Genomic DNA, 72,089 nt, shown 5'->3' with positions numbered 1-72,089 from the left:
TGGTCCACACTGGACTATCAACCACACAGGTTACACGGTCCACACAGGACTAATCATCACACAGATTACAACACAAAACACCTTGTTCATAGTAAATAGATAAAACAAACTCCTTATACCACTGCTAATGTTTTACCTCCCAATATAAACACCTATATAACGACCTCCTCATACCACTGCCAACATTATATGACGGTTATATCAGGTACGATATAACGACCTCCTCATACCACCGCCAATGCTATATCGCAATTTACATGAACCACAGCACAATCAATAACATAACCAAACACTTAAGCACATCACGCATCTACTATAGTGCACAATCAAACAATATCCACAACCAACCAGTATTTTCAACCAAGCAAAATTCGCAGCCCAAATAGTATTCACAATCACACAATAAATCATAATTCCGCAGTACTTGCAACCATTTAATTATCAGAGTTGTTTTCATGTCACACAATTTTTCCTAATATATTATATAATCAAAAACAATATTTTTAATGTCTGTACTGTTCAGAAAATGATACATAAATATATAGAATTTTATACCCAAAATTTAGCCGGTTTAAAAATTTAATAAAAAGTTATTATAAAGTATTTCCCCTTACCCGCTCCTCAGGAATCTACCTAAAATCGAACAAACACGAGACCTTGTATTTCAAAAATCCCAACTTACTCAAATTTCATAAAAACACTCATTTAATACTTCTTAGGTTCCATATATTTCAAAATAATAATAAAACCCTAAAATATCTCACTTACCCTAGTTTTGAGATGTTTCCCAAACTTCTCAAATCGAAATTCTGTTTCGCCTATGTTGCAAAAAATCTTCCCAAGAGTCTGCGTGATAACTTCCAATCGTCGAATTGAGTTAAAACTAGGCTGGATTCAAAGAGAGAAGGCAGAGAGGCCGTTTTTAGAGAGAGAAACAAAATAAAAATGAAATCCTTTGCTGAAATTCTGATTTTTGCCTATTTATAGGCAACTTACCTTGTGGCCTCGTTGACGAGACATCTGGATTCGTTAACGAACCCAAGAACATAGTTCGTGGACGAAACTGAGATCTCATCGACGAAATTCATAAATATAAGAACCTCTCTCGGTAAACCCCCGACGATGAGACATGCATACTCAATGACGACGACACTTAGAAGATTGCTCGTCGACGAGAAAATCAAGTTCGTCGACGAGCGCCTGCTTATTATCCTTTAAAATTTATTTTCCCTTTCTTCTATTTCCCTTTTTCTTTTTTATTATCTTTCTTGTTATTTTAAATAGTTAAAATTTTCCAGGTCGTTACATTCTCCCCTCCTCAAAAGAATTTCTTCCTCAAAATTTATTAATCACCCATTTCTCACATCTAATAAACTAGCTAACCACATTTACATATTTCAATCAATTCAAACATATGCAACATCAAATCATGCAAAGTCAAACAAAAGTAATACTTATACTAACGTAGACATATTACCTGCGCCTTTAGCATTGTCCTCCTCAGGTGTACCCAATATATAAACATGTGTCGGGGCACCGCCACGGCGAGGTATCGAGTCGTTCCTCTGATTCTGATTTGGAGCAGGTGCGTTGTTCGGCGGTTCTCGACATTCCCGGGCTATATGACCATATTTTCTACATTTGTAACACACGACACCCCTACTCTAGCATTCTCCCCAATACCACTGGTTACATCTAAGGCAATAAGGGCGTGACGAATCACCCCTTCGTCCCCGATCATTTCTTTCCAGTCCCTGACCTACAACATCTCTATCTCCCCTCCACGACCCTTGTCTGACATTTGTTTGGGAGTGGGGAGACACAGACCTTTTCCTTCGTTCTAATGCCTCTGTACCTCTCTGCAGACTTGACTCTACAACAATGGCTTTTTCTACCAGTTTTGTGAAATCTTGAACCTGTAAACATGTTATGTGCTCGTGAATCCCCGGATTCAAACCCCTTTCAAACCACCTCGCCTTTTGGTATTCATCTGGAACCATGGGAGGTGCAAAGCAAGATAGTTTTAGGAAGCTAGCAGCATACTGCTGAACAGTGAGGCGCCCCTGAGTTAGGTTGAAAAATTCTTCCGCCTTCACATTTCTAGTGGTGGCAAGAAAGTATCGGTCATAGAAGACCTGCTTGAAACGACCCCAGGTCATCGCTATAGGTACCACTCGCTGTTCTTCCAATAGTGTCACTGTGTGCCACCACTGTTTAGCTTCTCTAGCCAGCTTGAAAGTGGCGAAAAGAACCTTTTGTTCCTCAGTGCAGTTCAACACTACCATTATCTTCTCCATCTCTTGTATCCACCTCTCAGCCTTGATCGGGTCAGTACCACCCTCAAAAGATGAGGGTTTCAGACAAGTGAATTGATCAATCGTGTGACCCTCGTGCACTGGTGGGTAGCTTGGTCCCCCAAAGTCCCGTCTAATCTCTTCCCTAACCTCACAAGCTATTCCTTGCAACAGTCGAGAGGTGTCAATCTCATCCCTGCTAGAAGCTCCCAACTTGCTTCCTCCTTCTTCATCCACACTTTTGCCTCTAAGATCCATCCCTGAATATATATATATAACAAAGGCAAATTTAGAATCTCTACATCTTAATATATATGACAAAATCATAAAACAAGAAACCATTTTAATATTCAAATCCTCAATTATGTAAGGACCCGAACCTGAGTGGGTTCCTATATATAAATTTTTCAGCAGATGCAAATAAATCTAAATTATTTTTATTATCAGAGCTATAATTAGCTTTATTATAAATATATGTCTCAATTATTAAAATGTAAATTTCTAAAATTCTAAAATACCCAAACGTATTCTAAATTGTATTATGCTAAATTTTTATTCTACTCTACTTTTTCTATTCCCGCCCATGCACTTGCTACTCCAGATTTCTGGTACGCTCCTCAAAATGATCTGAAATGTAAAATAATGATTGGGGTGAGACGACGCTCAGTAAGTAAATAAGATTATTATTAGTGCGTGGCTAAAATGAGCTTTCATAATTTCGTGAAATAATATTTAATACTATAACTTCAAAAATACTTTTAAAATAAATGTAAATTTAAAAATTTCTATTTAAAAACTTTTGTCATCAACTATAACATTAAAATTTTATAATCATATACTATAACTGTTAAATTAAACTTTTAACTTTAAAAAAAAAAAACTGTAATTATAATTTTTAATTATATATACATATATATATATATATATATATATATATATATATATATATATATATTCCTTATACGTTTCCTTTAGAACATCATTTAGACACAATTGTGGTCATGTTCATATAAACTTATACTTTACCTTCAAATCGTTAATAACTCTGTATACGTAGTTAAATATATATATACATATACTGTAAAAATCACCCTTAGGCCTGTTAATCGTAAGTCATGTTTACCCCCATGACTAGGTTGTGCGGTCCGAAAAATGGACTTAGTTGGCTGGCCGAATAAACTAAATCAACGTACATCATCATTAAGTGAGATTTTCCCTATTAAACTCTAGTCCGACATAGGTGTGCACTCAGGAGAAATTCACTACCACATAAAATCACTCTGTAAACAGCGTGGGTGCACTCTAATCCGTTTAAATTTTAAGCTGCGATACCGAGCATTCGTAATTTTCTGTATCGTATGAGCCATAAGGGGTTTTAAAAATATTTTTATTATATGATTTCTACAATTAAAATAATATCATGAAAATCTCATTTTTACTCATATTTTCGTGAAATGCGCAATATAAAAAAATCAATTCATGTAATATTTACTCATATTTTCGTGAAATATGTAACGTATAAATAAACTCATGTCACACAATTTTCATGTTAAAAATATTTTCTTGAAAAGAAATTAATTGTGTAAAATACCCAAGGGGTTTAGAACATTTTTTAATTCAAAAATAAATGCAAGTATATTAAAGATAAAACTAGTATAATTAAATATGCGTAAAAATAAACTCAAGAGAATTTTATGAAACTAATAATCGAAATTTACTTACAAATAAATTTAGGTATGAATTTTAAATAAAAATTTAATATAATCAAATTTGCTTACCTCTTCATTTACCTTTTGCTACGAATACAACGAATATCTCTAATAAATGAGATCGGAAAAAGTGGGTGAGTGAGAACTTACTCAAAAATTCTCTCTCCGCCACTAATTATTTCACTCACTAATCATTCTCTTCCTTTAAAAAATTTTGTAAAAAATGAAAGTTGAGAGCTTCCTATTTATAGGAAAATTTTGGGGAAAAAATGGAATTTGTAAAAGTGTAGGGAGAGGGGTGAAATTATAATTTTTTTAAATTAAAGAATGGGCATGGGATGGGTTAGGCATGGGTTAGGTATGGGATAGAGATAGAGGTAATATGGGAGTGCTTGCCACCACTCCCCTTTAATTAATTAATTAATTATTTATTTATTTATTTTTATTTTTTAAAATTATTATTATTATTATCATTATTATTATTTTTAAGTCATGTTTTAGTATTTTTTTTAAAGAATTAAATTCGAATTTCGAAAACTCATGTGAGCCCCACATGGTCTTGTGGGCCCCACACAATTTCAAAACCCAAGTGGATCCTACGTAACTCTAATAGTCCTCACATGGTTTTATGAGCCCTACATAGGTTCGGGACTCATGTGTACCCCACACGACTTCAAGACTCATGTGGGCCCCACATAGGATACCTATATTATTATTATTATTTTACCATTTATTACTACAAGTTATGTTTGTCAGAACACTATTTTATATATATGTACTTATTTACGTGTACAAACAGTGTCTATCATGTTTATCTTATGAAATTTCATTTTAACCAGACTGACCTCCAGGAAGCGACTGAACCGCAATGGTTTTTAAGCACTCGCTAAGATAAGGTCTTTTTTAGGCATCAAATATGGAATTAAGGATCCTACAGAAGAGCATTTCTGTATTGATATTAAATTAATGAGAATTTTTGTTATTTTATTATTATTATTATTATTATTATTATTATCATTATTATTATTATTATTATGCTTTAATCGTATATATATATATGGGTCATCACATTCTCTCTTCCTTATAAAATTTCGTTCTCGAAATTTGCTAATTTTAAATGAGTAGTTGCGTTATTTGAAAAAGTAAATTAATGAACGATTTTGCTAAGTCTTAAAATAGAATGAGGGTCAATTTGATGAAATATTTTATTTTGGAAACTGAAGTGTGAATCGTCGGTCTAATAGGGGTTGAAATGGAAAAGAAATTTAGAAGATGTGGAAAAAGATAATTATATATATATATATATATATATATATATATATATATATAAAACAAAATGAAACGAAATCTAGCATTTAGAGCCTTAGCTCAACGTCAACATCTATCGAAATGCTAACAGTGTCACTGCTAACTGCTTGTGTTATTTCTTGGCAGAGTTAACCTCTTGTAATGTCGTCAACTTGGATTGGAAAAAGGGAGAGAACGCCCGTTTGTTCGGTAAAGGTGGAAGAGCTACCCTCTTCCCCTTGTGGCCTTTGGTGGGGACGCTCATAACGAGCCATCGGTGGCCCGTACATGAGTCTCAACACGTTTTGGATCTCTTGGCAATGATGGAGTAGACCAGCATTATCACAAGCCCCTAGTGTGGTGACTGCTATGCTGTCATTGTAAGGGGTATGACTCATTGGTGTAATGTTAGTGGTAAGTTTCATAGATGGAATATGGTCGATAGAAATGAGGGTACAAGTGGTTGGGAAAATGGCAAGGGCACTTCTCGGGGCGGTAATGGCAAAGGAGGTAATATGGATAATTAGTAGCGCAGTAGTTGAAATAGTGGTTTCTTCAACTAATCCCCGCTTACGCTTACGGTTCTCAAACCAAAAGCGTACATTTCTCGGCTTGATTGGACAATATCGTCAGAGTCGTGCTACAAGTAAAATAGCCCGCTCCACAAAAAGGAGTTCCCCTTGACTGCTGTAGAAGGCCTCTTCTAAAATCTCCAGTTGTGCCTTACTAGGTTTCCATTTTGGATTGGCGATCTAGTGCTGCTCTCAACAACTTGAGAAGTTGGGTGATTTGACAACATTTTCAAGTAATGAGACAACCAAGAGAAAAGTTGGAAAGAACTAATCTCTGCAAACCGAAATGTGGTTGTTCAAGATGGTAGAAAGCTGTGATACTTAGAGTTTGAGGAGGGTAGACCTTTTTTATAGGGGAATGGCCGCGTGTTGTGGAAATCGAGAGAGAGCGACGTGTGCTCTGAGAATCGAGAGAGAGCGACGCATGTCACCGATATCGAGCAACGCGTTTTGCAAAAATTGAGGGAGAGCAACGTGTGTCGCGAGAATCAAGAGAGAGCGACACCTGTCATGGATATCGAGCGACTCGTGTCACCGATATCGAGCGACTCATGTCACCGATATCGAGCGACGCATTTTGCAAAAATCGAGGGATGATTTGACATTGGTTAGTTATATATTCGACGAGTAGTATATATATATTCCATTATTATTATTATTATTATTATTATTATTATTATTATTATTATTATTACATCAAATATATATTAGGTATGTTTGACCGATTGATGATTTGACATTGGTTAGTTATTTGAAGAAGATTAGTTAATTCTTATATTGCTTTCATTAATTAAATTTTTTTATTTATTTATAATATAGTAAAATTTAAGTTGTATTTACTTTTCTAAATTTATACAAAATAAAAATTAAAGATTCTGTCAAAATTTGTACTCCTAAATCAAACTTGAATACTTGATGGGAATTGAATATGCAATGTGTGTGTCTATATATATATATATATATTCATATTTAACTTGCACATGCTAAGGGATTTTTTTTATTTTAAATATAATATAGTAACATTTAGATTGTATTTAATTCCTTATAAACTAATACAAAATTAAAATTAAAGATTTCGTCAAAATATATATATTTCTAAATTAAGTTTGAATATTTTGATAAGAACTGAATATGCAACGTAAAAATACATATTCATATCCAACTTGCACATGCAAAGAAATTTTGGGTAAATTCAGATTTTAGAATAAATCCTTTGTTCATATCTATTTGTATGTGTTGTACCTCCAAACTCATGTGCTACTTTTTATATTTTTAGTGAAAATAATAATAGCGAAAATAAATAAATCTCAAATATTATTATATTTATATATATGAAAATTTTAAATTATTAATGCATCTGATCTAGCAATTAATTATGAGTCATCAATATGGGTACGTGTTTCTACAAACATAAATAACATATTTAAATTAATTAATGTGTTTTCAATAATATTACCATTTGTTTTAGAGAATATAGGATTGTTACCTGTCATTGGGATCCTTCACATTAATCTCATTTCCTCCAATGTTACTATTCTTTAAGATCCATTCTTAAATAATGATTAAATGTTATTTTAAAATCATAAATCTATTATTAACGTATAATAATATAACCAACAAAAAAAATATTTTAAACTATCCAATCCTACCCAAATCATGTTTTATGCCTAAACTCTAGTAAAATTTATATATTAGAGTATGCAGAACCTATATCCTATTCTCTAATACCAATTGTAAGGACCCAAACCTGAGTGGGTTCATACATATAAATTTTTCAGTAGATGCAAATAAATCTAAATTATTTTTATTACCAGAGCTCTAATTAGCTTTATTACAAATATATGTCTCAATTTTTAAAATGTAAAATTCTAAAATATACAAACATATTCTAAATTGTATTATGCTAAATTTTTATTCTACTCTATTCTTTCTACTCCCGCCCATGCACTTGCTACTCTAAATTTCTGGTATGCTCCTCAAAATGATCTGAAACGTAAAATAATGATTGGGGTGAGACGATGCTCAGTAAATAAATAAGATTATTATTAGTGTGTGGCCAAAATGAGTTTTCATAATTTCGTAAAATAATATTTAATACTATAACTTCAAAAATGCTTTTAAAATAAATGTAAATTTAAAAATTTGTGCATAAAAACTTTTGTCATCAACTATATCATTAAAATTTTATAATCATATACTATAACTGTTAAATTAAACTTTTAACTTTAAAAAAAATTGTAATTATAATTTTTAATTTTATATATATATTTCCTTATACATTTCTTTTAGAACATCATTTAGGCATAATAATGGTCATGTTCATATAAACTTATATTTTATCCTCAAATCGTTAATAACTCTGTACACTTAATTAAATATGTATATACATATACTTTAAAAATCACCTTTAGGCCTGTTAATCATAAATCATGTTTACCCCCATGACTGAGTTGTGCGGTCCGAAAATTGGACTTAGTTGGCTGGCCGATCAAACTAAATCAACGTACATCATCATTAAGTGAGATTTTCCCTATTAAACGTTGGTCCGACCCGGTGTGCACTCAGAAGAAATTTACTACCACATAAAATTACTCTGTAAATAGTGTGGGAACACTCTGATCTATTTAAATTTTAAGTTGCGGTACCGAGCATTCGTAATTTTTTGTATCTTCTGAGCCATAAGGGGTTTTAAAAATATTTTTATCATATAATTTTCACAATTAAAATAATATAATAAAAATCTCATTTTTACTCATATTTTCGTGAAATACGTAATATAAAAAAACCAACTCATGTAATTTTTACTCATATATTCGTGAAATATGCAACGTATAAATAAACTCATGTCACACAATTTTCACGTTAAAAATATTTTCTTAAATAGAAATTAATGATGTAAAACACCCGAGAGGTTTAGAACATTTTTTAACTCAAAAATAAATAGAAGTATATTAAAGATAAAACTAGTATAATTAAATCTGCATAAAAATAAACTCAAGATAATTTAATGAAACTAATTAACATAATCGAAATTTACTTACAAATAAACTCGGGTATGAATTTTAAATAAAAATTTAACACAATCAAATTTACTTACCTCTTTCTTTACCTTATATTACGAACATAACAAATATCTCTAAGAAATGAGATCGGAAAAAGTGAGTGAGTGAGAACTTACTCAAAAATTCTCTCTCCACCACTAATTATTTCACTCAATAATCTTTCTTTTCCTTTGAAAATTTTTGTGAAAAATGAAGGTTGAGAGCTTCCTATTTATAGGAAAATTTTGGAGAAAAATGAAATTTATAAAAGTGTAAGAAGAGTAGTGAAATTATAATTTTTTTTAAATTAAAGAATAGGCACAAGATATGTTAGAAATGAGTTAGGTATGCGATAGGGATGGAGGTCATATGAGAGTGTTTGCCACTACTCCTCTTTAATTAATTTTTAATTAATTACTTAATTATTTATTTATTTATTTATTTATTTTTATTTTTTTAAATTATTATTATTATTATTATCATTGTTATTATTTTTAAGTCATGTTTTAGTATTTTTTTAAAAAAATTAAATTCAAATTTTGAAAACTCATGTGGGCCCCAAATGGTCTTGTGAGCCCACACAACTTCGAGACCCAAGTGAGTCCTACGTAACTCCAATAGTCCTCACACGATTTTATGAATCTTACATAACTTCGGGACTCATGCGTACCCCACACGACTTCAGGACTCATGCGGGCCTCACATAGGATACGTATATTATTATTATTATTTTACCATGTATTTCTACAAATTATGTATGTCAAAACATTATTTTATATATATATATATATATATATATGTACTTATTTATGTGTACAAACAGTGTCTATCCTGTTTATCTTATGAAATTCCATTTTGACCAAACCGACCTCCAGGGAGCGACTGAGCTGCAATGGTTTTTGAGTATTCACTAAGACAAGATATTTCTTAGGCATCAAATGTGGAATCAAGGATCCTACAGAAGAACATTTCTGTATTGATATTAACTTAATGAGCATTTTTGTTATTTTATTATTATTATTATTATGCTTTAATCGTATATATATATTTTGGGTCATCACAAATTAGATACCCAACATCCAATTATCCGCAATCATATTAATTTTCAAATTCAAATTCTAAATTTCAGTTGCCTTTCTTGAAAACATCACCATCGATGGATTTACCGTGAACTTTTGAAACCGTCAACTGATTCAGAAAATCATAGAAGTCCGTCAAGGGACTTCTACCTCTAGGCTACAAAACAAACTCGAACTCCTGTCAGTATCTTAATCTACCCATTCTTACCCTTATCCAACTCAAACCTATACTCTGGTATTAATCCTTTTAAAGTCTGCAAGACCGTTATGCTCTGATACCAATTGTGACGCCCCGGACCCGCCATGTGGGGCCCAGAGTGTTCCACGAAATCCCCCAAATTTATTTCCCTTGTTTTGAAAATTGAAAATTTTGGTATCTTTTTTAGGGAATTTCTTATTATTTTGTGGAAGTAATGGGACCCACTTCCCTTGATTTCAAAATTAGAAAATTTGGTACTATTTTTTAAAAAATTCTCTATATTGTCAATGAAGTAATGAGACTTTCGTAAGATTAATTTCCTCGCATGTGTCCCACGAAATTCCTCGAATTCACTCCCCTTGATTTCAAAAATTGAAAATTTTGGTACTTTTTTTTTAGAAATTTCCTATTCTTAAGGAAGTAATGGGACTCCCGTGAAATTGATTTCCCTGCTTGGGCCACATGGAATCATCTTTCAAGAATTATTGTCAATTTTTGCCTCATTAGCAAAAACAAATCCTCGTTATGTTTCCCCTATATTGGATATCATTCAAAATGCTCTTTCAACCTTGAAAGCCTTTTGGATTCTCCCCATTGGGTCGTCTCGAATTGTTTTAATAAATTAAGTTATTCATTTTTTTTAAAAAAAAAAATACCAAACGCTATTTCTCAATTCTCAAAACCCACTTTAGGGATGACCACCCTAACTTCAAAATCCCCAATCCCCCTTACCTTTTAAATTTTTTTTCTTTCTCTTTTCAAAATATTAACCCTTTTGGGGGAAATTCTTTTCAAAATATCCAAACCCAAATTTTTTCCTAAACTATGTCGACTTGATCCCGAACCTCGGGTACATAGGCGGCTTACCTCAAAAGGGGTAGGTTCAACTCAAAAATTTTCATTTGTTATTGTTTTTAAATCATTTTTTAAAACGAGTAGTGAAGCCCATATGGGGTTCGGTCCCCCGTATAGGTTTCATGAAATGTCAACTTTTTTAAAGACACACACACACACACACACACACACGATGTGGTAACTATTTTTCGAATGAGTGTCGATACACGTGCTGAAAGGTTAATCATCATTGAGGTGGTTGACCAATCACCTTCCTTACGCACAAATATACTCCCAAATTTTAAAAAATCTAGTTTTTGCATACCCCTTTTTAAAGATTTTTCTTTATTTTTTTCTACATAAAATAAAATAAAATGACGACTCTGTATCTTATGACTCACCCTGTTCTATTGAAACATTTTTTCTTCTCATTTGAGCATCCCTTTTCCCTCTTGTCACCACCCTAGAGTAAATCCGGCCTCATACTTAGCATTAATCCAACTTCAATCTTTATACAAATTACTAAGTAATAGATGTCTTCAACCTACTCCACGCACAATTATATATAATACATAAGACACACACAAAAGTCATAACATAAAATTAACTTTTAACCCTTCTACTCTTAATAAACATTTTTTATTGAATGCTTTTTAATATTTATTTGACCCTTAACAACAACAACGCGGACAATTTATGGTAGTACAAAAATGATCATATGTTTTAGTTATTTTTGGCTTTGATGTAATAATAATAATAATAATAATAATAATAATAATAATAATAATAATAATAATAATAATAAAATTGGCATTCTAAAAAATATCATTGACACTCTAATTTTATTTTTTTCAATGTATTAAATAACAACTTTATCCTTTAATTTGCTTATGAAAAAGAAAAGAAAAGAAAAGACCGAACTTGCCATTTCAATGTTTAAGAAAAAAAAATTCATGGATAGACAAGAGGACAATTACTTTTCTTTGATGGTCAATAGAATACTCCTAATAAAAACAATTTTAAAAAAAAAAAAAATACTTGAACCCCCTAAATTATTTATTATGTTATCGATGCCCTCCTATATATGAACTTTTGACAGTGATATTGAAGCTCACCCACAAACTTTTTCTTAATTATAGAATACCCTTGTAATAACTCGAAAAAAAAATTAATTAATAAATTAAAATTATTAATTAATTAATTAGTTAAACATTATTAAATTAATGTATTAAATAAACAGATAAAGGAAATAAAAAAAAGAATTAAATTAAATTAAAATTATTTATTAGTAATTAATTAGTTAAACATTATTAACTTGAATTAATTAAGTTAAGTAAAATGATGATTATATATATATAAGTTAAGTTAAAGTAAGTAAAAAAAAGAAAAAAGAGATAAGGAAGCATGAGAAGATTGAATTGGAGAGAGAGAGAGCTCTGCACTCTCTCTCAGTCCGTTTCGCCTTTCCATCTTCGCCTCTCTCTCTCTCCTCAATTTCGTCGGCCTAACGAGCGCCAATCAAGAAACAGAAGGTGTCGTTGGATTCTTAACTCCGCCACCAACATTTCCACAGGAGTGGATTTATCGTGGGAGTGGCGTAGGCATCATTCTTGGGGTAAGATAAATTTTCCCTAATTTCTCAATTGCTCCTTAGATTTTCAGTCAAATCGACGATCAGACACTACTATGGGGTCTTAGTCGTGATCGTTGTCATTTTGACTGGAGTAAATTTCTAATTGGGGTTTTCTAAACCCCACTACAAAGCGAGAGTGAGATTTGAAAATTTTGGTAAATTGGTTATATTTGAGGGTATAACCATTTATTTGGAATTTATGGCCCTAGAAAATATTAAAATAATATTTTATTTATGATTGGTTTAATGAAATTAGGATTTTTATTTTAGGATCAGGGTGAGAGTCGCAAGTATCTTTTTGGGGTCCCTATTGGTGTAGTTCAAGAAATCACATAAGGGAAAAATATACATTAAATCATAATTTTTATGAATTTAATAGAAAATGAATTGTGTTGTATATACGTGTATATGTTTCAGTATATGTTTAAAATGTCAACCATTTAAATTTTGTTTTTCCGAGTTTAGCGCTATTTATTAAATACATATATGTGAAAATGAACTAATGAAAGTAGAAAATATTTTCAGGATAATTACGTAAGAAATGAAAGATATTTTAATATATAAACATTAAATGTTGGTTGGCTTATTTTACAGGAAGTGTATGAATTTTATTGCTAAATTGTGTGACATGAGTAAATGTAAGTTTTGTGCAAATATATGTTAAATGTATGAGATGCAGGTTAAGTAAGTAATGCATTGAAAATGAAATATGATATGAACTATGCTACTTGTGTGTGTTAATGCAACCATGTAAACAGCTGAAAAATATTGGGTAAAACAACTGAAAGATGCTGGATAAAACAGCTGAAAGATGTTGGGTAAAACAATTGAAAGATGCTGAGTATGTAATGAAATGAAATGAAAATGGAAATGAATGAAATGAAAATGAAATGTGAAATGTGAACAATGTAAAATGGGAAAGAGTCACTTAAAGTGAAATGAAATGGAATGTTAAAGTTATGAATATGAACGTATGTGAATGGTTGAGTAATGACAGAAAGAAAAATGTATTATGATACTAGAAATATCTATGCTTGTAGAACATGTTATGATGGGGTTAGGTGTACTCTTCGCTTAAGGGCTTGCTGAAAAAGGTGAGTGCGCTAGTAGCTTTAGATATGGCAATAGTTGCATAACGTGCTAGGATAGAGGGAACCTACTTATATGGAAGGGTAGGTTTCCCTATCCTGAGGGCCTTTGTTGGTAAACCTTTGTTTGAACTTGTTAGCTTTGGTGCAATCCCAAGAGGCGGGTGAATTGGTATTTTAAAATTTATTGCCTTAGGTCAAACCACTAACAACAGTATTACACAAGCTTAAGGTCAATCTAATGCATGTAAAATAAATCAATGTAAATATACAATGGAATTTAAACTGCAATAAAGGTTTACCCAGGCATGCACAATAAAGCAACAAAAGAGACGACACCCAAAAATGTTATCGAGGTTCGGCCAAATTGCCTACGTTCCTGCCTTGACCAACAAGCACAATGATTACCACTATAGGCTCACTTAACGGGTGGAGCGGCACCTAAACAACCAGGTCAATTAGCACAGGGCTGACCTCAACCTTTACAACCAGGTCAATTAGCGGGGTTGACCTCAACCTACACGCCTTAACAGGACGATGCACCTAACTTTCCTGACCGGGTCTAAGCCAATCCGGGACTATTCTAGGGCTAGTCTCCCTCTTCAGGCCCATGCCTGGATATACAACAGATTTGAAATACAACAAATGGTATAGTGATTGTGCTTTTGTGTAAAGCAGATATGTACCCAGTTACGCACAGTATAATCAATACACTACCAAAAGATAGGATTTGATAAGCTCGATGTAGTCTAAGTGTCTACTCTCAAATATTTGTGCAAATATAGTAATCAGTGCATGAGAGTATAAATGATAGGATCTTTGAGTCAAAATAATATTTTAATGACAATGCACCAACAAAGATCACAAGCACACTTCAAATATCTCAACAAATAATATTTCTCAATATAAACTACAAGAGATATTTAAAAATGATTTGCAAAAATTTATTTGATCTTTGTATCAAGATAAAAAGATATAGCAACAAAGATCTTCAATATGCTAACAAATATTTCAAAATATTTTTCTCAAGATAAATCACAAGAGATATTTGAAATTTGTTTGTAAAATATTTAATCTTTGTGTCAAGATAATATTATCAATCAAAAGGTGCAATAACAAAGATCTTCACAAGCAAAATATCCCAAAAGTATTTTTCTCAAAAATAAGCACACAGGATATTTGAGAATGGTTTGTAAAAATTTATTTCACAAACAAGAAGCAATACGAATTCTTGAGTATTGCAATGATTATGCAAAACTCACAAGCTCTACGAAGTTTTCCTACAGAAGACTTATTTTATGAAGTCTCCTAGAAAAATTTCAAACTTACTCTCGGATAAAAATATATATCAAAGATTCTAAAACTAGCGAGAGTGTAAGCTTTACTAGATACTCACAATAGCACTCTTACTTAGCAAGATTTGTAATGAGGATGAGTAAGAATGAAGAAATAAGGCTTGGATGTGAGAAATAGAGCTTTTGAGAATCAGAGGATTTTTTACTAATTGTTTTTCTAATCTTCTTCCTAATTTTTGCAAATGAAACCCTATATATAGAGATAGGAAAAATTATAGCCGTTAGGACATGTAGGGTATTATTAATATAGTTTTAAACCAATTTAACCCTAATTAACCCTGTTTTAAAAAGTTAACTACGGTAAAAAATATAAAGCAACCCAAGAGGTCCGGTCGACCAGAACAAGTTCGGTCGACTAGGTCTCATATGGTTCGGTCGACCAGGGGGATTTTGAACTGAAAGCTCGGTCGACCGTATATATGTGTCAAGGGCAATTTTTTGAGATTCGGTCGACTAGGAGAAAAATGAACTAAATGGTCGGTCGACCGGGATAGGCGATTTTTCAAATTAGTGCGGTTCGGTCGACTAGGAGTTTTTGAACTAAATGGTTCGGTCGACCAGATCGTTGGGGCATATCCCGAGGACCCTCGGTCTACTAGGTAGTTGGAGTACAAAATTGGCTTGGTTGACCAGATGGTCAAATTGTTTGACCTAGGGAGGTTTCGATCGACCGGGGATTTTGAACTATAACGGTTCAGTCGACCGTACTATGGTCAAACGGTTGACCAAGTCCGAGTTCGGTCGACCGGGAGTATTTGTACTGTGAAGTACGGTCGATCGAAAGTACCAATTTAAAGCATTTTGGTCCCATTTAATCATGCAAACACCCTATTTAAATGACCATTCAAATATATGCATGAGTGAGTGTCCTAAGGTCATTTTTAGGCCTTTTTCAAGACACCGAAAAAATCCGGTGTCGGTCGACCGAAGAGTGTTCCCTAAAGTCCATCTATGGTCTTGAGCTTATCGATCTTTCCATGCAGGTAAGGCATTAATTATTTTAGACCATGTTCTCCTAATTACTATTACAGACCCAAATGAATGATTAAATTACAATACAACATAAATAGGGTCTTCAGGTCTTTACTTCATGTGTCGTGTGCGTGCACCATATTATACGTTCGATCGGTCCTGCACACAAACTCATCAAACCATTAAATACGGTATTTGTCATAATCAAAACAGGGTATGACCCATAGGGTCAACAAAACTGTGTGAGTACGAGATCAATCTAATACTTGAGGGCTTACTGAGTAAGGTGAGTGTCATGTTATGCTTGAGTAGCGACCCTTAGGTTGCCAAATATATCATAGCAGAGGGGTGCTACTTGTATGGGAGGGTAATCACCCCTATCATTGGGCAATCTCGTGGGGTTAAATATTTTACATGTGTTTGATTAGGCTCGGAGAATGATTTTAGTGTTTATGATAACGTTTTGCAAATGTTATTAAAATGATATTTATGAACCTCATGTCAACCACACACTATTTTAATATATTATTTCTTCCCTTACTGAGATGTGTCACACTCGAATATAAACTAACTTTTTTAGGACCTCCATGAGATCGAGCTAAGAGAACTCAAGCTGTTATAGCACTTTTGAGAAAAAAAGGTATAATTTTGATAATATTTTGGAATGTAAATATTTTATGTTTTATGTTTTGTGTTTTAAGTCTTATAAGAAATGGATGGTTATGAAACATACTTGTGGTTGTGAATACTGAAAGGGTAGGTTATGTTTTTGGAGATATGTATATATTTGAATACAGGTGGATGCATGGTTTATTATGGTGTGCAGATAGATTTAGAAAACTATGGTATTATATTTGTTGAAAAATTATAATTACATTTTTCGCTGCGTACATGATATTAGAATGTAAATTATCAGGTAAATGAATGAATTAGTAGCACTCTGGGCCCACCTAGGGGGTCGGGGCATTACAGATGGTATCAGAGTAATGTCCATCCAGAAGCGTGATTAATTTCACATCGCCTAGATATGGAAATGTTAATGTATTAGGTTAGGGATGATTTATATCAGAGTATAGGATTGAGTTGCGATAAGGATAGAGATGGGTAGATTAAGATACTGTTAGGAATTCTGAGTTGTGTTTCATAAGCTTGAGGACAAAAATTTCTTGATGGTCTTCTGTGTTTTTCTGAATAAGTAGCTAGCTTCAGAAAAGTATGGTAAATTCATTGATGGTGATGTTTCTGAGAAGAGAAATTAGAACTCAGGATTTGAACTCGAAGGGTAGGTTGGTTGATTTAGGGAGAAAAATCTTTAAAGGAGAATAATTTAAGTGATGTGATTAAATGGTCTGTGGTCAAGATGGGTGTTTGATATTTAAATTAGAGTATATGAAAATGTGTGGTATGAGGTTGGTTAGTTGCTTTCAGAAGTTATGGTATTGGGGGTGTAAGGTGTGTTGAGTTATGAATTCTTGAAACAAGGAAATGGTTAATTAGTTGGTAAAAATTTCGATGACGAAATTTTCTAAAGGAGGGAAGAATGTAATAACCTGGAAAAAAAATAATTAATAAATTAAATTTATTAATCAATTAATTAGTTAAACATTGTTAAATTAATGTATTACATAAACAAATAAAGGAAATAGAAAAAAAAATTAAATTAAATTAAAATTATTTATTAGTAATTAATTAGTTAAACATTATTAACTTGAATTAATTAAGTTAAGTAAAATGATGATTATATATATAAGTTAAGTTAAAGTAAGTAAAAAAAAAAAAAAAAAGATAAGGAAGCCTGAGAAGATTGAATTGCAGAGAGAGAGAGCTCTGCGCTCTCTCTCAGTCTGTCTCACCTCTCCATCTCCATCTCCATCTCCATCTCCACCTCTCTCTCTCTCTCCTCAATTTCGTCGCCCTAATGAGTGTCGATCGGGAAACAGAAGATGTCGTTGGATTCCTAACTCCGTCACCGATATTTCTACTAGAATGGATTTGTCGTGGGAGTGGCGTAGGCATCATTCTTGGGGTAAGACAATTTTTTCCTAATTTCTAAATTTCTCATTAGATCTTTAGTCAAATCGACGATCAGGAACCACCATGGGGTCCTAGTTGTGATCGTCGTCATTTTGACTAGAGTAAATTTCCACTTGGAGTTTTCTAGGCCCCACTCCAAAGTGAGAGTGAGATTTAGAAAATTTGGTAAATTGGTTATATTTTAGGGTATAACCATTTATTTGGAATTTATGACCCTAGGAAATATTAAAATAATATTTTATTTATGATTGATTTAATAGAATTAGAATTTTTATTTCAGGATCCGGGTGAGCGCTGTAGGTATCTTTTCGAGGTCCCTGTTGACATAGTTCAAGAAACCAGGTAAGGAAAAAAATGTATATTAAATCATAATTTTTATGAATTTAATGAAAATGAATTGTGTTATATATATACGTGTATATGTTTCAGTATGAGTTTAAAATATCAACCATTTAAATTATGTTTTTCCAAGTTTAGGATTGTTTATTAGATACGTACATGTGAAAATGAACTGATGGAAGTGAAAAATATTTTCAGGATAATTATGTAAGAAATGAAAGGTATTTTTAGTATATATAAACATTAAATGTTTGTTAACTTATTTTTCAAGCAGTGTATGAATTTTATTGCTAAATTGTGTGGCATGAGTAAATGTAAGTTTTGTGCAAATATATGTTAAATGTATGTGATGTAGATTAAGTAAGTAATACATTGAGAATGAAATATGATATGAACTATGCTACTTGTGTGTGTTAAAGCAACCATGTAAACAACTGAAAAATGTTAGGTAAAACAGTTGAAAGATGTTGGGTAAAACAGTTGAAAGATGTTGGGTAAAATAGTTGAAAGATGTTGGCTAAAATAGCTGAAAAATGTCGGGTAAAACAGCTGAAAGATGTTGGGTAAAACAGCTGAAAGATGCTGGATATGTAATGAAATGAAATGAAAATAGAAATAAATGAAACGAAAATGAAATGTGAACAATGTAAAATGGGAAAGAGTCACTTAAAGTGAAATGAAATGGAATGTTAAAGTTATGAACATGAATGTATGAGAATGGTTGAGTAATGACAGAAAGAACAATGTATTATGCTACTAAAAGTATCTATGCTTGTAGAACATGTTACAATTGTGCGAGGTGTACTCTTCGCCTAAGGGTTTGCTGAGAAAGGCGAGTACGCTAGTAGTTTCAGATGTAGCAGTAGCTGCATAACGTGCTATAACAGAGGGAACCTACTTGTATGGGCGGGTAGATTTCCTTATCCTGAGGGCCTTCGTTGGCAAACCTTTGTTTGAACTGTGAGAGTACGAGATCAATCTAATACTTGAGGGCTTACTGAGTAAGGTGAGTACCCTGGTATGCTTAAGTAGCGACCCTTGGGTTGCCAAATGTATCAAAGGAGAGGGGTGCTACTTGTATTGACGGGTAATCACCCCTATGCTTGGGTAATCTTGTAGGGTTAATTATTTTGCATGTGTTTGATTAGACTCAGAGAATGATTTCAGTGTTTATGATAACGTTTTGCAAATGTTATTAAAATGATATTTTTGAATCTCACATTAATCACACGCTGTTTTAATATATTATTTTTTCTCTTACTGAGATGTGTCTCACCCGAATATGAACTAATCTTTTTCAAGACCTCCACGAGATCAAGCTTAGAGAGTTCGAGTTGTTATAGTACTTTTGAGAAAAAAGGTATAATTTTTTTTTTTGATTACGCACCGAGTTTCCACGCGTCTATTTTACGGTCCACGTGACTAATCCCGCACCCCTTGAAGCCGACCCCACAACTCTAAAGGGAGGTAAATTTCAAGAATCCAAGGGCAAAAATGAATCTAGGAGGGTTTGAACACTTGACCTAGTGAGATGCACTCCCGCAACCCGCACTACCACTTGAACCACACTCTGAGGGTAAAGGGTATAATTTTGATAATATTTTGGGATGTAAATATTTTATGTTTTATGTTTTGTGTTTTAAGTTTTATGAGAAATGGATGGTTGTGAAACATATTGGTGATTGTAAATACTGGAAGTGTAGGTTATGTTTTTGGAGATATGTATATATTTGAATACAGGTGGATGAATGATTTATTATGATGTGTAGGTAGATTTAGAAAACTCTGGTATTATATTTGTTAGAAGATTATAATTATATTTTCCGCTACGTACATGATATTAGAATGTAGATTATCAAGTAAATGAATGAATTAGTAGCACTCCGGGCCCACGTAAAGGGTCGGGGCCCACGTATAGGGTCAGGGCGTTATACCCTTTTTTCAATTAAAATTATTAAATCTAATAGATTGACATCACTTGAATGGTACATGAGTCACGAACAATTTTTTTTTTTTGCAACATTATGTTAGTATATAAAAAAAAAAAACACACACACACACACACACAGACATCCTTCAAATTAATTGCCTAAAAAGGATGTACAAGACATGGAAATTTTTTTACTAGAGTTTGTGATATTTGGTTATATCTTATTTATAGTAAAATTGTTGGAGTTTGTGATAATTGGTTGTTAAAAGCTTTTTTTTTGGACACTATCTTTGGACACCTAGTTTCATTTAATTTTGTTGTAAGACTAAGAGCCTTCAATATTTGAGTATTGATAAAAAATTCTCTTTGGGAATTTTACATTGATAGTTTGGTGGATTAGTAATTCTTGAGTTTTCTCTTTTGTATCAACTTTTTTTTTTGTCTTTGTTCTTTAATGGACAAGTGATTTTATTTCAGTACGTGTTTAAAATAATGGTTATAAATGGAAAGGAAAGAAAAAAAATGAAAAGGAATCATATTTTTATTGTATTTTTTATATTAAATATTATTATAAATAAATTTTTGTTTGTCTAGATCAAAAAATTTGCATGAAAAAAGAAAAATAAGAAAGAAATTATTTTCTAGTATATTGTTTCTACATATAAATACTATTAAAAATAAAAATTTATGATAATTTGATTAAAAATTTAAAAATAAAATATTAGATGTATAAATGTAAGGTAAGATTGCGTACTATAGATCCATTGTGGTCCACCCTTTCCCTAGACCCTACATACGCGGGAGCATTGTGCACCTGTGTCACGACCCAAAAATCCTGTAATATTTATTTATTTATTTATTTTCCATATATTAAGCTATGATATCACAATAATAATAATAATAATAATAATAATAATAATAATAATAAAATCAACCCAGACCCAAGGTGGGGTATCAGAAATACACCTATCCATATTTACATTCCATCTGTGTAGCAGAAAATATATCACACCAAATTCTTATATACAATACCAGAGTATTAGAGTTTCTATAAATATACTTATAAACTCTCAAAAATCCATAAGTTATCCAAAGGGTTATACAAACATATCCCCACTACCAAAAATAAAACATACATGAACTAGGTATTCTAAGCCTCCTCTATCTCGGAGCTCGTTCCGCCTGACGTCCTTAACTTCCTGAAATGTTTAAAATTCTTGGGGTGAGACATCGTTTAGTAAGCGGGGATAAATTATTATCAGTGTATGGCAAATGAGTTTTAGTATGTCATAACACATTCATTTAATAATTATTTTAATCGATAAATTATGAAAGCTGTACTCATAACCATATATATAAATATATACTTTTGCAACCATATATTTATTTTCCAAAAACATTCTCATGCTCAATAAATTTCCTAGTGTACAAAACACGTCATGTCTATAGATGTATAATTATCTGAGTCTACCATGTCTGTAATGAGGAACCAACTTGAGGACATTCATATCACGGTCATGTAATCAGCCCACATGATCGGGTTGTGCGACCCAAAGGCGGGACTTAACTACGGTTGACCTACCAGGTTAAGTCAGAATGCTTTGTTTGTAGTATGATTGCTCCACCGGAGCCTGATCCGGACCTAGGGCGGTTAACATCTCTCCACAGGCCCAATCGACATCCAATACCAACACTCTCCTCTAGCAGTGTGGTTGCACTAACTCAATCACTAGTTATGGTACCGTGCTCTCATATACATCACTGGTCCATCAAGTTCTCATTTCCACAACTCAGTATTTATATCATTTCTATTATTTCATTTTCCGGTACAAGATTGTCAATACACATATTTCAATATCAAATCATATCTCATCATTTCACAATATCTGTCACATTTTCAATATTCCCCCATAAATTAGTATAAATCTAATTTCATCATAAATATTCTCACATGTTTATTTTACGGTAATCAAAATCATTTCTCATGCCACACAGATTTTCAGTAATATCTTATAATATAACATTTGCCCAGAAAAATAAACGATAATCCAAAATCACTGTTTTCGTATGTCTGATAAGTTAGAGAATTATATATAATAATATTTTCATAATTGCATGCTTTAAATTAATCAGTTAATTTCCAAAGAAAACTCCTGACATAATTTATTTCCCTTACCTATTTATTGAGACTGTGCCTGTAAGGATCCTAAAATGACGCTTACGGCGTTCGGAGCACAAACCCTGTAACCACATATTTCAGTTCATTCAGCTAAATCTCAGAATATTTCTCATCCTAACATTCCTAGACTCACACACTCCCATTAACCAGTTAAACTTTAAAAACAACAGGCATAAACCATTTTCCTTACCTTAACTTTGGAGTGGTACCTAGGATCCTTAAAACACAAATCTGTCCCAGTTAAAGTGACGAGAATTGAAACTAAGATCTTGTAGTGGTGTCCGATCGTCAATTTGGGGAAGATTTAAAGGAGAAAATGAAGAGAGAGAGAGAGAGAGAGAGAGAGTGAGAGAGAGAGAGAGAGAGGAATGAGTTTAACCTAAAAAAAAATGAATTGAAACCTATTTATAGGTATTTGACCCGCAGCAAAACTGTTGATTGTGCCAAACCAAATTCTCCTTTTTCTTACTTATTAGTATTATTATTATTATTATTATTTGGGTCTCTACGCTGCCCTATGTATAAAATTAAATTTTTGTTCATTAATATGCTATATATAAAATTTTTGTATTTCCCACCTACTTTTCTTGATAATCATGAGAAAATGGATCCTTTCAAATCTTCTTTTTCTTTTTCTTAATATTTTCAAGCTTCAATGCACTTAAATGTTAATGCGATCTAAAATCAAATTTTAGTAAATTAATTTGTTATATATTTTATTTTTTCCTTACCTTTTCTAACCAAATATATATAAAAGAAAATAGCTACTACATATTTTTTTTTAAATTTTTTTAAATATTTTTCAAGTCCTAAAAATAAATTTTAAAGAAACAAAAAGACATCACAAAAATACTTTTTCACAATGTAGCTCATATAATAAATTTTGCTAGTCATAAATTTTGTAAGCATATTATGATAATTTTGTCGAAAAATTATAATTTATTCATGTAGCTTCATTTAATAATTTTTATTAATAGAAAGATTTTTTATAGCTAAACTTCCATCTCGCATTCAAAAATTCAGGGATTATTTGCAATACAATAGAAATAGATAACCTAAAAAAATGAATTGAAACCTATTTATAGGTTTTTGACTCACAGCAAAACTGTCGATTGTGCCAAACCAAATGCTTATTATTATTATTATTATTATTATTATTATTATTATTATTATTATTATTCGGGTCTCTACAACCAGGCTACCCTATGTATAAAATTAATTTTTTGTTCATTAATATGCTATATATATAAATTTTGTATTTTCCCACCTACTTTTCTTGATAATAATAGGAAAATGGATCCTTTCAAATTTTCTTTTTCTTTTTCTTAATATTTTCAAGCTTCAATGCACTTAAATGTTAATGAGATCTAAAATCAAATTTTAGTTAATTAAATTGTTATATATTTTATTTTTTCCTTACCTTTTCTAATAACCAAATATATATATATATATATATATAAAAGAAAATAGCTCCTACATATTTTTTTTAATTTTGTCTAATATTTTTCAAGTCCTAAAAATAAAATTTAAAGAAAAAAAAAAAAGACATCACAAAAATACTTTTTCACAATGTAGCTCATATAATAAATTTTCTAGTCATAAATTTTTTAAGCATATTATGATAATTTTGTCGAAAAATTATAATTTATTCATATAGCTTCATTTAATAATTTTTATTAATAGAAATAATTTTTATAGCTAAACTTCCATGTTACATTCAAAAATTCAAGGATTATTTGCAATACAATAGAAATAGATAATTTAGGAAGAACGAGAATACCTCTACGGCGAGTTTTTTCCCGTTTTAACTTTTTTTAAAAAATATATATTAAATAATACCCCTTTCTGGGAAGTATTTCCCAGAATGACCCTAACGTAATCTCGCTACTTTGAGTAGCGAGATTTCCCACGTGCGCAATCTCTTGGTGGCCACGCATTTGCGCCAGATTGGGCCTGACGTTTAAATATTGCTACTTCATGTAGCGAGATTCTCTGTGCACCTATTCAACCAATCCTTTAATATTTTAATAATTAATTAAATTGGGAAATCTTCACTTATTAATTTAAATTTTGACATTTAATAAAAACTATAATTTAGTTAAAAATATTTTTTTGTCAAAAAATAATATAAGAGTCATACACTATAAATTATACACTAATTATATTTAATTAAATTGAGAAATCTTCTATTATTTTTTGAGTAGGAAATATTTAAATATTAATTGAAAATAATTAGTATTTAAATAATTTAACATGTTCCAAACAGAACTTCTGCTTCTTCTGTTGCCGCTGTCTCTAGTACCAGACAAAGATATATCAACTAATCTTCTAGAGTTATTTTTTATTTGGAGTTTTGTGTAATTGAGAAATTGTCATTCTCTCCTACACCGTCTCTTTCTTACTATCGTGAAACCATTCAAATTTAGTTAACTTTGAGAAGGATAACTCATGAGGATCTGCCTCTATTAATTTGGATTGTTAAAAAATTGGGATTATGGCTGAAACTGAAAGATTGGGATAATTGTTACTTCATGTCACTGTTTATTCTCTCTCTCCATGTCTCAACTGATATGTTACTCATTAGTCATTACTATAATTCATTTTGTTCCTTGGGAGCAGTCAGATTGTGGGATGGCCGCTTATAGGATGAACAACTTGGCTAACTAGGCAAAGACTTTGACCTCTGAAGAAGATGAGACATGCGAGGATGATAAATTGAAGGATACTTCAAAGAAAAAAGTGTACAATGGTAGCAATAAGAACAATATTGCTGCTGTAGAAAAAGAACATCTTGGGTTTGTTAATGTTAACATAGATGAATTGCTAATAGGGAGGAAAGTGGATCCAAATACTCACGCTTGCTATGAGACTTTAGCCCAAGCACTTAAGGACATGCTTGTTTTTTATACTATTATCATTTTATTCTTAGAATAAATATTCCGCAACCCAGTTAATACAATCTAAGTGAATTATTATGTGCTAGGTATTTTTTCAATTTAAAATTTTTCACTTTAGAATACAAGGCACAAAAAGTTTTATTCAAAATATTCATCTACTACTAAAATATATGTATACATAATGGGAATTGCTTATGGACATGGCATTGAAATTTTTTCTTTTAACTTTTGCTTCCACATATTTTGGAAAACATACCATCTTTATTTTATCCTAACATAAATCATAATTTGTAAATATTATAGAAGCTTTAGTACGTTTATTGATTTTGGTCAATTTCGACTATTTACCAAACATTATCATCCTACATTTTTAAAATATAAATATATATTGCAAACAAAATTAACTGAAATAATGTGAATGAAATAATTTCAAATTTTCAGCTATTGTATTATGTTATTACTATATGGTAATATTATTATTTTTATTTTTCTTGATTCATATTATGTTATAAGGAAGCATAAAAATTCAATGAGATTCATGTATAAGACATGAGAAACTTAAGCAACATGCATTCAGGCTAAAGAACATAGACATACAATAATGATTATATAATTAAAACAAGAAAAATTCATGCATTTTTTTGTTTGGGCTGTATGATAAAAAATAAAATTCAAATACAAAAAAAATCCTAACCTTAAAGAAAAGAGTTTCTAAATGAATCCTTCAGCACTCTAAACTCAATTCCGATTATCAAACAAACTTTCGATCAAATAAATTAATTTCAAAATTTATGAACAAAAAACATTCAGAATATGTCTTACCCCATCTCGAGTTTATATACGCACACCTTCAACGGTTAGGACCCCTCTCCTCGCAACGGTCACCTACGCAACACGCCCGACCTGTCTCCAACGGTAACCTGCAGCTCTGCCCCTCCTCGTCTCTCTGCAAAGGATGCGTACCACTGTTCGTGAAGACAATGGAAGGAGAAACGAATGAGTAATGGTTGAAGCAAATCTCACTGGTTCATCCAACGAGATTTGCCATACATCGATAGCCGGGTGGATGAGCATTAAATTTCCAAGGCAAATCTCCCTGGTTCAACTAGCGAGATTTGCCACGTTTTGAATGCCAGGTGTATCGGCATTAGGGGTGTACACGGTTCGGTTATTGCCAAAACCGTCAACCGAACCGAACCTCTCGGTTTTTAAAACTACTGAACCACAACCAAACCGTATACCATCGGTTTAAAACCAAACCAAACCGTTTATTTTACGATTCGGTTTGGTTAATTTGGTTTTACCAAATTTTAAACTAACAAAATAAAAAAATAATTACATAAAGCCCCAAGTCAAGCCATAGCCAACTGGGCCACGGCTTTGAGTGCAAAGCCCAGCACGAAAGAGATTATAGATCCAACTTCAATAAATAGGGTGAGGAAAATTTTTTCTTCCCATTTCCAACCAATGTGGGACGGCCAGAGCACCAAGATAATGTGGGCATGATCGTGAGCGACCAGCGTGGGCGACGGGCATGAGCATAGGCGTTGCTGTGTGCCTGTGTGTGAGTGTGGGCATTGGCGTGGGCGTTGCTGTGTGTGTCTGTGTGAGCGTGAGCGTGGGCGAAGGGCGTCGCTGTGTGTGTCTATGTGAGCGTGAGCGTGGGCGACGGGCATTGCTGTGTGTGATTGCGTCGGCGTGGAGATGTGGGGTGGGTGTTGGTGACTGGCGTGGGCTGTGGGCCTGAGCGTCTTCAAGAATCAGAGATGTGGGTGTTGGCGACTGGCGTGGGCGGTGGGCGTGAGTGTCGCTGGTGTGGGCGTGAGCGTTGGAGGGCATGGCAGTTGGCAGTCGGCACTATGCAGTGTGTAGGTTACAGGAGATGGAGAAGATGATGCCTGCTATGGTAGTAGCACTGTAGCAGGCTGCTATTGGTTCGGTTCTTCCCAATAGCGCTCGTCCTACATGGCCAAAATGGGAAGCTTTGGTTCTCATTCCTCCCTTATAAAATCCTTCCCCACTCCTTGAGAAAGTATAAGCTAATAATTTAAATTAAAAAAATAATGTAGGTATAATTTTTTTTTTTCATGTGCTTGTAATCAAAGTTTTCACAGGATATAATTATTTTCAAATTATAATCGGTTTTCGGTTTTTACGGTTCAATTTTTGAGTGAAACCGAAACTGAAATCGAAAATCTATTTTTTATATATTCAAAACCAAAACCAATTACCGAAATCGAAAAACCGAACCGAAGCTTCAAACGGTTTGGTTTCGGTCCGATTCTCAGTTTTTTGATAAATTTTGTACACCCCTAACCGGCATTAAGTATATGAACCAGCGAGATTTACCACGCGTCAACACGAGCCCGTCTCTCAAAAGTAAATCTCGTTATTTCAAGTAGTGAGATTACGTCAGGGTCATTCTGGGAAATACTTATCCGAATGGAGTATTATTTAATATATTTTTTTTAAAAAAAGTTAAATCGGGAAAAAAAAACTCCCTCTACGGCTCTATTTTTGTCTCATGGGTCTTCTTGATAAGTAAGGCACGAAAAAACCCTCACTAGAAAGAGAGGAGAAACAAAAACCCTTTCATTGTGGGAGCTACTGAGCTCTTTCCCCCTCCAACTCCGGCGAGCCGTGGATCAAACTCGGGGCCTGCCTCGGCAAAAAACTCCCGGCAATGGATGCGCTCAAGGGAATCCTCTGTGGTTTTACTCAGGCTGAGGTTCCATCTCTCTCTCTCTCTCTCTCCCCCCCCCCCCCTTCGAGTGTGTGCGCGTGCACGTACACACTATTCTAGGAGCACTCATTTGCTTTTCTCATCTAGTAAGTTATGCTTCTGGTGGCGATAGCATAGGTTTAATTTGCTAATTTACTTCGTGCAAGAAAGACAAAGCTTTGTGCATTGAAGTGCAGTTTTGGTTGATTGATGTTTACTGGCTTCAGATCATTTCCAGAAAATTTTCAATTGCATTTTTCGCTAATTAGCACGATCCTTGTTTCTTATTGCTGTTTTGTGGAATTCGAGCTCAAATGTTGTCGTTAGAAGTTTTTGTTGAGTTAATTTTGATTCTAAAATCGACCTGTCGTTTCCATTATATATTATTAGAATTTATTTGTTTCCGATGGTTCTGTATTCCTTGACAGATTTTGAAAATGGAGAACCTATTTGAGCAAGTCGGGGAAATATCATGGGATCAGGAGTTTTGCCAAAAGATTGCTGCCAGTTTTAAGTAAAATTCATATCTTAGCCTTCAATGTTTCATAACATGTTCTTACCTATTTTCTCAATATAAGTGGGTTTGCCCAAGGACTAAAAGCTTTTTCTTTCCCTTGCCATGTATTTGCAGTTGCTCAATTAGTCGTGACGGAAAACCTGCAATAAGCTGGGAACAGGTTTTATTTTCTCATTTTCTCATTTAAACATGGTTGCGTTGATTGTATGTGACCTCTTCCATAATTGTTATTATTGGAAAGTATAATTATTCTGTCCTATTTTGTTCTAGGTACAAAGTTGGTTCCAGAATAGACAAAAACAATTGCCAGCAAGCGATACATCCATACCTGTTGTCTCCAAAGAATTAGCCCTTCTTTCAGAGTTCCCAATTTCAAGCATTGCACCTGAAAGTTCTACAGTGAATAAAGGTTCTCTCTCTCTCTCTCTCTCTCTCCTTGTAGTAGTGGAACTATAGGAGGGCTTTCAGTGAATTCTGTTCAGTTTTTCCCTGATTGGCTTATTTAGTGTTCAGGTGAATGTATTGTTTTATCCATGAGATAATGCCTATTTGGTTGGTTCCACCATCAATGGTAATATGAAATTTCATATGTCCTCATAGCATCGTTCACCAAATTAGAGAGAGAGAGAGAGGGTGAAAAAGGGAAAAGAATTTCTTAGGAGCAGGAAAAAACTGGAACTCTATTAGACTCCTGATTAGGATAACTTTTCTTCCATCAATTTAGAATTGGAGTCTTTTCATCAATTTTAAAACCAAATGTTATTTAATAGAAGATGCTCCAAATGTTTTACTTCAGGATGGAACTCTATTAGACTCCTGATTAGGATAACTTTTTCTTCCAACAATTTAGAATTGGAGTCTTTTCATCAATTTAAAAACCTAATGTTATTTAATAGAAGGTGCTCCAAATGTTTTACTTCAGGATGTTTTTTTCGTTCTTACTTTTTTGCTATTTAATTATGTAGATCTGATTTTTCTTTTATGTCTTTTGTTGTTGACCAAATTGCCATATTAGTGATTAGTTATTTTCTTATACCTGTTTGAACTGTACCTATTTGTTAGCTTTATATCTTTTAGTTTTATGATACATTGTGCTGACATGCATGTAAAGTTGATAGCATTCAAGGAAGGCAGGCAGTTTCTTACAGTAAAACCTTGTTGAAATTTATTTATTATGCAATAAAAATGTTTTTTGGGCATGCATAATTTGCATATCCCAACTAGATGGAGTGTAAATGAGGTGATAATAAATATCCCAAGACGTTCATGCCCTAAAGTCTCTAGGATTTTAGGGCACGGCAGTTTCGCAGGACTAGAGTGGACTGATGATGAAAGTTATCCATGTTTGACCTACCATCTAAGGAACAGGATAAAAACATGAATGGAATTATTTATTTATTTTTTTGTTTTTTAATTTTTTATTCCAACAAAATTCTTTGTCTTTGTTGGCCAGTGAAGGACTGGTCAGCTCTATGTACACGGGCTAAAGAACCCCACCCCTCAAGCCTCTCCCTGTATTTTGGCTGTACTAAACATGAGGTAAAAAGAGCTTTTTGAAGCTTAGCCTCCCTTACCCTATCAAACAAATGCACCCTTATTCCATGGACTTGAATATTTTTTTCAGCAGTTCCATCATTGCCTTGACTCTGTTTTTTTTTTTTTATTAATTTTTTTTTAATTATGTCAAAGTGGGGTTTCCAATGTGTAGTATAGAACAAATTGGGATCTAGTTAATCCATAGTAGTAATGGGAATAAAGAAGAAATGCAAAAAACGAAGTTGGCTTATTAGAATGTGTGGTTCATTGAGTGTCTGAAGTGTGGAACAGTGGTTCAACTTGTTGATTTGCATGCAGGTCAAAATTTGGAACTGCCTTAGGTTGGGGCACTATCAGGTTGTATTGCTACTTGCAATGGACTTCGCAATTTTCTCGAAGCTATAGGAATTGTTTTTTCATGAGAGAATGGATAGCACTGCTTCAAAGAGTGCTTTCAGGACCATGAATAATATTTTGCATTGATGGTTATACTCATATTGCCATTGATAGTGGAAATGGTTTTAGGAATTTTGATAAAAATGACGTCTTTTTATTTTTAATCTTATAGGTCTTAAGAAAAACAATATGAACAGTAGAAACTGAACTTATATCTATTCAGCTTATTATTATTTGGTTAGACTAATGATGATTCTAACCTTAGTAAATCAGCGATTAAGAAACTAAAACAAGAAATCATTTGATCATGTGGATTCAATACGTGCTGGGGCCATAGTTGTCAAATTGAGATTCAAATCGTGAATCAAAATTTCAATTTTCAGAATTGAGAATCGAATTGAATTGGTAGATTCGGTACAAATTTCCAAAACCAATTCTAAATGATATATATATATATATATATACACACTAACAACAACAAAAGTATGATCTTATTTTTGTCAAAAACATTTTAAATGTATTTACTATTTTTCTTGTAACTTTAAAAAAAAATCATATTTCATGTGTTTGCTTTCCTTAAACAAATGCAAAGCATAAAAAAAAGAACTTTATGCTGATTAAGGGAAGGAAAGAGTAAAAAATAATAAAAACTAAATTTTTGGTGTTTATCAACAATTAAAAAAAATTCATGCATATTTCTTTCTTGAATTAAAAATAATAAAAATTAACCTAAAAAAATGATAATTATTGAACAAACTGCTAAAAAGACCAACTTTTGAATCTTAAAAATACAATGAAACATAATTGCCACCTTAGCCATGAGTGTTCTGCCCCCTCTTCTCAATGGCAGAAACTATACTCCTCCAAGAGTGAAGAATGGTTTTGTGAAGGCAACATAAGACCGAAAGTTTTATTTTACCCTCTTTCTAAGCACAAAACTATTGTCAGCAAGGAACAAAAGGTAGTCATGTGAAAATAAAAGCAATAATAGAAAAAAGAAATGTTGCTTTTTGGGGTTTTAAACTAGTTGGGTCTGTCAAGATATGATAGGTCCAGGGTCATGTGAATCAATAGATTCAGATCGATTCATCAGATTCAGAAGGAGGTAAATAGATTTCGCAACCATTCTGTTGTTTTTACATTTGCTAGTAAGATTCAGTTTGATTTAGTGTGGAATTGATACAAATTATATGAATTGAATTGTGAATCATAAAATTCTAACAACTATGGCTGGGGCTAAAAAAAGTATTTCTTGATATTGCAAAGAAACTTTATTTTAGCCTCCATTTAGTAGTGTTCTCCTACCTGCATTAGAGATGCTTTTTTCAATGTTTCATGGACTTTGGTGTAGAATGATGAGTGATGTAGTGTGCGTTGAATGTGAATAATTTCACTCATTCTGAGACGATCATACAGTTCCCCCCTCCCCCCCAAAAATAGGGAAAAAAAGAAAGAGGAAAAAACATAATTGCAACCACATCTAGTTCTGGAAGAGTTTTAACACGATTGATCTGCTTTAAAGGAGAAGACCCCTCATGGCTCTCATCCAGTCCTGTTATATGCTTCATGTATTGTGAAGACAGTGAGTCCAACGCTGATATCTTTGTGCATTGCAAGGGGGCATCGCAGCTTTGGAATGGGCTTTTCTCTGTGGCTGGGGAAGAATGGGTGGCTCTGCGGAAGGTGAGGACTTGCTTCAGGTTAACTTCAGGGGCTTTGGAAAGAACAGGAATGGCAGAGCTCTATTGTGTGCAGCCGTTTTTTCCATCCTTCGGACCCTTGTGAATAGAAAGAAATGCAAGAATTTTCAGAAGTTGATCAACCTTCTCACAACTTTTGTGGGATGGAGTGACTTTCCTTACCTCTTTGTGGGTGCACTTCTTGGGTTTCTTCAGGGGTCTTTCGCTGTCTGACCTCATTAGAGACGGGAAGGCAGCGCCTTTGTAATGTTTGTTTTGTTTATATTGTATTTTTCTGTTTATATGCTGGTTTTTTCCTTGTTGTTTATAGTTTTTATTTTTTTATAGCTTTTTTAGCTGGTTGGAGAGGATTCCTCATCCTACATATTTCCTACTCCTTTTGCTCCACTTTTAATAATTTACCTTCTTTTTCATGAAAAAAAAAAAAAAAAAAGAGAGATTGGGGGCTTCTGTGTATGTCTCTTTGTGCATCATAATTCTGCGTGAATTTTTACAAGGTCATTCACAACACAGGTATAAATGTCATGGACCTTTCAGACTTGAGGTTTGAAGCTAAGTCATCAAAAGATTATGCTTGGTAAGGGTACATCTAGCTGTTAAAGGAAAATATTTTGCTGAAATAATATATTTGCATCAAGTGTATTTGAACTGCATTCAGCATTTTTTGTATGGTAATTTCTTTATGAGATAGAATTTGAATGTTTCCATATTGTGTGTGAATGAATTTTGACTTTAGAAATTAGAACAATGCATAATTTTGATTTAAAAAAAAAAATCATTTTACTAACCTCTCAATTTTCGGGTAATATCTTGCTTGGTATGACTTCATTCTAAACAATGGATTTGTGGCTTCAAATCTGTATATGGTGTGTTTCACTTCTATGACATGTCAACCATTGGAGAGCTTATGTATTTCATGTTAAAATATGAGAAATATTGAATGGGTTATGAGATGAAATTAATCCATCCAGGTGGTTAGATTTTTGCAGTAGAATTGTATCACTATCAAAGAAGAGAAATGTTTCAAATTGAAGATTTCACAATGAGAAGCAAGGCTAAAGACATTGGTGGGAGTACTGAAAAATGACTATATTCCTTTTATTTAATTTATGTAGGGTAATTTTCTAAGTTAAGTTTTGCCTACAGCTAGGTAAAAGAATTTGTTATTATGATTGTTAAAGCTTGATGTAATTGTTGGCCTACAACAAAACAGATTAAGCTCTTAGGTAAAGTGGTAATGTAACATGGTATTAGAGCTATGGTTGCCAAGCGATCCTGGGTGCTAGTCTTGTTGTGTGGTGGTTAAAAATGATCTTATTCCTTGTAATGAGTGTTTATCTCTCTACGTACAAGTGACTGCATGTGCAGGGGAATGTTAAAGCTTGATATACATTGTTGGCCCACAGTCTAACATCTTAAGCTTTAGGTAAAGTAGTAATCTAACAATGACCATTTCTCTTTTCTCTAGGAAATAAAGGGAATTTATTGAAAACGCATCAAGGGGATGCCAATCCCCGAATTACAACAACTCAACCACTGTGAAGGGTGTTGCAAAGATAAAAAATTACATTGAAGTCATAATCAACATTTCCACAGTGCCAGCTAGTAACTGCCTTTAACCACTTCTCTTTGCTTGTTTGAAGTGTTGAGTTAACACTCTCCTATTTCTCTCTTTCCAAAAGCACAAAAAATTTGCGAGAATCCCTCTCCAAGCCCAGAGTCCCTCACCCCCAAACCCAATGGAGTTGGTGGCGTTCCACCGTTGTTTGATCAAGTTCAGAGCCAAATACCACAGGTTCCTTGTCCAAGGGCAATAAAGGAGGATCTCAACTGATTTAGCATTGGCCATGCAAAGGGGGGCTTTTATTGGCGACGGATAGCCCCCTTCTCTGCAAGTTATCCAAAGTCAGGATCTTACCATGAGTTGCCTCCCAAGCTAGGAAAGCAGCTTCTGTGGGGACAGCTGTTGTCCAAATTTGACTCCAAGGAAAACTTTTACTGTTGGACACCGAAGGACAAAGTTTTCTATTTAAGGATCTAGCGGTGAAGACCCCTTCTTATCTAAGGTCCAAGCTGGCTGATTTGGGCTGTTTTGATGCTGGGAAGTTGTAAAGATAGCAGTAGAAATCTGTGATCTGGTGTAGTTCCCAATCTTCCATATTTCTAAGGGAATGTTCCAAAAGAACCCCTGATTGAGGTTTGGAGGTGCTGGCTGATGCAGGCATCTTTGTCCCGTGCCAAGTTATAAATGGATGGAAACAAGACACTAAGAGCCTCTTGGTCATGCCACACATCTTACCAAAAGTAAATGGTGTCCCCAATCCCCATTCCCCACATGGAATCTAACACAAGAAAATAAATCATCCCAACCTTTCTTGATGAAGTTCCACACCCCTACACCATGCAGTCCTTTGCCAGCTTTGGATGTCCAGTCATTATGATCCAGCCCATATTTTGCGATGATGATTCCCTGCCAAAGGTGTTCCTTTTCAATCATGAATCTTCATAACCATTTCCCAAGTAGGGCTTTGTTGAAAAGGTTGTGGGACTTCAAATTCAGGCCTCCTAAACAAATGGGTTGTTTCACCATACCCATTTGTCAAAAGTCTATTCCTTCTCATACTTAATATGGAAATACACAATAAGGAATGAAGGGTGAACTCTGCACACTAAGAATATGTTGTATCTTTCACGTTATTAGTTTTAAGTTTTTATGGACTTTTCACTTGGTAATTTAGATGATATTCTTTTCCAATGCCCCAGCCCTTTCTCGTCTAGGCTTTTTGAGTAATCCAGTATGTGCACTTTTTATCAATGGCATCAATGGTGGATGCAGGATTTACACCTTGGGGTGAAGTATATGCTATGTCTAAAGTTTGTGCAGAAACATGAATTGAAGCACTATAAGCATGTACAAACTTCAAAGACACTAATAAAGATATTCATTAACAGAGTCACCATAGTGTTCACAATTAAAAAAGGTAGCATTGCATCTTAAACGCAACATATGAGTACACCCTCTTGAGAAAAAGAACGCATAAAGGCACATTTGCCGTGCTGAACATTTCAGGATTTTAAGTTGTTTTCTATGTTCATTCATCACATCAAACTCTTGAGCATTTATTCAAGTTTAAATTCTCTTGTAATACCTTGCTTAACGTCAAAAACTGCAAAGCAATCTTCCACACAGACTTTCCTGCCCATAATAAATACAAATAAGTCAAGAACTCGTATGGCTAAAAACAAAGGTTAATTACATCTAATTATATTCATAATTTCATACATAATCAATACATTGTCTAATTAATACTAAATTTGGTTGCATATTTGGAATTACAATCCTACCGGAGTCGCACCATTTTGCTTTTATGGTAGAATTATATTAGCAAATCCGGCCTTATGGAATTTGAATTGAATCACTAGTCAGTTTAATAGGTAAGAAACCAGCATTAAACTTCACCCTCACGGCATTGTTTCAATTCCTAAATACAGTCATCCGACCAAACTTCACCTTCACATAGCATATGAAGTGCTTCTGCATCAGACATCTAGTCATCCAGTTCACCTGGTAATAAATATTTTCAAATGAAAACCATTTAATGGAACCTCCCATTGAAGAATGATAAAGAAATGTAAGGTTAAAGGAGCATTCCCCTTGAGGCCTTTCTCATTTTTGCAGAAAACAGTGTCAGACCAGGATACAGAATAAACCAATTCCCTTCATAATTTATTTTGATTTAAATTTATAACTAGCATTGTTGTGGTCCTTTGGTTAGAAGTTTTATGATTCCTGTGGTCATGGGCTGTGTCTTCTTAAGGAATCATCACCTCGTAAGCATGGGCTTCTTAAAGAAGAATTCAAAAAACAGAATCTGATCATCAAAATTATATCAAATTAGAATCTAATAGAATAGCTAAATATCAGCAACATAATCAAATAATTTTTAGAGATTCAGAAATCTAAAAACAATCCTAAAATTAGTCAATGTTTGTTTTACTTGAGGACGAAGAAGGAAAAATGTGAATATGCAATGACAAATATGGAATAAAAAGAAATTTTATCCCAAATAGTGTTGTGAAAGGGAGTCTTAGAGCCTGTTTGGGGGGTTGGCGTGGTATATTTGTGCAATTTTTTCCCCTAGATGATAAGGCATGGAGCCTGTTGTGCATATATATGTTTAATACTCATCTTATTATAAACTATGAAGTGTTAATCCCAAGCGTTTTAGAGGTTGTATACTGCCCCAGGAAGAAAAATTGAAAAGTCTTGAAGTTTGCAAAGTATCCAACTTATTATTTTATTATCGTTAGCTGCATTCAAGTTCCATCCCCTGCCTACAAAACTGATATGACTGTATCATACAACAACAACAATAACAACTACAAAACCAAGCCTTTAGTCCCACTAGGTGGGGTCGGCTATATGAATCATTTTCCGCCAATTTATACGATCATGAACCATTTCTTTTAACAAATTTAGGGCTATTAAATCCTTACTCACTATCTCATTCCAAGTTATTTTAGGTGTACCCCTACCCCTTCTACTACCCCCCACAGTAATTAACTCACTTTTCCTCATTGGCGCACTATGTGGCCTATATTGCAAGTGTTCAAACCATTTGAGTCGTCCCTCCCTTATCTTATCTTCTATAGGAGATACACCAAAGTTACCGCAAATATGTTCATTCCTTAATTTATCTTTCAGTGTTATACCACTCATCCATATAAGCATTCTCATCTTGGCAACTTTTATTTTTTGGATACTTTGTTTCTTTGTTGCCCAACATTCTGATCTATATAGCATAGTTGGGCTTATAGATTCTACGATCACGAAGTACACTTGAAGCACTTCTCTATTTTACCCAACCCGCTTTAACTCTATGCAATTTAGATTCTCCTTCATCTTGTATAATAGGTCTAAGGTATCGAATCTACAAGTGTTATTTATTTCTTCATCATAAAGTTTAACTTTGTCTCCAATATTCCTCCTACCATTACTGAAATTGCATTTCATATATTCTGTCTTATTTCTACTTATCCTACGACCTCTAGATTCCAAAGTTTCTCTCCATAATTCTAACTCAGCTTCTACTCTGTCCCTAGTTTCATCAATCAATACAATATCATCTGTAAAAAAAATACACCATGGAACCTCATTTTGAATGCTCTTAGTTAGTTGGTCCATCACTAAAGCAAAAAGATAAGGGCTCAAAGTAGATCCTTGATGTACACCTATGGTGATTGAAAATTCTCTAGTTTTTCCATCTATAATCCTTATATTAGTCATTACTTCATCGTACATATCTTTAATGACATCATATACCTACTACATACACCATTTTTAACTAAACCCACCATAGAACTTCCCTAGGTACCCTATCATATGCTTTCTCTAAGTCAATAAATACCATATGCAAGTCCCTCTTCTTTTCCTTAAATTTTTCCATTAATCTTCTTAAAAGATATATAGCTTTTGTGGTAGATCTCTCAGGCATAAAACCAAATTGATTTTTTGAGACTTTCGTTTCTAGCCTTAATTTTGTTCAACTACCATTTCCCACAGTTTCATTGTATGACTCGTAAGTTTAATTTCACGATAGTTATTACAAATTTAAATATCTCCTTTATTTTTGTATATAGGGTATTCAAGTGTTTTTCCTTTGTTCACCTGGCATTTTCTTAGTTTAGTTAACCATATAATTTCATTATCACCTAAGCATTTCCAAACTTCAATTGGGAATGTATCTGGTCCTATAGCTTTTCCAATTTTCATATTTTTTAGTGCACACTTAACTTTGCTAACTATAATTTTGTGAATAAATCTCATAATTTTAGTCTTTTCCTCATTTGCTAATTCTAAGTTAAAGTCTTCTATTTGGTTTTCATTAAACAACTTACTAAAGTAACTTCGCTATCTTTCTTTTATGTCTTCGTCCTAAAACCAAGACAATATCATCCTCACTTTTTATACATTTTACATTTCCTAAGTCCTTACTCTTCCTTTTTCTAGCTTTAGAAAGTTTAAATATATCTTTTTCCCCTTCTTTTGTATCTAATCTATATACAAATTGTTAAATGATCTGTGTTTAGCTTCACTAACAGTCTTTTCTGCATTTTTTTCTCGCCTCTTCATACTTTTCAAAGTTATCTATGTTTCTACATTTTTTCCACGTTTTATACCAAATTCTTTTTGTCTTTACGACTTTTTGGATGTTTTTATCCTACCACCAACTTTCTTTGCTATTCGAGAATCTTTCCCTTGATTCATCTAAAATCTCCTTTGCTATCTTTTTAATAGAGCTAGCTATTCTACTCTAAAGAGTATTTGTATCTATCCCAACCTCTATAGTCTAATCTCTATCTTTGATCATTTTATCTTTAAATTGTATTATATTTTCTCCCTTTAGGTTCTACCACCTAGTTCTTTTATACTAGTTTATTTTATCATTTTTCTTCCATTTTTTAATTCATATATCTAACACTAATACTCTATTGTGTGGTTAGACTTTCACTTGGAATGACTTTACAATCCTTGCATGATAAACGATCTGCCCTCCTAGTTAAAAAAAAAATTATTTTACTTCTATTTTGTCCACTTTTAAAGGTTATTAAGTGTTCTTTCTCTCTTCTTAAAGTAAGTATTCATCATAATAAAATCATATGACATAGTGAAGTCTAAGATCATCTCCTTAGGCTCATTTTTGTCTCTATATCCATATCCTCTATGTATCCTCTCATAACATTTATTATCCCTTCCAACTTGTCCATCAGATCTCCTCCTATAAATATTTTCTCAGTCCCTAGTATGCCTTGTATGATACTATCCATATCTTCCCAAAATTGTCTCTTAAAATTTTTTGCTAAGCCTGCTTGAGGAGCTTAAACACTAATGATATTTATTATCTCTTGACCTAATGCCATCTTGATTTTTATAATTCTATCCCCTACTCTGTTTACATCAACAACGCTATCTTTTAAGTTTTTATCTACAATAATTCCTACTCCATTATTTTGTTTTTCTTTTCCAGTGTGCCAAAGCTTATATCTTGATTTATCAATTTCTCTAGCTTTTCCCCCACCCACTTAGTTTCTTGAAGGCATATCCTATTAACTTTTCTTCTAATTATTGTGTTCACAATTTCAATGCCTTTATCTATAAGTATCCCTATATTCCAAGTTGCTAATCTAATCCTAATTTTCTGAACTAGCTTCTTTACCTGCTCACGTCCAGAATGATGTAGGAACCCTTGCATATTTGACACCGTACTCGGGCACCGACATGGCGCGTCGCTTTGGGGTGACAACCTAACCCACCCTCGCCCACTTTTCGCATCACTCGGGTGGTATAAGTGCAATGTGTCGCTCGTAGGGGATGCCTCAACAAATATTTTACAAGGATTCATATTGTAGTGATCTGAAAAATTTTACGCTAGTTGTCAGCTACCTAACGCAACCCCCCCCCCCCCCCCCACCCTCCCCAGGCTTGGAATTGGCTGTGTGAAAAAATTAGGGCATTAAGTGCATCACAGGCAGAGTTGGCTGTATCATACTGTATTTTATTTTAATTTTTTTAATATTATACATCCCTAGTTATCTCATGCCTCAATCCTTGGTACTTTTTTTTTTTTGAGCTGTTCATTGCTTTATGACACAGCTTTGAGAGCCATTTGATGTTTGAAGTCATGGTTTAAAATTTTGATGGGACCTTGAAAGAAGTTCAACTTTGAATAGTCCTTTTTTTATGCCAATTCCTAGTATTTTTCTGAAAACTTGAGTCAAACCAGAATTTTGAAGTCAGCCAAAATTTAATGTATAATTTTTGTTGTCTTCTTTTGAATTAATAGAACAATCCTAGCTAATATTTCTTTGCTTTCCAGGTATGATGTTGCTTCATTCCTCACATACAGAGTTCTTAGTTCAGGAGAACTAGTAAGAGCTTTTTATTTTGATGTATTTTTGTGGGATCACAGTATTGCTTGCTGTATAAGTTTATCGAACTTTTCTTCGTTAGTGATTTTATTTATTTATTTTGTGGGTAGGGCAAAGGTAGAAAATTTATCCATGCTGATTTTGCACTTCTCTGTTATCCGAAATATTTCTATTTAGTTTCATCAGTATAACACATTGACCCAAATTATATATGGGATCTTGTTTGAACTTCTAAATGCCCACCAATTTTGAGATTTATTGGTGGTTATTGTTTATGCATATACCCTGTTAGTGCAACCTTTTAAATTTTATTTCTTGCTCACATAGGCAAATTCTTTATCTTTTTTTTTTGCCCCTGAATTGCTTGCTGGAAATATTAATTATCATGAATTCCTGATTAGGCATGTATATGCTGTAATTTATTTACCTTCGGTTTCTGAGATGAAAAGCTAACCCGCCATTTACAACACAAGGATTTGTGGAAGTCCAAGGGCAATTGTTTTGCATAAATTTATTTACAGCCTAAATAAAGGTGCATAATCCTGTTGTATATTACAGGAAGTTCGTGTTAGATTTGCTGGTTTTGGTTCTGAGGAGGATGAGTGGGTCAATGTAAATAAGGGAGTGCGTGAACGTTCAATCCCCCTAGAACCTTCAGAGTGCTACTTTGTCAAGGTTGGAGATCTTGTGCTATGCTTCCAGGTACCTTTCCTTTACGTATCAATTTTGATGCGTCTTGAATACTCTATGGCAATATTACTATCTTCAACTTGGGGCATCCAATATGGATGCAAGGTTAACAAACTGCATCCAAAACATTGGAATGCCAAAGTTTTTAGAATCTAATATATTGGTCAAGAGCATTCTGGAGCTTCCTTACTAATTTGTGGAAATGTTTGTCCTATCATTAGTACTGTGTTTTCTGCCCTGTTCATTGATTTTCAGGAAAGATTGGATCAAGCAGTCTATTGTGATGCACATGTCGTGGAAATTGAAAGGAGATTACATGACATAAGGGGCTGCAGGTGCATCTTTGTAGTTCGCTATGACCATGACCAAACAGAGGTAAATCATATGGTATTTCAACACTTCAGTGCCAATGACATATTTTAGATACATGCTGTTGGAACTGTTAATGGTTATTTTAGTCTTTTAGTAAATGTGTTAGTGTTTTGTTAAGTAGTGAGAATTAGGAAGGTATTATGATCATTAGAATGTATTTGATATGTATTATAAATAGAGGGAGAGACCTACCTTTGTGTTAGGTCATTCATTTAATAAAAAAATCTTAACATGGTATCATAGCTGGTTACTAGGAGGTCCTGAGTTTTAGTCTTATTGCCCGCATTTATTATGTGGTGTTTAAAAAATTATTTGTATTCCCTGTAATGGGTGTTATCTATCGTGTGTTTCTCTCTTCAAGTGTTGTTCGGCTGCGTGTGCCCCGGGGGGGGTGGGGGGTGTTAGAACTTGATATACATTATTGGTCACAACAATAGCTTAAGCTTTTAGGTAAAGTCGTAATCCAACATGGTATCAAAGCAAGAAACCCTATCACCAAACCAAACTCAGCCACTGCCAGAAAACACCCTCCGTAAAGTGGTAAACCAACATGGTATCAAAGCAAGAAACCCTATCACCAAACCAAACTCAGCCTCCGCCAGAAAACACCCCCCAGTGCTGCCCTTCTCAAAACTGCTACAACCCTTCAATATTTCACAAAACCAACCATAGATCTAGAAACAGAACCCTCTGAACTATAACCCTACAAATCCCATTGCCGGAAACTCCCATATGCCCCCACATGCTGGCTGACTGCCCGCAGATCTGAACCCATGCACTGGCGAGTGAGTGTTTCAGGCCACCTTTTTCTGCTTTTTTTCCTGCAGCATGTTCTAATTCCTTCCTTAGACCATTTTATCAAGTTATTGGGCATGTGTTTTGCTCAAAGATCCAACCTTTTTCAACCGTGCACTTATGGTCCATTAGTTGTTTTTCGGTGTTAGTAAATGCTATTTGTGAGTCTCTTAGAGTAGTGGCTGTGTTCATTAGATGATTTGTGAGGCTGTGGCAGTGTTATATCACGTTGGTGGCTCACCTCATTTGTGGTTGTTTTGGTGATTCACCTCATTTGTGTTTGTTCTGATTAGTTTTGATTGTTCCTTTTGTTTGACAGTGGTCTGGTTTGTGAATGTTGTGATGATAACAACTGAAAAGTTGGATGGAAAGAATTATGTTCAATGGTCAAAGGCCGTTAGGTTAATTTAGCAGGATTAGGAAAATCTAACCACTTGTTCCAATCTAATCCTTTTGACGAGAAGAGAAAAGAATTGTTGATTAAGGAAGATTCCTTGATTGTTCCCTCTTGTGGAACTTGATGGAGCCCCAAATTGCACCGATGTGCATGCATCTAGATACATGCAAGGAGATTTGGGATTATCCTAAGCTTCTATACTGATATACTCTTGTTACATTACACATATGTATGATTTATTCTAGGAGTACTTTTAGTTACAGCAGGAAGATAGGAGTGTTACAAAGTATTTTGGAGAGATGAAAAGTATTGATGAGGAGCTTAACATCGTGCAACATATAACTGGCGATGTTCGTGAGATGCAAAAATAGAGGAAGTAGATGATAGTTCTTTACGTTCTACTGGGTTTAAAACTCGAGTTTAAGGCCGTCCAGGGACCAGATACTTAGTGCTGCAGAGTTGCCATCATGTTCTGATGTTTATTCTTGCATCCTCCGTGCTTCTTTCAACACACATTGTCCCGGTCTTGCATCTTGCTCTGAGAGGACAACCTTTGCCACGCATGGTGATTCTAGTTCTCTACCAAACAATTGCAGAGGTTATCAAGGTGGTTCGAGCGGTTGTGGTGGTAGAGATGGACGAGGTAGAGGCACTCCTTGCAAGTGTGCTTATTGTCAACGAGGTAATCATACTATTGAGTAGTGTTGGGATCTCAATGGTAAACCTTTACATGTTGCCAATGTAGCCACTCTCGACTCCACACTTTTTTGGGGGCATCCAATGCTGCCAGCACTGACCCCACACCTTTGGGGCCAAGTGGGGGATAACGTACTATATCTATGTCAAGAGAAAGAGTACTCCACACTTTTTTAAGGGCATCCAATGCTGCCAGCACCGACCCCACACCTTTGGGGCCAAGTGGGGGATAACGTACTATATCTATGTCAAGAGAGTATTCCATGTTCTAGCAATATCAAGCATCATAGAAATTTTTTCTTCCCATTGCATCTCTTGCCCAAATAGGTAATCCCATGGCATGTCTGTCATCTAATACTTTTCATCCTAGTCCTTGGTTATAGATTCCGTTGCCACTGATCATATCACAGATATACCAAATTTCTTCTCGACTCTCTAGCATTCCAAAAACTTGCCTTGCTTTACTCTTGCTGATTGATCCACGACTATTGTTAAGGGAATCGGGATTATAAGTCTCATCTTCTTCTGTTTCTCTTCCTTCGGTTTTATATCTTCCCAAGTTTCCTTTCAATCTTATATCAGTTAGGAGGATTACCAAATCCATGAATTGTTTAATAACATTTTTACCTAATTCTGTGGTCATTCAAGATTTGAAAACGAGAAAGACAATTGGCAGAGGGCTTGAAGCTGGTGGACCGTATCTCTTTGAGCTGCTATCTCCTTCTACTGCCTGCACTGCTGCTGTCACCCCTCTCCAAATTCATTGTCGCCTTTGTTATCCTTCATTGGAAAAGTTGATACGTCTAGTTCCTGATTTGAGTTCCATGTCTAGTCTTGATTGAGAGTCTTGTCAGTTGGGAAAACATCATCGTGTCCCTTTTGCTTCCCAAGTCAATAAATAGGCTGCAAGCCCTTTCATGTTAGTCCATTCTGATGTTTGTGGTCCTAGTAGAGTCATGTCCAAGTTGGGTTTGTAACTTTTATGGATGATTATTCAAGAATGACTTGCCTATATTTAACAAAAGATCATTTTGAATTATTTCATATATTTTGTGCCTTTTGTTTTGAAATAAAGACTTAATTTGGTTTGCCAGTTCGAATACTTCGGAGTGATAATATCATAAGGCTAAATAGTATTTAGTACTCAATTGACTACTTACATGACTCAATTTAGTATTGTTCATCAATCATCTTATGCCCTAACTCCTCAATTAAATGGGGTTGCACTGTTGCAGAAATGAAAAATATACATATTCTTGAAATCATTCACACCTTACTTTTATTAAATGCATATACCTAAAGTATGTTGTTACCCATTTTTAGTTCGGGCTAATTCCAAACTCCAATTTTTGAATTTCAAGATGTTATATTTTTATGGGTTCTAAAATCCAAGTGGGGCGCTTTTGGATCTAATTTCACTAATTTTTTAGTTCAACTTCGTTTTAATGGTGATTTGGTGGAAAGAAGGCCCATGTGAGGGTATTTTGGGAATGCTTGGGTTTTTGGCATGAAAACCTATCCCCTCGCTTATAAATAGAAGCTAAGGAGCTAGGATGGAAGGGAGCATCTACGTTGATTCAATTGTGGGGGCCACTCTTGAAAGAGGCACATATTGAATTCAAAGAAAACAAGGAGCATATGTTCAAGGCACAAGGGAGATAACACACATCAAACTTGAAGGAGAGATCTTGAGGTTCAAAGATTGAGACATACGCATTTGAGGGCACAAAGAAACATACAAGAGCAGGAGGAAGTAGAAAGCTTGGAATCTCTTAACTAAGGTAAAGCTTATGAATCAGTCCTTCCAATGCTTGGTATAGTATTAAATTGATTAAACGAACCATGGATAATTTTTATTGATTTGATAGTTTTCCTCATGACCATTTTCTGCTATTTGCTCATTAAAGTTTTGACCTTTGTTACTTATATTAGTCGAAATTGAAAGCTTTAGTTCAGGTTTACGACTGCTATTACAAGCTTTGTTTCTTGGCTGTATGAAGAGAGCAATGGAGATTCATGTTCATATTGAAATTTGTAATTTTTCGATTTCATGCTTAAGATCAAAATTGTTGTTCTGAATCATAGATTTGTAAACACTGTCCTCCTCCTGTTTGCTGCAAATTTGACGTTAGCTAGAGAGAGAAGAAAGAGAAGAAGGAAAGGAGGAGGAGAAGTAAAAAGACAAGAAGAGGCAGTCTCTAGGCATGTTGCAGGATCAATGCCTAGGGTAGATGGGGTATCTCAGAGTCCCAGAACTGTTATGTGAAGGCCAGAAACAAGTCCAGACATCCACACTGGCGAGAGAGGAAAAATATGGAGAAGGGAGTATATACTGTTTTCAGGCAAACTTAGCCTGTCGCCAGTGTTGCCAGTGCCTGAGAAGATGAATGGCGGCAGGGATGGCTGTTGCTGCCACCAGACGGCTGGACGGAGTGGTTATGGGCTGCTGCAAGTTGCTGCAGAGCAGAACCCTAGCAACGCAAGGAAGAAGACACTTGGGAGGCTGGGCGTGTGCACGTGCATGACAAATGCATTTTTAAATATCCTAGACTGATTGGCTGGTCCATGCAGACCGGCTGACTGGTCCACCTTTTTTTAATTTTATTTATTTCAATAAGTATATTTTGAATTTGAAAAATAAATAAAATGGTTTTTAATTGCAGAAGAATCCTAAAAAATAAACAGGGAGCAGCCAAAAAAATTTCTTTTTTATTTTAGGTCTTTTTTCCTAATTTATTTATTTATTATTTATTATTATTTTTCTTCAATTAAAAAAATTTATTTTTTTAGGTTTTGTTTACTTTACTTTATTACCTTTTTAGGGGACCCATTTCCGATGTTTAGTTTTTTTTTTATTGTAATTTTATCCCTCTTAGGTGTTTTTATTGGATTTTCTAATATTTCTCTACATTTTTAGCCTTTGTAAATTGTTAAAACATCATAAAAATTGCAGAAAGTTCCTGAAAAATACCAAAAATTTCTAATGAGGTTTCTAATACGTTTTAAAAGTTTTCAAGGTGTTTGGAACTTATTTACATCTTAATCTGAGCAAGAGGGTCAAGGAACTAAAAAACACAAGCCTTTAATTGCACCAGGTTTCTTTTTTTTTTTTTTAATAATTTTTGCGTGCATTTTTTTGTTTGTGAATGTTGGAATGATTGAATTGAGTTAAAATGCAATGAAGGGCACTCTTATGAGGTTTGTTTGGAGTGGTTCATGTTATTTCAAATTATATGTTGCCTCTATAATACATGATGCCATTTTGCTATGATGTGATTGAGACAGTTTGTGAAACCATGCTGGAATCTTTATTTGAATGGTTTGGATGTTTGGAAGTATGAAAACCCTAAGCATTAATTAATGAATTCGAAAATGGATGCCATAGGGGGATGCAATGGCACTCCTTATTGGTTTTCTTGAGGTGAGGGGAGTCTTGCGTTCTAAATCGGAATAATGTGGAAATGCAAGGTGGAATAATATTAACTGGAAAGGTAATGCTAATCAAAATGAAGGAAAATGAATGTGGATTGGTGATTACGCTTAGCTTAGTTGGTGTCGTTCAAAAGGACAAGTGTCTAGGGGTGCTAGTACCTTCCTCTTGCGCAAACATACTCTTGAACTTGAATTTGGTATCACAAATTATGACTATTAGTTCTTTGGACCTAGTCTAGTATAGAAACCAACCAATTGATAGTAATTAGTGAACTTAACCACACCTAGACAAAAAGGGTTAGTGGTGACTCAGTAAAACCTTTAACATAATTAAATCCCCCACACTATAATCATATTTAGGGTTGCCATCCCAGTCGAGGCATCGGATCCTAGTCCACACGTGTTGACAAAATGTTTTGAAGCGATGTTGTGCATATTGCTTACTATCTTATCAACAGGATGCTGTCCTCTTTTCTTAGTGATAAAATGTGTTTTTCTGGGCTACTCATATACTGAAAAGGGATATATGTTGTTATAGTTCTACTTTGTATCACTTCTTTGTTTTCTTTAGATGTTACCTTCTTTGAGTCTCTTCCTTCGCCTAATTTTTCAAAATCTAGTTTGCTGTCCTTACCTAATCATCCGCTTGTGTCTCCATGTGGTTTGAGTCCTTCTCATCATCTTATTCATCCTAATTTGTAGGTGCATTATTTGATGGCGGCTCCAAGGAAGAGAGTCCCCTTTAGCCTTTACTGCCCACGCCTTTGGTTTCCTCGTTTGATGATCATATTCCCCATGATGTTGATCTTCCGACTTTGTTTGCTATGACTTCTTATCACCCTCCTTTTATTGTTTTGTTACTACTCTATCATATGTTGGTCATCCTAAATTTGTTTTGGAAGCCTTAGCCCACTCAAGGTGGAGGAATGTCATGGTTGAAGAGATGAATGCTTTACAAGACAATGATACTTGAGAATTGGTATCTCTTCCTCCTAACAAATTTGTAGTTGGTTGTCACTAGGTATACACTATGAAAGTCAACTCTGATGGTTTTGTGGCTCTTTTGAAGGTGCACCTTGTTCCTAAGGGGTATACTCAGGTGTATAGTTTGGATTATTCCAACACTTCTGCCCCAGTTACAAAATTTATATTAGTAACGTCTGTTCATCTCTTTGGCCACCACTTGTCATTGGCCTTTGCATCAGTTATATGTGAAGAATGCCCCTTCTTACATGGTGATCTTGAGGAGGATGTCTATAAGAAGCAATCACCTGGGTTTGTTGTTGAGGAGGAATCAGGCTTAGTGTATTGGCTCAAGAAGGCATTATATGGTTTGAAACAATCTCCAATAACATGGTTTTGGTTGATTCAGTGCTATAGTATTGGAGTTTGTCCTTTGACGGTCTATAGTGGATCATTTTGTGTTTTATCGTCATACTTCATCAGGTAGGATCCTTCATATTTTGTATGTGAATGATATTGTAATTATAGGCGATGATGTTCAAGGTATTCAAAGCCTTAAACATTTTTCTATAAACTAAGTTTCAAACCAAAGATTTGGTACTATTGAAATAATTCTTGGCTATGGAAGTATCTAGATCTCATATGAGAACTATTTTGTCACAAAGGAAGTATGTTCTTGATTTGTTAGATGAGATTGGGCTGATGGCATCCAAATTGGTTGATACACCCATGGATCCTAACAGCGAGTTGGTGTTAGATATAGGTAATTTGTTGCCTAATTCTGGAAGATACTGGAGACTTATTGGAAAGTTGAATCTCACAGAGTCACAATCACTCTGACGGACACATCTTTCACAGCAAGTGTTGTCAGTCTAATTCCCTATATTCTCCGAGGACAAGTCATTGGGACATAGTAATTTACATATTTAGATATCTCAAAGGTACACCTGGGAGAGGTCTCTTATATCAAGATATGGGCCACACTTATTGTTAGGATTGGTGATGGTCTAGATCACAAACACAAGCAACCAATCACAAAGAACATCGGAGTTACGTGATTTAGCCAGACTCAGCCTACGTCCACGTGAGAGAGGGAGTTTCACTATATCAATAGGAAATGCAGTGGAGGAGTAGTACACTCAAACTCAACTCAAAGCTCAACCTCTTTGCCTCTTAATCACAGTTTACGACACACAGCTCACTTGCCTACACTATTACACTTGTACATATTTCCTCTACAATACACAACCCCTTTTATAGGGGGAGAGGAGCGTAGCATTTATTTTGCAAGCTGCAAATCCTTATTTATGGAGCATTTGGTGCCCGAAAAAAGACATGTGATTCACATGGAATTTGACTTTTATTTCTTCACGTTTTTTTCCTTCTCTTACCATTTATTATTTCTTTATGCTTTTTTCCTTCTCTTACCATTTATTGCAACCATATGTATTCACCCCCTCTGAACTTGTTCTTCATGCTTTTTTTTCAAAATTTTTTTTTTAAAAATTTTTTATTTTTATTTTTTCCATTTATTGCAACCACATGTGTGGCCCAACACTTATATTTAGGGATATATTGATGCAGATTATGCCAAATCAACCTTCAACCAGAAGATCCATAGTTGGGTATTGTATCTTTGGTGGTGGTAATTTGGTTTCTTGGAAGAATAGGAAACAATTGTAGTGGATAGGTCAAGTGTTGAGTGAGTATAGGGCCATGGCTCACACTAAATGTGAGCTTTTTGGTTGAAGAACATGTTGGAAGAATTGGGTTTTCCACACTCTTAGTCTATTGAGTTGATGTGTGATAATCAAGTTGCTCTTCATATTGCCTCCAACACGGTTTTCCACCAGCAAATGAAACACATTGAAGTTGATTGTCATTTTGTTTGGGAGAAACTTGTGCAGAAGCTTATTACCACCACTTATGTGAAATTCGATATGCAGCTTGCTAATTCGCTTACCAAAGCTTTGGTGGGTGCTCGTGTTAAATTTATTTGTAACGAGCTAGGAGCATATGATATCTACACTCCAGCTTAGGGGCACTGTTAATGGTTATTTTGATCATTTAGTATTATTAAGTGTGTTAATGTTGTGCTAATTAGTGAGTGTTAGTAAGGGTATTATGGTCATTAGAATGTATATGATATGTATTATAAATAGAGGGAGAGACCTATCTTTGTCTTAGGTCATTCATTTAATCAAAACATCTCAACAGGAACAATGGAGTATAGAAGATTACTTACAGAATTTTCATAGCTTACTTTACGGGTCTGTTTGGTCCTATGACAAGTGGTATGCTCTGGGTTCAAGGGAATCTCCTCTGGAACACGATGAAGCGTTGTCCAGTTGCAATTGAAAAAGTAAAGATGATCCCATCGATACTCAATAGGAGAATCAATATTGGTTTTCTTAATGGTTTCCACAACAGGCTACAATTTGGATATGATACTCAATAGGAGAATCAATATTGGTTTTCTTAATGGTTTCCACAACAGGCAGCAATTTGGATATGCCCGCAGAAAGAAAATAAGAAGAATTCGCAACAAAATAATGAATTTGGTCACAGTATTTTTTTGTGTGTAATATTTTTTGGGTTCTGTCATTTCCAGTTGGTTGCATATTTGTAGGCTTAATTTTGCCTCTTTCACATGATCATACTCATATGGCCCAATAAACTGAGATGGTCCTAGTACCTGACTTCCACATAAATTTAAGCCTATCAACTGCGCCTCATGCACATGCAAATGCAAAGTGCACATAGGATTACACCCATGTGAGGCCCATCTATATTTTGACCAAATTGTACAGTGCCCATCTATATAAGGCAAATAAAACTTTCTTTTTCCAATGAGACAAATCTCACTACCTTGTTCTTACCCTCTTCTTTCCTTTTTAAAACTTAAAAACAAGGGAACTTTTATATGGAAAACCTTCAAAACATGCTCGGGCCTTTTTTCTCCTCACTTTGATTTCTCTCTCTTTTGCTCTCTGCCTGCACCCCACATAATTTGTAACATTTTACTGCACTTCTTAATGTTATGTCCATCCTCATGATTATCTAAAAACCAATTCATTAATACTTGTGCATGGAACATAAGTTCGATATTTATTCTTAGGAACCAAGGTATAATTTCCTTCTTATATGACAGGAGAAAGTTCTGTTGAAGAGAATATGCCGCAGACCAATATGATAGGAATTTTGTGACATCCTTTGATTCCCAAGGAGTTGATCGTCAAAGGACAAAGTGGATCTCAATGGGAACTGGAAGCTAAATATTTCCTTTCGCCATGGCACTTATTTTTATGCAAAGCAGAAATAGTTTTCTGCCACCATTTTATGCAGCATTGCACCTTTTGAGCTTGCAGGATGCCCATTCTCATATTTTCACTGCCTTGTTTTTCCTGGTTCTTTTGCTGCTGTATTGTTTTCACTGTTGTGTTCGGAACACAAATTTGGAGCTGTGAATCTGAAGAAAATTTTATACAAATTTGAATTAAATTTGGCCCAAATTTGCACAACTTTTAATTCCTGGTCCCAAATTTGTATTTCCAAAAGGCAGGTATGTGAATTTGGAAGCACTTTGTCTGCTTTAATGAATATTTGCATTGCAGAGGACCTAAAATGTACTTAGGCAGGAGAAAGCAAAATTTTACATTCTCTGTTGGATGGGAAAAAATTTGCATGCTTGTAGAAGGAATCCATTATTTATGAAAGCAAAATGTAGTTGTACAATGTGATTACCAACACGCCATGCCAACAATGGGCTGGCAGCAGCCAATTAGGACATGCCAATCTGCTGAAAATAGACAGATTCAAGTCATGTATAATCTGGGTTAGCTAGTTATATGCCAGTGCTGCTCCCAGTTTTGTTCAGTTAGTGCCATTTGATCCGTGATAAGACTAAAGTTTGGCGACATACAACTCCCATAAACCCTAACCAAGCACAAGGCTAACCTTGATGTACCTTCCAACATGAAATGCGGTTAATATTGACATAGTTGGCCTGTTAGCATTTTGCTACAGCAAACTTCATATAATAGTGGGTTTTTAGGTTCTAAATGAGGATCACTGGTTCCAATTATATTGTTAGTACAATTTAAAAGAGAGGGAATGAAATAGACGAGTTCTGAAAAATACACCATTCGTATCCCAATCCTCTGCAATAAGGGAACATATGCACATTTGCCCTGAACCAAGTACTTATTATTGAAAGCTTCTATACAAACTATAGGTAACAAACCCATCATCGCTTTGGGCTTTTCCATTAATCATGGACAATCAGGGAGAAAGAACTACCACGCTGCAAAGGCATCGTGAGGTCTTAGATAAAAGCTTTTACACTCCTGATTACAATTAATTGGAAGTTTGAACTCTGTCAAAAATTTTCTAGCCTGGAACCCAGTTCTGAAAACCAGGCTTTAGCGCGTGTACCGCCCAGCCAGCTATGTGATTGGCAGAACAGCACATCCAAAGCAGTGTTACGAGACACCTCTGCCAGTGTGCTAGTCAGCTCAAGAGACTGTTCGACCATAACAAACCGATGCAATGTATAGATTTTTGGCCCACTTCTCCTGCAAAAAACCATCACAACAAATCCGACCTTTAAAACTTAGAAAATCAGTGGCAAAGAGAAACTAACAGCCATGAATCAAATGCAAAAAGAAACCACCTTGACATGTGTACTAGGAAAAGCAGAAGTTCGAAGTGTCTCCTGTGTTTCATCTGAAGGCGTTCTTCTTGGCACACTAAGAACAAAAGCAGCCTGGTCCCAAGTTGCTGCAGTTGATGTGATGCGAAATCCACAATCCCACCGTCGATGAATACCCTCACTAGGATAAAGAAAATCAAGTTCAACAACCTGAAAATTAAGTAATGGTTATGAGTCTGCACTAATGCTTTGATACTACAGAAGGCTTGGCCATGTAACATCACAATATCCAAGAATACCTGCTCAGAAAATCCTGCACCACGAGACATGACGACACCCCATCTGCTCCCAGAGGTTGCCATTGCAGTAACATAAAACCCCTCTCTCCATTTTTTGTTTATCCACTTGAAAGGAAATGACTCACTAACTTTGTATGACTGCTGTAAATACTGCGTACCTAGAATCAATTCAATGAAACATCAGGTAATATTCAGGTAGATGTTTGTCATTAAAATTTGTGAGCTGTGCATGAGACAAACCCTTGGACATTACTACTAAAGAGCTCCCATTGTTAGCTCCTGCTATTGCACTAATATAGTAGTTCTTCTCCCAATGCTCCATTATCCACTCCTTCAAGGAAAAAAAAAGCCAACAGATTAAAAAAACAGATTACTTCGTCAATCTACATACATAACTGCAAGCTATAGGTGGTAGTAAGCATGTGCAGCGTCATAATGAATTGCAAATACACATCAATTATTTGGTTGAAGGAAATACCTTGCGAAGAAAAATGGGTGAGAGTTCATACACTTGTGCACTGAAACCAGTACCCGCATCCATTATTAGGGCCCATAGATTTTGACACGAAGCTACACTGCTGATAAATAAGCCGTCTTCATTTCCTTTCTCAATGTGCTGAGAAAGCCTCACATCTGACACGTTATAATGATACCTATAACAACATCGACACACATCCCTCCACATTATCTTTCATTTTGCAATTTTTTTTAATGCTTGGAATTTGAAAAAGAAAAAAGGGATGTAGTGCATTTAATAGACTACCAAAGAGATGGAAACTATGATAATGATGGGAGTAAATGTCAGTGTGCAAACACACATGTGTGCATGTAAGAGAAAAATGACATCGCAATGAATTTCGGCCATTTATAACTCAACCATTGTCATTCCATGAACTAGATAAGCATAATGCATAATACTGTGCATACCTTTGCTTCATAGGTCGGCGAGCATTGTAAACACTAATCCATTGTGTAGCAGGCATTCCCATCCGCACCTTCTTTTTTCGCCGTTCATCCTCTTCATCCTCTATAGCTAAACGGCCTCTCTTATGACCAATCTGACATATAAGCTTCACAAGATATTTAAAAAAAATAAGACACAGCTGAGAAATATATTTGGTAACATAAATGACACTAGCAATGTTGTAAAAACCTGACTAAACCGGTATCAACCACACAAGCAGTCTTAGTTAGCTTCAAAATCATTTTTCAAGAACTTTGAACTAGGAAACGAGGCATTGTCAGTTTTTACTTATAAAAACTAAAACTAAAACAAAAACAAAAACAGAAGAAGGAAACAAACAAAGTTGGGTTTCAGGTTTGTGTTTCAATCTTCAAATCAGTGTCCGCTTTCCACAAACCCAATCCTTCACAAGGTCAACCCTCCATTAGAACAGAGGGATGGCAAATAATCAACAATTAAATGAACATGAAATTGGCTTTTGCAAGGTTCATCTCCCAGAACTGCATTCCTTTCAATGCCTGCTAATTCTCCCACATGTCAAGAAATGTCTGATTATGGGACAATGATTGGTCATAGACTTTGGTTCAGGAAATCATGGTTTGTGGATATTTCTTGAAATGGGATGTACTTAAGATGATAGATATAGTTGGATCAATGAGGCCACATTGGGTACAATATGGTTAAATAATCAATAGATGAATAGATGCCACTGCCTTTGCCAAGAGAATTTGTTAGCAAGATATTTTGATGTGGTTCAATTTGTAGACCCACAAAATGATGTGCAACCTATCATAGGTAAGGGGCTAATTATGTAAGGAAAGTTAGAAAAATCAAAATTCAGCAATATATATATATACGGATCACCATGTGCGAGACACGGCATTAATTTAAATATTTTCTGTTTGAACATGTTTGCAAATTTGAGCATATAAATCCCCTATATCAAGCTGAGGCTGTCAACATGTACATTTACAACCACATATTTATTTTAAATCTCATGACCACGAAGGTTTTTTTTCTAAATGTTGCAAAGGCTACACTTGAAATTGATGACAAGAATAAAAAATGACAAGATAAGGAGAATGAAAATGAGGATAGAGACGGGGGCAAATGAATAAAAAGTTCTATTTTCTGTGCAACATGATTTGTTCCCCTAAACAGTAATACGCTTTGAACACTGGCGGAACCATTTCTCCTTGTGATCTGTGGATGCTTGGAGGATATTTGAGTTGTATTTTTTGAACTATTGAATGTTCTTGATAGTTTAGGTTATGTTTGGTTTGTGGAATAGCTATTCCTTGGAATAAGATGGGATACATGTGAAATTTAGGATTTCTTTATTATTTCACTCAACATGTAATAAGAAAGGAATAGACATTCCCATGGTGAAATTTGGGAATAGTTTATTCCTTGTTATTTGTTATGGATTCATAAAAAGTTTCATTTTGTTATTTGCTTTATGATGACATCATAATTTTTTGTATAACTAATTGTAACAAATCTATTACAATTAATCTATTTCTAGGAATTGGCATTCCACAAACCAAATGTAACCTTAGTCATGAATTGTGAACCATTTCCTATCATTAACAATATAGTTGTTATTTAAATCTAGAATGGTAGGTTGGAAATTTTTGGATATGTGAGTGCATTGTATATTTTTTAAAATTTCCTTTTTAACTTGATACTTCTTATATCACCAGATTTTGCAGTTCAGTCTGACTGGTTGATCCCAACCGGTGGCCTCACTGGTTTGATGCTCACTTTGGTTTTTACAACTTTGCACTCTACCATGATAATGACCCACTAACAGAAAACTATACGCATGCACCTGCACACGCACATGGAGAAATTAGTACCTTCTGTGCACCATCTGTGTTAATTGGCCTTATATCTGGATTTGGACCGACAATCCCATCAAAGAGAGAAGCATATTTTGCATAATTAGGCTCCTCGTCAAACTTCAAATTCACCACATATTCAATGAACTGTCTGAAAGGCTGTGGACAGAAACAACACAGAGCTTCTGGAGACGTTGCCATCTTCTTCTTGCAAACAAGGAACCCTTTGTTTTCTCCCTAAAAAGAGCATTTTCTTGTCAAAAAATTAAATGCAAGAGAAGCAAGATATTTTATTAGAATTAGAAATTAAAAAAAGACCAACCTGAAATCCTTGCCAGGGCAGTCGACCCCGAAGAAGGAAAATGAGTGTATAAGCAAGAGATTCTAAATCATCTCTCCTGCTACCTGTTCTCCCTAGATGAGCATGCACACTGGCATATCGAACAGTACCCCTTCCAGATTGGAATGCACACGATAAGCAACAATGTTCAAGATCAAATACAAATAAGAAGGCCAATGCTAAATCTGCAAAAATAGAAACATAAACAGTATCCTGACCAACCAAAATATAATCAAGGTAGTACCTGAAAACATCTGGTCTTTGATCGTACTCAACATGTGAACCAGTTGTACCATCTCGCCATCTAGTAGCTGAGAACCCAGATTTTACAATAATTAGATTTTACCAAGTAGTAATATAACTGATTGAAGTAAAAATGGTTGATGACTAGAATACCTAATCCAAGATCAACTAGAAAAAGTTTTTTCTCATCAGGAGTCCCAGGAGGACCAAGTAAAAAGTTCTCAGGCTTTACATCCCCATGTACATACCTGCCAAAAGATGCAATAATGTACTTTTAACATCATATATTTCAAAATCAGAGAAATAAAATAAGCAACTGAATGAGAATTTGTTTTCAAGAAAAATAGAATAGACAATAGGCTTTGCTCCAGAAGTAAATATATTCCACAAAAACTATTTATATGAAGTGTTCTAGCAATTCTTCCACATTAATCAGCTTTCCACATGGAACTACATTGTTGCTTCCATTACAGACAGTGTTTCAATAAGTAATAGAGAAGAATAAAAGCCATCAAGAAGAAATCTAGCATCAAAGAACCATCCCTCTATAAGATGCAAAATGCCACACACAAAATGGAAACAAATAAATAGTTCCAATTTCCAATACCATACCATATCATCCCAAAACAAAAGAACAAATCAGGGGAAAACCCAAATGCAAAAATGTGTACTTGGATGAGAAATAAACAAATTAGAACAATGTATGCTAGTTATAGCGAAAAATATCTCACCCTCTAGAATGCATCTTCTCCAATATAGAAATTGCTTCAATGGCAATACAAGCAACCATTTCAACAGGCATTCTGGAATTGACAAAATACCTTAATAAGCAACTTAAACACACAAGATGTAATAGAACACTAAAGCGATAAAAAAATTTATTAACTCACGGGTGAGGAGTAGTATTCCAAACGTCCCACAAGCTTGGCCCCAGTATGTCCATGACCTGCAGGCATTAAGTCCTCTGTAACAAAGGCATTCTAAAATAGGCCACAATGTTTGGTAATAAAATGCTAGAGTAAACTTTGGTAATATCAGGACCAGTACAAACACATACCATTACATAATAGTCACCTTGCCGGCCCTTGTAATGTACTCGTGGTACCCCATGACTGCCACCAAGGGTGCTATACAAATAGCAAGAAACAAAGGATAGATTGAGCACATTCTAAAGATCCATCACTTGAAATATAAAGCTAAAAATAAACATACTCACTTGTACACTTGCCACTCATATGGCGGTCCGTAATTACATCCTTTGCTAGTTCTATGCTCAAATTTCAGGGCCACCTAAATACATGCGGCATGCACATTAAAACGAAGTACAGAAAACAATGAAAACCATCCATTAAAGTATGTACAAATAAATGCTATACCTCTATGGCTCCAGGACCAGCAGTGACACGACGACCAACATACACTTGTCCAAATCCTCCCTTTCCCAGCTTCCTTTCTATTTTGTACACTGGGGAACCACCAACCTGAACCTGTAGTGAAGGAAAAAAGAAAAGATTCATGTATATTGTTGAAACACAGAAAGCATAATTGGAGCTAAAACACTCCTGGGTTTCAAACATAGTTGACTATTTACAGCTATTATCATAAGTCATGCCTTTAACCAAACCAGAGCCAAGATAGGAATCAAATAAATAAGTAAATAAATAAATAAATGACTATCTACATTGTGGTCATAAATCAACCATAACATTTCCCAAGCATTTTTCCCCCTGTTGTCAAGCTTCAAAACTTAATTTCAAATTCTATATAATATCAATTGCAAAATCTATATAAGGCCAAGATGCTTTTCTTTCCACCATTAAATCCTACATAAGTAAAAAGGGCAGCCTGGTGCACAAAGCTCTTGCATATGTGGGGTCTAAGGAAAGGGCGGACCACGATGAGTATACAATATGCAGTCTTACCTTGCATTTTTTGCAAGAGGCTGTTTCATCGCCTCAAATCCATGACCGCGGTCACACATCGACAACTTTACTGTTGTGCCTAGGCTCCCCTTCATTAAATCCTACATAAGTGTTTAATATATATATATACATATAACTGCAAGAAATTTTTTCTACCAACAATGGTTAAACATTTCCCAAAAATTTTTCCCCTGCTATTAAGCTTCAAAACATATTTTGAACTCTATACAAGTGACAAGGGTTACTTAAAATATCAGCTGCAAATTCTATATAAGACCAAGATGTTTTCTTCACATCATTAAGCTTCAAACATCAATATTCAGCTCTTGTCAAGGTCACAAGATAGTTTTCAACCAAACAGTATGCTCACCAATTTTATTAAAAAACATGGGAGTGCCACTGAGAAATTAGAGGCTTCTGCATGAGGTGCCATAATGTTTTTCTTATATATAGAAAAAGAAAAGATTTTATTAAGAGAATAGAAGAGCACAAAATAGGAGCATAAGAAATACTCCTTAGAAAATAAAAGAACTAAAAGATGTAAAAATCAAAACAGCACTCTGAAAACAACGATCCTCCGAAACAACCAGCACCAAAAGCCCACAATGAGACCAAATACTGAATCCTATCCCAAAGCAACAACAAAGGGCATCTTCCCAAAATGAAGGAACACCCACCCAAATCTCCTCCCAAAACCCTAAGCAGAGCCCATTACCCAAAATAAATTTAGTGTAAGGGGTAAAAAGAGGATATATGAAATACACTTCCAAGGGCTCTCCATAGAACATATCAACCCTATATCAGCATCCCACCCATTTCATTAAATGGAAATTTACTTTGAATAATTTTGTTCCAAAGGAAGACTCCTCAAAAGGAAAACACCAAAGCCATTTTTCCTATAAAAGTGATGTTCCTAGACACCAACCATGTGTGAAGAGGTAACAAAAGGATATATGAAATACACTTCCAAGGACTCTCCATAGAACATCTCAACCCTATATCAGCATCTCACCCATTTCATTGCATCACAAATTTACTTCTAATAATTTTGTTCCAAAGGAAGACTCCTCTAAAGGAAAACACTGAAGCCATTTTTTCCTATAAAAGCAATGTTCCTAGACACCAACCATGCGTACTGTAATGTAAATCACAAACTTGTGCTTTCCAATCCAAGGGGCATTGCGACTTGTAATGCAGACCAATACAATATGCAATGTGAATGAATAAACAGCAAGTTCACTATCCAGTATGGTTGAATGTGAACACACTTAGGCACAGGGAACTATTTAAGCCTTCATTGCAACTTGGGCAGGCAAACTGGACCCAAGCCTAACGTATACTAGCAGTTGATGAAGGCTCACATGCTCACTCATAATTGGAGATACCTGGGCACAAAGCAGACCAATAAAATGATGCATAATAGATGAAAATATTAAAGGTGGTCAAATTGTGAAATATAAGGTGATATATAACTATGGCCTACCAAAAAAGTTAACGATTACATGTATAAGAATGTTGTCTACGTGCATGCATGTACATACGCATACCAACATGTACATGCGTGCACATACACACAAGAAAATGAATAAGGACAAAATTAGAACTGTTCAATGTAAAAAAAAACCATCAAAATTCATGACATAAAAATATACCATAATAACAGTATGAACATCCAACTAGACCGTTCACATAAACTGATAAACATGAGAAACTGCAGGGTAATGTAGGATGGGAATCGGATTATTGATCTGATTACTTTGGCCAAATTCAAAGACTGATTTCAAAGAATAGGGTCAGGGATGGGACCCAAATGTTGTGGTTAATTAGTAATTACGAGTGCTTCATTTAATTTGTACTAGGCTTCCGTATATTTGGGGATTTTCTTGTTTTTAGGGTTTTATACTTTTATTTATAAATTATAATTTCCTGTATCTTTGGCTGCATCTTTACATTTTCTTATAGGGTGTGGAAGCCATGCTAAGAGCCAGTTCGGGTGACTTCGAAGTGAGAAGTTGATTATGAATCCTATTGTGTAAAAGAAACAAATATTTGGCTTCAAATAATGACATGACGCATATCATGCTTAGCACAAATTCGTTGTTATATGGTTGAAACTTTTATACGAGTGATGAAAGGAAACTAGCATTGTACAAACTAGGTAACATTCAGAAGCCATAATGAACACTCAGTTCATCATTCACCCAAATTTTGTTTTTATTTTAAAAAAGGTTCTGAATACCCATTAGCACCTTTAAGAACAATACAAACTAAAAATCCAATTTAATTTCCCAAATATCATAGCCAATAAAAGGACTGCTCCATTTAAAAAGAAACGTAATTCCGCATACCCAACCAAGCATTCTAACATCAGAATCTACATAATGATAATCATGCCACATAGAATGTCAATGATAAAATACTGCACATGAGAACACACACCTTTTCAGGAAGTGGCGCTGTGCTTCCTTCACTATTGTATTCATCCATCTGCTTCTCCCCTACTTCCTCCTCTTCCTTCTCCTCCGCTCCACCGTCACCGACCCTACGAGCTTCTTCAAAAACCCTATGTTCCTCCTGCGACGGTGCCACAGCTACCGCCGCTCGCGCAGCCGCCACTACGTTCTCATTGATCGGATGCGTCCGTTGCCGTTGTTGTTGCGGCAGCTGTTTATTCTTATGTTGCTGTTGTTGTTGCTGCTGCTGCTGTTGCGCTCGCCTTCTTCGAGTCCTCGTCGCAATCGCCTCGCCCGATTCTTCGATCGGATTAGGCTTCGCTGCCCGGCCCCTGCGCGCTCCGCTACGCAGCACCGGCATCGTTCATCCTCCAATTCTCATCCCCAATAACCCCAGTTTCCTAAACCCGCTTCTTCTTCGTCCTCCAATTTCCAAATCGACCACAATCAATAACCCAAATCAAGCCAGTTCCCACAATAATCACAATATAAAAGAACAAAAAGAACGCAACTATCGCTACGAATCGAGAATCAGACGTCGCCAACGCCGATGCCGATGATAAGCGGAATGTGCGAAAATCTCAACTTTCAGGTGGAGAAAGAGAGAGTTTTGAAGAAAGCTAAAAGAAGAAAAGAACAAATCAAAGAAACTGCGATCGTAGCAGAAAACTCAGGGTTTGGAGATTGATGTGTTTTAGGGATCTCTCGAAGGAAGAAACAAAGATAGAGACGGAGAGGGACAGAGAGAAAGAGAGATGACTTCCAGTACTTTCCGAGAGACGACATGGAAGAAGAAATATGTGAATTTATATATATATTTTTATGGTTCTTTTTTGTAAATAAAGAAAATTTGAAACTCACATGAGTCGGCGATTATGGCCGTCGACGTGGAAAATCGAACGGTCGGATTGCTGCTCCTGGCGGAATTTAGAATTTAGAAATATGCGAGTTATGGCTGGGAGGAGAGAGAAAATAGAGGTGAAATTACCAAAAAGGGCCGGTACTGGACCATTCTGACAAAATTGACCACGCGGCGGTACTACAACTCGCGGGTGACAGAGGTCAGCGAATACGTCACCAAGCTATACGTGGAGGAGTCTGTAAATCCCAACCGTCTGATTTGTACTTGGATTGATGTTCAATGGTAAACGACCAATCATCTTTCTTTGTTCCTTGAAAAGTTCAGTATAAAACCCACTCAATCAATTCCAAAGTTTGAGTCTGGACCCCAATTGTTTTTATTTATTTATTTGGAGTTAATTACGGATTAATTATAATTTTTTCCCAAATTTCATTGAGTATATATATAAGATTTTAAACTAAAAATCCCAAATTTTGAATTTGAAATATGAAATTTTCTTCTGAAGATCCCTTGAAAATTGAAAAGTAACATTTTTAGTTAATATTTTAAAATTAAAATAAACTCAAAACTTGATAGATTCGCACAAGTGCTCATTTTTATATTTAGAGTCAAATACTAATTAAAAATAATACAAATGCAAAGGAATATAAAGTAAAAATATTATAATAAAAATTGAAGATTTTGTAATTATTTCAACTTTATTATTTATATTTCAATTTTTTCACTTTTCAAACTAGTTTATGAATGTGCTATTTCTTTATAATAATTAATATTTAAGTTAAAATATGAATGTGCATAATAATTAATATTTGAGTTAAAATATGAAATCATCCGTGATTCAAAATATATGTTTCTTTAGCTTGCATTTACCCCTTGTTTGAAACACTATTTTAAAATAAAAAATAATATAAAATAAAAATATCATGTATGAGGAATATTTAATAAAAAATGACTATTTTTCATTCTATTATAGAATCAATTGAAGAATACCAAATATTGGAAAAAAAAAAATGAAACTTACAGTCACTCGGTGTTACTAACCAATTGCAATAATTGCATTTCAAAAGTAATTCAATTCCTACCTTGATTTCATTCTTTTCTCAATTCTTTTCCCGCATCAATTTCATTCAGCAAGCCAAATTAACATCTATGATGAATATGCTACTTATAATGAAGAGTAAAAATTTGTGAGAAAGTGCAAAAATTATGAAAACACATGAACAGTAGTATACGATAGAAATAGCAAACTTTGAACAAAATAACTTTAGAGTATATAACTAGAAAACTCAGACATTTATTATGAAATATTGCAAAAGATGTACATAAGAATGTGTGAATCTCATACAAAATAAATAAAACACTGGAATATTTCTTAAGTGAACCACAAAAATTTCTTTTTAACTCCTTGAATGCATAAGGTATGAGTAGATTGCCTAAACCACTCAATGATGTGTCGACTTATAAATTTATTACTATTTGAATTTACCACATTGTGTTTCTTATATGTTGATATTCTTTATTTGACAAATAAAGAATAATCTAAATGAAGATATCAAAAGTAAAAAAAAATAAAAAAATAAAAAGAGAGTAAAATTCGTCACTAGACAAATTGACCTGTCACTGGTCGACTCACCTTCGCTCCATTATTATTGCTTGGCACCATTCGTAGGCGGTTGATCGATTTCTTTAGGCCATCGACCAGTCCGACAAAAATTCAAAATTTTGACTCGCTCTCCTGAATTGATTGCAAATTTTGAGCTTGCCACATATCCTACTGATGCTACATGTCAACCTCTGACATTGAGAATTGGTAGTTATTAGTTATTGGAAGTTATTTCAAAATTCAAATTTAAAATTAGTTTTCCCTCCATTCCATGGGAGGTCTATAAAAGGACCTCTTGCGGGAGAGTTTGGAGCACATCGAAATGGGGGTAAGGTAAGATTTTCAAAGTTCTCTAGGGGTAAAAAAAGGGAATTTTATTTGAACAAAAAAATGAAAATAAAGAAAACCATACATCTATTCTTTTGAAAAGAGGATTTAGGGTGTGATTTGAAGCATAGGTGCCTTCTACTTGATTTGTAGATATTCATTCTTCAAATAGGTCAATGTTTAACCCTTTGCTTCCTTCATTTTCACTCATTTTACGAATTGTGGCATGTTGAAACATCTTGGCTCTAGAGTTGAGTCTAAAGGGGGGTAAATAGACTTTTTTGCTTATTTTCGCTTTTCTCTTCAAAATATAAAATCATGGCAAGATGTAAATGATTATATCACAAGATATATAATTTAAACTATGCACAAGATATAAATTAAAGAGTAGGGAAGAAAATGTCAACAAACAATATTAACGTGGTTCAACCCTTTACCTACATCCACCTCTTGAGACATACTCAAGGATTCTCAATTCACTATCACAATCTCCTTCATCGGCAGAGAAGCATTTACACCACAAAAGAACAAATTTCTTTATGCTCACACAGAGCCTTTCAGCAAGGTTCACCAAGAACCCTTACAAATCGGTTCACCAAGAACCTTCACATGGGAACAAATCCCTTTTTGCTCACACAGAGCCCAAATAGGGAACCAATCTCTTTAACACTTGGTTCACAAAGAACCCTTACAAAGTGAATATGAATTACTTAAACAACAATGCTCCTTGAATAAGCTGATATTTGATACAATGAAAACCTTACACAACTCTCTCAAAGTAATGAATCACAATGAGATTAAAGAGCAAGAGAGATGTTGATCACAAAGATGGTGAACTAAAATGCAATGTGCTTGGAAATGATACGTGTTAGCCTTGGTGGCCACACTATCATGGTTTAAATGTTTTGATGATATTAGCATATATGTTGTTCCTAGTGTTTCCTATCTTTGCAGATCATGTTTAGTACAGGTTCTAGTGATAAATTCCTGAAGTACTATATCAAAAGCAAAGATCAGACCAAGTTGACGTCAATAAGGAAAGATCAAAAGGACACTCTGAAACGACCTACTAATAAAATAAAATCTTTTTCCCTAGTTTTAAATTCATTCATTAACCTAAACAGGGGAAGACCAATCATATAAAATAAAACCACATATAATACAATACCAGAATGTTAAATTATCCCACAATATACAAACATTTATGTTCTCCCGAAAACTACCCTTACAAATACCAAGGGTTTACAAAACATGCCACTCAAAATAATACTCACTCTTAAAAAAGGCAGTACTACCCCTTTACCTGCGAGCCTGCTCTGCTCGCCTAGCTGGTTCACTTGAAAAATAATTCAACATTGGGATGAGCCAACGATCAGTAAGACGAAACATGCTATTACTAGTGTGTGACAAATGAGTTACAATACTCTGAAAATTTGTTTCTATATATAGTCATGTATAACTAAATATGAGAATACAAGTACAAATAACATATAAAGCCATCACCGGTACCCATGTTGCTTAACATATATGCTTTTATAGGTTTTCCATTCATAATACTTCTACTATACATAAGTACACCCACTGTTACTATAAAATTGTATGTACATATAATAACTGAAAACTTTCTTGTGGATAACTGTATGTCATAATTTGACCCCTCATGACAAGGTTGTGCAGCCTGTAGGCGGGATATACCCTAACTGACCGACCAGGATAAACCACTATACTCCGTCAGTCAGATCGGCCACTCCTCAACCCATATCTGATGGGGAGCCTGTCCCAACTAGGCACGATTGACCTACTATACCACATATTATCTGAATATATGGTTGCACTCAGAACTGAATATATGTAGCTACGGTACCGTGCTCTGCTGTCTGATCCATCAAGGTCTGATACTATATAGGTAACCGATATCTGTAATATATTGTTTTTACTGTGGTTTCTAAAATAACCATAACCCCATAGAATTTATCTGAAATTCTAAATAAACTGACTGAAAATCTGATTTCTGTATAACTGAACTGAATATCTATATATTTGAATATCGGGGCGTTATGGTACTGAAAACTGATTATTCTGAAATTACTAAATATACATTTTTCCTGAGTATTCTATATACTGAAAAATTCGTCATTCTATAAACATGCAAACATCATGGTATTTCTGTTCATAACTATAAACATGGTATTCACAAATTCTATAAATATAGTATTGTTCTGTTATCAACTTACGCCACACCAATAAATACTAATATTATCAAGTTTTAGAAACTGTAAATATATATATATAATTTGAATAATGATTTGATAACAACCTATATTTTGTAATAAAATCATAATGAAGTTTCCTAACATAGCATGTTCACCTTACCTGACTATTGGAAAGCCCCTATGGTATACTAGTCTAATACCCGCAGGGCTTCCTACTCAACTCCCTAAAAACCACATTCACCAGAACAAAACATCATTATTTCTTTATCTCCGTCATTTCCTACAACTGCCAGAAGGCCAAAAACTGAATAAAAAGCCTTACCATGATTCTGGGAAGAAATTCAACTCGATCCCACCGATGATCTGTCTCGGTAAACTTGGAAAGAACTTTTCCATGAGCGTCGTGGTGGCCTCAGATCGTCGATCCGGCGACGAACGAGGCCGAAATTGAAGAGAGATGGAGGAGAGGCCGTAGGAGAGAGAGAGAGGGGGGGGGAAGTTACATTGATTTTTCTGTGATTAAACTGAATTTAGGGCTATTTATACCGCGGGATTCGTCAACAAGCCATGTCACCTTGTCGACGAGTCCTGTAGAAAGTTCATCGACGAATTTGCACACTCGTCAATGAATTTCAGACTTCCCAAAGTCCCTCTCTCGATATCTTCTCAACGATGAGATCCTAAAGAACCCTCGTCGACGAAACCCATGTGTTCGTCAACGAGTGCTTGGAAAAATTTCTTGGGTTATTATATCCAAAATACAATGTCGTTGACGAAGTCAACTGCCTCCTTCTGTTTCTGTTTTCATTTCCCTCCCTCTCTATTATTTAAATATCATAATTATTCGGGTCGTTACACACTCACTCGGAAAGGACCCAAGAACAACCAAAGGAAACTTAGTGTAAAATAATATGTAATAGGGATTGTATTTGAGGTAGTTTATGTTATAACTCTTGCGTTTTGTTTCTTGCATGATTTATGAGCAAAAGTTGAGCATAATGCACATGCATACTAGGACACATGAGTTTACAAGATTTCATTTAAGTCACAAACTCACATTTATAGTTTTCAAATATAAAACAAAGAGTTTGTCAAACGAATCCTAAACTCAAATATGTTTTCATAAGGGACAAGTTTTCAAACATCTTGGTTTTATAAACTTATTACATACTTAGTCTCGGTCTTTTCAAAACGAGCTTTATGTCCTAAAGCTTCAAGAAAGTCCAGCATATTTTTTTTATAAAGGACATACTAAGTATATAAGATATCGAAACGAGCTTTCAAATGTGTTTTCATAAACAAGATATCATATATTAATGGGGAAACTCTTTGGAGAAGTATTAAACTTAATTGGACTTAATATCTTTCAAGTACTTTTTTCCAAGAATTTTTTAAGTCATTAAAAGGCTTTTTGACAAGGAAAAATAGAGCAATCGTCGACTAACGTAGTGCAGCCTTAAACCCCGAATACTCTTTGGTATTTGGAGCATAATTTTTTCTAGAAAAGTTCAAAAAGGACAATCTTAGTGTCTCTGGAAAGTTAAGACAAAATCCCACAACTTTTATGTTGATGACTTTTTTCTGATTCAGGGCACTCATTGACGAGTTGGGGTCACTAGTCGACGAGCAACTAGTCAACACTAGTTGATGAGTGCAAGGCACTAGTCGACGAGTCGCAAGCAGAATGTTAACAATTGCTGGCAGAGTAGGACTAGTCGATGAGAGCAGGGGACTCGTCAACGATTGGCCTCGTGCCTAGCGCCATAATGGCTAGAGAATGGCTAGTTCTCAAGAAAATCACATGAGATTCACTCCCAATGGCTAGTTAACGTTTATATTGGCTCTTTGGCTTTAAATACAAGCTATTTGGCTTGTTTAGACATGGTTTTGATTATTATTGCAAACTTATAGTGAAAAATATCATTGTATAAAAAACCTAGGCACTTTACATCTTTGCCATTCATTCACAAGTGCTCAAACTCTCTTGTTCTCTAATCTTGTTTGAATCATTCCTTAAGAGAGTAGTGTGAGAATTGTTTTGTATCAGCTCAAAATAAAGGAGCATCATTTGTATTTCATCTTCTTGTAAAAGGTTCTTTGTGAATCATTTGGTGAAGGTTCTTGGTGAATTGACTTGCAAGGCATCTTGGTGATCCTTGTGGCTCTTGGTAAGTGTGGTAGGGATTTGTTCCCGAGTATAGGGTTTGGTACCAGTGTTGTAAGGTTTGCTCCGTCGGTGAAGGAGTTTTATAGTGGATTGTGGAATTCTTGGCTTGGTGCTAAGGCGTGGACATAGGCTTGGTGCCGAACCACGTTAAAATACTGTTGTTAAGCTTCCTTTCCCTTCACTCTTTAATTTTTGTCTTGTGCTTGATTTTCATTATATATTGTGATATAATTGCTTGCAATCTTGCCAAGAGTTTTATTTTGTAGAAAAAATCTTGAATTCATGAAAAGATTCCATTCACCCCCCTTCTGACTCTATATACTCCCGGGTGGGATGATTAACAAGTGGTATCAAAGCAAGATGCTTGCATTTATCGGAGTAAAATCTAGAGCATAAAGATCAAATGGAGCATTTGGTGGGCACCTTTACCCAAGGACAATCCGTGACCAAACCGCAATTGTTCAACAGCTCTAACTACCTGGCTTGGAAAAACCGAATGACTATCTTCATCCAAGCACACGATCTCAAAATGTGGCGGGTCATCTCAAAAGGAAATTATGAGTTAAAAAATGCCAAAGGTGCACTAAAACAACTTGAGGAGTTATCGGACATCGAAACAAGGTTAGTTGATCTAAACTTCAAAACCAAAAATTTCCTTTATTGTGCTTTGAGTGATAATGAATATAATAAGATTTGTGGTTATGAAACTAGTAAAGAAATATGGGATAAACTTGAAGTTGCATATGAAGGTACTTCCCAAGTTAAGAAATCCAAAATTTATATGTTAGTTAATGAATATGAAATGTTTAAAATGGATGAGGGAGAATCCATCACATCCATGTTCACTCAGTTCACACACATCACAAATGGTTTAAAAGCACTTGGTAGAACTTATACTATGGAGGATAATGTTGAAAAAGTTCTCTGATCTTTACCCAAGTCATGACACGCTAAATCAACTACCATTGAGGAAGCTAAGGATCTAACCAAAGTCACTCTTGATGAGCTTATTGGGTCACTTATGACCTATGAAATAAATAAAAACACGACTTTGGATACGGAAAAGCCTAAAAAGAACTTGGGAATGACATTAAAATCATCTTGTTCAAAATATAAAGAAATGCTAGAAGATGATGAGGATAGTGAGGATGATATAGAATCACTCACAAGAGATTTTAGGAAATTCCTAGTAAAAACAAAAAAAACAATTTAGTAAAGAGGAGACAAGCAAAAATGATAGCATTAGGTGTTATAATTGCAAAGAGATAGGGCACATCATAACAAATTGTCCCTTGATCAAACACAAAGAGAAATTTCAAAAAGAAGATTACAATGTTATGAATGCTACTATTTGTAATGAAAATGATGATGAAATGGAGGAAAAAGCACACTTGTGTTTCATGGCAAACAAAAAGGAATTTAGTTCGGAAGATGATGATGAATATATTCCTTCTTATGATGAAGTAGTAGAAATTTGTACAAAATTGTTTAATGAATTAGTTTTGGCAAAGAAGAATAACAAAAGTGTTGTAAAAGAGCTTGCTATGGTTAAATCAAGGGAATCCTCAATAAAAGAGGAAAATGAATTTTTAGTTGTTAAAAACAAAGGCTTGGAAGATAAATTGTCAAAATGTAAAGGAAAGGAACTGTGTCTTTGTTCTACCTTAAAAGAGGAAAATATTTCCTTAAAAGGGAAAATGAGAAGCTTAAAAAAATCTCAAAAAGATCATGAATCTTTTCAAGTTGAACTAAGAAATTTAAAAAATCAAATTGATAATATTTTGAAAGAAAACACTTGCTTGAAAAAGAAAAATGAAGATCATAACAAAATCATAAGAGGAAAAGAAAATAAATTCTTGGGAGTTAAAAGAAATATTTCCAAAAAGAATTTGAAATCCTCTTGTAAATCACATAGTCATGCCTCGACAAGGAAAAATAATAAATAAGTCAAGACCCTCACACACAAACAAAGTTTGTCTATATTGTGAAAGAAAGGGTTATAGTCGATATTTTTGCCTTTATAGAGGAGCTAGAGGCAAAAAAAGGAAGATGGAATGGGTAGCGAAGAAAAACCCCTTGGCACCTAAGGAGGAATGGGTACCAAAAGGAAACACGTGAATTATTTGAATTTTATTTTCTTAGAACCTAGGATTAGGAAATAGGACTTAGGTAGATTCAACCTAGGAAAAATGGAATAAGTGTTGACCAAGTGAATTGTCATTGTGATAAATTAGAAACACTTATTTTTTGTGGATAGAGCTGTGAAAATTTTAGATTTTGCATTTTAATTTGTTCAAATTATTTTTTTGGAATTTTTTGAAGAATTATGCCAATATTGACGAGTTGAAATTATAAAACCAATGTGATGTTTTGATTATGTATATGTCATTATCAATTGGTTTCTACTTCAACTTGACCGCCTCTCCGCCATACCTACACCACCGCTACCCAGCGGAGCTGCGCGAACAGAGCTCTTGCTGGTTGTTCGGCCTTTATCTGAACATCTCCCCTTTTCTGTAACTTGACCGCCTCTCTGCTATATCTACACCAGTGCTACCTGCGGAGCTGCGCAAATGGAGCTCTTGCCAGTTGTCCCGCCTTCATCTGAACCATCTCCCCTTTTCTGTAGCTGAGATCAGCAATTGCAATCTCTCAGATCCCAGAAGAAGGCCACCACTCAAAGACGGGAAAACCTAGACGCCATCACCATTCGGCCCTGCAAAACACCACCGTTGCCGCTTAAATCTTAGACCAGCATTGTCTTGAAGTTCAGGCAAGGGTTGAGCTTTCTGGGTGGTTGTAAAGGTCTCTTCCTCACGAGGCTTTTGGGGATTTTCATGGTTTGGTTGCGGTTGATTTCTCCAACAATCGGTTAGAGGACGAAGACATTCGTATTCAAGGCACTCTTCTCATCATTGCTGGGTTCTGAAAGCTGCAAGTCTACAAGATGAGGTGTTGGCGCGTGGGGTCAAACAAGAAGTTGGAAGTCTGGAAACGGAGAACGCAACAACCTAGGTTCATTGAACCTGGACAGGCTAAAAGATTGTGGCCCCAAAACACGGCTTTGATCTAGAGAATAAAAAAAAGAACGACAATTTGAGACAAAACTACGAGCCGTCGCAGTCGAGGACAGATCACGGAAACTGCACGCCGCTGTTGCTCAGGGAGTCGCCGATCAATGCAGGCCAGTCTCTTTTCCATTTAAAAAATTTTAACGTTAATCTCAATATATTACAATCCAGTTTTGTCCCCAGCCGATGGCCGCACTGTCGGCAGGGAATGCCATCTAGGCTAGTCCCGGGGTACAGTCGTATGCGCAAGTTGTGAGTAAAAAAGTGGAGATGCCTGCGTTCAAAATTCCTATAAGATTGCCTGTTAATATCAATGGGGAATTGAGATTTATTTTCTCAGAAGCAGATATGGTAAAGACTAAGGAAGAATTTCGTTTTGCAATTGTAATTAAATTTTTGAGGAATCGACCATCTATTGATAAAATTTGGTTATCGATTGTGAAAACGTGGGGTTTGACATAAATTCCAATGATCAGTGTTATGGATAATTATCATGTATTAATTCACATGAAAAACGAATGTGACTTTCTGCATGGTTGGGCAGGGGAAGGTAGAACTATGGAAGACAATTCTTTTTGGCTGTTCAAGTGGATGAAGGATTTTGATATCAAAAAAGAATCTCCATTGGCTCCTCAATGGATTTTCTTATCGAGGTTACCAATGCATCTTTACCGAATTGATTTTCTTCAAATAATAGCGACTTGTTTTGGTCGTTATCTTGGAAATGATAATGTAACAATCAACCGTACAAGAGCATCGGGGGCACGTTTTTGCATGGAAGTTGACCTAACAATGGAGCAGGTAAAGGGATTTCCTCTTGTTTTATCTTCGAAACAATGTATTTGGCAAGAGGCCAAATATGAAAAGATGGGTTTTTTTTTGCTCTAAATGTTGCAGGCAATGACATACTTCGATTGTTTGCAGGGTGGGAGAGAAGCGAAGGGAGGATGGAAAATATAAAGAAAAAAAATATGGAAACCAAAGACTAATGACGGTGTAATAGAAACCGGTACCGACGTGGATAAAGGGGCAAAGAAGGTGGTGCAAGAAGCAAGACCCAGTAATGTGCATATGACGAAACAGATTAATGATAGGGGCCTTGAAATAACAAAAATTCCTATGGTTCAAGGAAAAGGGGATCATGCAAGGCAAAACTTTGATATATCGCAGAAAGGATTGGAAAATAATGGGAATGAAGGTTCAACAGAGAGGAATGAAGGGGAGTGTGAGGAAGTCAGGTGTGATGATGATCCTCGTGTTTCAAATGATGAACCTATATCTCAAAAGGAAGTGGATCATGTGGATAGTTTTAAATTGACTGAAGGTGGGGACCAAGGTTTGCATCAGGAGGAATTAGCTCGGGGTTATTCGTCCGAGAGGGAGGAAGGTGAAATATCAGTTTTAAAGGGTAAAGAAAAAAATGAATGGGTCTGATACAGTGCAGGGATGGATTTCCGTAAAAAATTCTCTGAGAAAATCTCAGAGGGTTCTCATCAAATTGCATAAATTAAATTTTTAACTGATTTAGGGGGTTGGGCAGGTCTAG

General features: G+C 34.7%; 3 protein-coding genes across 7 annotated transcripts; 1 reads left to right on the top strand and 2 right to left on the bottom strand.

Moving 5' to 3' along the window:
- Positions 1 to 1,349: 1,349 nt before the first annotated feature.
- Positions 1,350 to 2,552, bottom strand: LOC131163523 (uncharacterized). Its single transcript, XM_058120118.1, has 4 exons — positions 1,998 to 2,552; positions 1,724 to 1,916; positions 1,478 to 1,618; positions 1,350 to 1,378 (listed from the first exon to the last, which is right to left on the bottom strand). Exons 1-4 carry the CDS (start codon positions 2,550 to 2,552, stop codon positions 1,350 to 1,352), a joined length of 918 nt encoding a protein of 305 aa, XP_057976101.1.
- A 25,433-nt stretch (positions 2,553 to 27,985) lies between these two features.
- On the top strand, positions 27,986 to 51,099 carry LOC131163938 (protein SAWADEE HOMEODOMAIN HOMOLOG 1). Of its 5 annotated transcripts, XR_009139183.1 has the most exons (10): positions 27,996 to 28,170; positions 28,593 to 28,678; positions 28,796 to 28,841; positions 28,952 to 29,090; positions 32,827 to 32,890; positions 40,191 to 40,242; positions 40,801 to 40,944; positions 41,188 to 41,307; positions 44,623 to 44,973; positions 45,278 to 45,893. XR_009139183.1 is itself a non-coding variant. In XM_058120786.1 (9 exons), exons 1-9 carry the CDS (start codon positions 28,126 to 28,128, stop codon positions 50,778 to 50,780), a joined length of 738 nt encoding a protein of 245 aa, XP_057976769.1. In that variant the 5' UTR covers positions 27,986 to 28,125; the 3' UTR covers positions 50,781 to 51,099. The 5 variants fall into 5 exon arrangements, 4 of the variants coding, with proteins under 4 accessions (XP_057976769.1, XP_057976767.1, XP_057976771.1 ...); XM_058120786.1 differs by lacking the exons at positions 44,623 to 44,973; positions 45,278 to 45,893 and adding an exon at positions 50,739 to 51,099 and having other exon boundaries at positions 27,986 to 28,170; XM_058120784.1 differs by having other exon boundaries at positions 27,986 to 28,170; positions 44,623 to 45,854.
- A 672-nt stretch (positions 51,100 to 51,771) lies between these two features.
- Positions 51,772 to 61,112, bottom strand: LOC131163937 (casein kinase 1-like protein HD16). Its single transcript, XM_058120783.1, has 16 exons — positions 60,287 to 61,112; positions 57,302 to 57,412; positions 57,142 to 57,215; positions 56,983 to 57,052; positions 56,816 to 56,871; positions 56,657 to 56,728; positions 56,079 to 56,173; positions 55,927 to 55,993; positions 55,665 to 55,794; positions 55,361 to 55,579; positions 53,465 to 53,607; positions 53,016 to 53,190; positions 52,778 to 52,868; positions 52,538 to 52,695; positions 52,260 to 52,448; positions 51,772 to 52,161 (listed from the first exon to the last, which is right to left on the bottom strand). The coding sequence occupies exons 1-16, from the start codon at positions 60,659 to 60,661 to the stop codon at positions 52,102 to 52,104; spliced, it is 2,085 nt and encodes a 694-aa protein (XP_057976766.1). The 5' UTR covers positions 60,662 to 61,112; the 3' UTR covers positions 51,772 to 52,101.
- Positions 61,113 to 72,089: the final 10,977 nt, after the last annotated feature.

The sequence above is a fragment of the Malania oleifera genome, chromosome 9 (genome assembly GCF_029873635.1).
Source record: "Malania oleifera isolate guangnan ecotype guangnan chromosome 9, ASM2987363v1, whole genome shotgun sequence".
Taxonomy (NCBI): Eukaryota; Viridiplantae; Streptophyta; class Magnoliopsida; order Santalales; family Ximeniaceae; genus Malania; species Malania oleifera.
The sequence above is the reverse complement of the archived record's forward strand: the minus strand, read 5'-3'. Positions and strand labels throughout refer to the sequence as shown.

Coding starts and splice junctions, on each gene's coding strand:
- LOC131163523 (XM_058120118.1), bottom strand. CDS start 2,552: ATGGATCTTAGAGGCAAAAGTGTGGATGAAGAAGGAGGAAGCAAGTTG. Junction 1,917..1,997: donor CTTGCTTTGCACCTCCCATG/GTTCCAGATGAA, acceptor ACATGTTTACAG/GTTCAAGATTTCACAAAACT. Junction 1,379..1,477: donor GGACAATGCTAAAGGCGCAG/GTAATATGTCTA, acceptor AAATGTGGTTAG/CTAGTTTATTAGATGTGAGA.
- LOC131163938 (XM_058120784.1), top strand. CDS start 28,126: ATGGATGCGCTCAAGGGAATCCTCTGTGGTTTTACTCAGGCTGAG. Junction 28,679..28,795: donor AAGATTGCTGCCAGTTTTAA/GTAAAATTCATA, acceptor ATGTATTTGCAG/TTGCTCAATTAGTCGTGACG. Junction 28,842..28,951: donor CTGCAATAAGCTGGGAACAG/GTTTTATTTTCT, acceptor ATTTTGTTCTAG/GTACAAAGTTGGTTCCAGAA.
- LOC131163937 (XM_058120783.1), bottom strand. CDS start 60,661: ATGCCGGTGCTGCGTAGCGGAGCGCGCAGGGGCCGGGCAGCGAAGCCT. Junction 56,729..56,815: donor TGGAATACTACTCCTCACCC/GTGAGTTAATAA, acceptor TGTCAATTCCAG/AATGCCTGTTGAAATGGTTG. Junction 55,994..56,078: donor TCTAGTTGATCTTGGATTAG/GTATTCTAGTCA, acceptor CTGGGTTCTCAG/CTACTAGATGGCGAGATGGT.